Source organism: Sinohyriopsis cumingii, chromosome 12, assembly GCF_028554795.1.
Source record: "Sinohyriopsis cumingii isolate HCF-2022 chromosome 12, ASM2855479v2, whole genome shotgun sequence".
In the NCBI taxonomy this organism is placed as follows: Eukaryota; Metazoa; Mollusca; class Bivalvia; order Unionida; family Unionidae; genus Sinohyriopsis; species Sinohyriopsis cumingii.
In genome coordinates, this window is record NC_142972.1 from 1023629 (window position 1) to 1095717 (window position 72089).

The 72089-nt window shown below is 36.3% G+C and overlaps 3 protein-coding genes across 5 annotated transcripts in view; 2 read left to right on the plus strand and 1 right to left on the minus strand.

The window, feature by feature from the left end:
- Window positions 1-2069, minus strand: part of LOC149785903 (testis-expressed protein 11-like) — a 138938-nt gene extending 136869 nt beyond the window's left edge. The window contains exon 1 of the mRNA XM_089976115.1: window positions 2006-2069. Within this exon, the coding sequence (XP_089832241.1) occupies window positions 2006-2048 (43 nt within the window). The 5' untranslated portion in view covers window positions 2049-2069. The remainder of the gene's footprint in view (window positions 1-2005) is intronic.
- Window positions 2070-5336: 3267 nt separating this feature from the next.
- On the plus strand, window positions 5337-31644 carry LOC149785904 (uncharacterized). Its single transcript, XM_089978122.1, has 8 exons — window positions 5337-5410; window positions 8666-8705; window positions 10186-10393; window positions 11426-11699; window positions 11876-12000; window positions 18793-18853; window positions 19392-19431; window positions 30923-31644. Exons 2-8 carry the CDS (start codon window positions 8686-8688, stop codon window positions 31026-31028), a joined length of 834 nt encoding a protein of 277 aa, XP_089834248.1. The 5' UTR covers window positions 5337-5410; window positions 8666-8685; the 3' UTR covers window positions 31029-31644.
- A 20558-nt stretch (window positions 31645-52202) lies between these two features.
- Window positions 52203-70262, plus strand: LOC149785905 (uncharacterized). 3 transcript variants are annotated; one of them, XM_089976121.1, is made up of 6 exons: window positions 52203-52360; window positions 55466-55562; window positions 62285-62593; window positions 63192-63259; window positions 64767-65061; window positions 69558-70262. In XM_089976121.1, exons 3-6 carry the CDS (start codon window positions 62296-62298, stop codon window positions 70244-70246), a joined length of 1350 nt encoding a protein of 449 aa, XP_089832247.1. In that variant the 5' UTR covers window positions 52203-52360; window positions 55466-55562; window positions 62285-62295; the 3' UTR covers window positions 70247-70262. The 3 variants fall into 3 exon arrangements, with proteins under 3 accessions (XP_089832247.1, XP_089832248.1, XP_089832249.1); XM_089976122.1 differs by lacking the exon at window positions 55466-55562; XM_089976123.1 differs by lacking the exons at window positions 52203-52360; window positions 55466-55562 and adding an exon at window positions 57895-58019.
- Window positions 70263-72089: the final 1827 nt, after the last annotated feature.

Here is a 72089-nt window from a genome sequence, read left to right on the forward strand (position 1 = left end):
TTTACTATGTGGACTGTATTAGTACTGTGAGTCCTATAGACAACTACAGCAATACAGTGACTCCACATATGCAAGTACAATTAACTTCACTATCAATGCAATCATATGGTTCTATCTGTGGATAACAAGCAGAATTAATACATTTTGTAAACCAGAGTGACTTTCAGTGGGATATTAAACACATATTCAGATATATCAACTGTTGCCAAGAAGTGGGGAGGGGGAACATTGTGTAGATTGGACTGTTAGGTGAACTGTTTTGCAATTTGGTTTATATATAAGCAATACATATATACAATGTATACCATTTACCATTTACTGAGTAATTATGGTAAGCAATATGCTTCAGATATGATCACTTAGGTCTCTTCCACCATGGTTAATGGTGATGACCTCTCATGACCTTGCATCTCACTAATTTCTTTCAGTGAATGTTTTGAAACTTCATATTTTGCATTTAATGGACTTATGTCTACATTACTTTAGCTTTAAATTATATATCTTCTGGGATTGTGATAAATAAAAACAACACAAACGCCGAAAAATTCTGTGCAACTAGTTTCGCATTTAATTTATGCTTCTTCAGGCACGAAATGTTTTGAAAGTAACAAATATCTTCGGGGAGGAAATTCAGGTAATTTTTGTCATTTAAATCTCTTTTTCTGGAATAATAAATGGATATATATATATAGTCACCTTGACCTTTTACTCATTAATTACACAATATGACAAAGCTGGTAATATATTTCAGCATTAAACTGAAGAGATATAAATGGTGATACTAAAAAAGGTGACTCTAATTAGACAGCTTTATTTTAATATTTTTTTCTGATTTTCTTAAATAAAACTCAAATATTTAAACATTGCCTGAAATGCACCATTGGTCATTAGGTGAAGATGAACTTGCAATATAATTTAATATTCACTAATGTAATCTAGGGCTGTCAAGAAAATCAAGGATAGATACACATGGCTCTAACACATGCAGGTCCAAAAAATGATGCAGCTCATATTCTTTTGTCTACACAAAAACTGACATCCAGGTTTCATCTATACTGATAAATATAGGTTTCGTCATGAGCACTCAGAATTTTTAAGTTATTGAATTATTAATATCATGGTGTTTGCATAGGTTTAATGGGAACTGAATTAGTACTGTGAGTCCTATAAGCTGGCAGACCGCTTGGCCATATGTTGCTGCTATTACTGAATCCCAAGAGTAAATGCTCTAAACACTTTAAAAGACAAGCAAAATGAGGATCTGACCTAATGCTAAAATGCAGAGAAAACTTGAAAGTATTAGAAAGGACTGCTCTACAGTCATCCTTAATGAAATATACAGAACAGTCTATTTTCTTGAAAAGAAAGAAAAGACAATCTGCAGTTAAAGGGTGGCAGATAACATCAAAGCACCAATTATATTAGATTTTCAACTTGGCATCATAAACCTTGGAAGCAGATTGCCTCCTAGCCTGGGTGATGCAGTTTGCACCTTTGCTTGAAACCTGATATTGATAGGTCAATTGATTCATATGAGCCAAGCATGAAGATGGGGAATCCAAGGATTGTTGTATAGGAGGATCCATGTGCTGCAACAGCAGGTCCCTTCTCCCTGATAATCACCTAGGCCTCTCTATCAACAAAATAATTAAACAAAGGATTGGAACAAAATTATTTTTTTGAGCATCCAGATACACATGTATTGCTTCAAGAGTGCAAGGAAAAAAAGGAAGATATTCCACATGCTGGATGTGACTAAGGAATCAGACTGGGATCATGTTCTTTAGTTCAATCCTCTAATTACTAACTATTTAGCTTGGATTGGGGATATAGCATCTTGGAAAAGTGTAGCAAAATGAGAGTAGCAGATATTGTATTACTGCTATTAAAAATACATGAATATACAATAACACAAAAATCTTGTCACTGATCAAACAGAAATATCAATACAATGATTTTATTATGCCACCTGAAATTGCTAGTTTAAACATACAGTAACTTTTACCTGTAAGTGTGGCAATGGCTTCAGAGAAATTATCAGGTTTCATCTTTGAAACAACTATTGTAACTTATCTGAAACGGGAAAGTATATCTCTTTACTGATTTTGTATTGTCATAAATGGATTTAAAAAACAAACGATTAGTTTGTAAAGGCTGGTATTATATTTTCTTGCATGCATGTATGTGTGTGTGTTTGTGTTTACCAGATGTAGCAAATATTTTAGTCTTTTTTGTGCACATAACAGGCAGAATAAGGTTTATATTCTTTGGTAAACAATTATTTTTATTTAAATGACAATAAATAAGCTGCCAGGCTCCCTGTATAAACAAGAGTCCCTTGAGGGACTGATGCTCTACTGGCCAAATGATGTTTTAAGGAATTCATGAGAAGTGTTTCTTTCCTCCTTTAATATCTTTTTTAATTGCAGAATAATAAAATCCTTATAGATATTCTTGAGAAACTCAACATACCAAATTTGGAAACAATATTATTAGCCAATATATTTGAGCTATGTTCAAATGTAAAGTAAAAAGGTCTAACACATCTATTTTGGATGTTAGGTCAGCATCAGTTTTTCATAAGACTAAATAAACATGATGCATAGTGTTTCAGTGAAACTGCCAGTCATTTAGCTGAGACCCAATTTCAACATTGCCATCCATTTTGGAATGTATTATTATGTATATTTAATTTATAAAGCATTTGTAAGTTTTGTCCATGATTGCAAGTTGTAAACAGAATGTTGCAAAGCTAACTTTTGTCCATGGTTATAAATTGTAAATAGAATGTTTACAAAGCATGTGAGTTTGATGGCAGTCTTGTTCACAATTAGATTAGATTTTCCATTGGAGTACTTCACATTCTGTTATGTTATAGTTCAAGTGAAAATGTGTTTAAATCAGGATTTCATAAGCAAATATCTCATTTGTTTTAGGTCAGTCTGTAGGAATCCATTTGATCAGATATCATAGGTTATGGTTGTATTGTTGAAATCAGATACGATTCATGAGGATTTATTTATTTAAAATATTCACTGGAATTACTAAAGTGATCATTTGTCTATTGGATTAGTATATTATATTGGACATTTGTGAATTCAAAACATTTTGGATTGCATTGTTGTGTTATACTGAAACATTCAAGACTATTAGCATATCAGCTAATACAAACTATTGGTATAACAACACATTCAAGGCTACTGGAATTCATTTGGAACATTCTATATTTTTTGGTCTTGTGATATGACATTTAGAATTATTTGGAATTTAATTCACAATATTGATTCTTTTCAATTTTTACTTTGTATCATTGGAAAACAAACTGCTTGTTGATTTTACTTAAATTGTTGATTTCGCTTTCTCTCGGTTACATATATTAAGACCTAGAGGGATCAAAGTATCAAATACTAGATTTTCCATTATAGCATTATTTTCATTACAGTCTATCTGTCATAAGAAATCAATTAGCCAAAAATGCATATCAAGATGACCATCTCTTAATATAGAGTATGTATAACAGACCATCTACAAATTAGTCTTTCAGTCCAAATGCCATGTCAACATGACCATCCTTTAAAGAAGAATACTGATAACAAGATTTACAAGATGGCCACCATGGTGGACATACCGGACATTTGTGGGACACCGTTTTCATTTAGAACCAACCAGACCTCAGGATAGTTTAGGAGCAGTATCAATAACAAACAGATGTATGGACAATGGCTGCAGAATTATTGTATAAGCTCTTCTAGTCTTATTCAAGCAGATGTAAAGGCTATGAATCTATGATGTAAACCAATACAAATATACCCAAATGTCTCAGTCTTGTAGAACAGTTACACAAACATGCATGCTAGGTGGTAGGTTGGGTACTCCCATACTTAGGTGCTATGCTGGCTTGCACCTGTAGGGATTTAACATTTTCAGTTTTTGGGGCAGTTTAATTACATCTTATACTTTTGGGGTCTGAAAACAAAGTTGGTATTTTTATGGGAAAGCTTTGTAGGTTCAAAATTTTAGGGTTACTCAGTTGTGGATAAATATGCTACATAGGCTGCAATATACTGCAATAAAATTATCAAAGAAAACCTTTTGTGTCACCTACTATGAAAGCCACATCTGTCAAGCTTTTATGCAGCCTGTTATAATGGTCATAACAAACGTATTGACAAAACCAGATCCAACTTAAATTACTGCCATGTTATGATGCTATCATGACCAAAGAAGTGGCTTAATGTAAGGTCTGGACACTACCTTTTCAAATGCTTTTTATATTTTTATTAGTCATTCGTTTATTTTCTTCAGTGTTTAGTGTGGTGTGTTTTACAGCACAGAAACATATAGATTATTTAGTGCCAATGCAGTCAGACTAAACTGCATTGCCAAAGGATGCACCACAGTAACCTCATGTGATGCTAGGATTAGAAACTACACCCTTTTAGTCGAATGTCATGCTAACCACTGAACCACTGGCTAATGGTCACGTGCTATTATGATTTCTGTCATAGCTGGAATCGGGTCACAATTAGTACTTACCCACGAATGTAGTTCTGGTTTATTTTTAGAACATTTTTACCTCTTTCATTTTGGTGGTGATACAAGAGTTTTATTTATGCATTTTTGGTAGGGATTCAAAGGTAATAGTTTATTCTTGATAATATGAGCTCAGGGTGTTGTTGTCTGTATTTCGGCGACAGTGCACAGTAAGTAATAAGGCCTTGGTGATGATCCGGAAGTGAAATCTGTGTTCTGTTTACATGCTGCTCTGTTGACAGTCCAGCATCTCAAAAAAGAGCTGGTCAACCTTTGACAAGAACGTCACCGTGAAGTCATCTTTGAAGGTATTTTATATCAACATATGATTTGCATTGATTGTCACAAAGTGGAATGGTCAGAACTGAGAAACAAATGTAAAGAACATATAGTAAAATTAATTGTGTTCTATGTCCAGCTTGTTAGTCCTTAAGGTAAAGTGCAACTTAAGATGCAAGAATACCTACCTCAGCAGACGCAGACAAAATTTACTGATTTTGGAGTTGTAGCCCCTTGTTGATACTCTAATTTATCAAATAGCATTTTATACAATATAAAAAACCTGTAAACCAATCAGCAACGTTACGGATATTCTCAATATTTATCGTGAATTAATGACCGGAGAACATTCGGCGCAAAAAGTAAATGTTCATCGTCTGCATTAATAGTGTTTCAAAGTCGATGAAATTTCCTTTGCAAGATTTCATATAGGCGAGGATCTACTTACGTAGATGTGGTAACGTGATTTAAATCAGAAAATAAATACATAATATGTGATTACAGCTGAAACTGTACTGTGGTTATCCAAGACACTCGGCCACCAGTATTGATAATCAGGCTTTGGAGCTTGGCAGCGGTGTGGGTAGGCGATATTCAGGTATGAAGTATTTTAGAAATACATCTTTTTTTTAAAATCCTGAAAGTGCCCCCCCCTCTCTTTCTCTCTCTCTCTCTCTCTCTCTCTCTCTCTCTCTCTCTCTCTCTCTCCATAGGATATAGATCTTCAAATCCAAACATTGCCATAAGACTCGTTTTCAAGGATTTAAGTTTGATTGGCTTAAAGTTCTTAATACAGGTACGATTTGCAACAATAGGACTGAACTGGATCAGAATCATGAATGAAGTCCAGAATAAAGACATTGGGTGTAGGACACTTTCTAATATACGACCCCATCAGTACATATATGAAAAAAGTATTGGAAAGGCCATATATGAGAAGGATATTAAACCCGCTGTCTTCACTCAGCTCTTAATATTTTCATGATAATGATCCATTTCAGTCTAACTTTGCATCTGGTACCTGTGGGCTTTATAACATAACTATTATGACACTGTGGTCTTAAAGTAACAGACAAAAGCAAAACCAACAAGTTTATTAAAATTAATAACAAAACTATTTCTCTAAGTTACAAAGTGAAAATTTAAGAGTAACTTACAGTATTATGAATTAATTTCCAAATAATCTTAAATGTTCTCTCACAAGACCAAAAGTATAGTGTTATTTATATTTAATTTGTATTCTCTATTGGCTTTTGCAGTGATTATATATATATATATATATATATATATATATATATATATATATATATATATATATATATATATATATATATATATATATATGTGTGTGTATATGCATTTCATAACTGACATTACTCCAAAGTCAAGTTAATGGTCTACCTGACTAGTGGCATTTATTTTGCAAACAACATAACACATAGCTAACATTTATCTGTGATTACAGATTAAGTAGTCAGATCATTATTATTGGAGATAAACATGTTTAGTTGAGTCTGAGGTTCAGACACTAGTTTTTTCACTTGGAAATTCCTAAACTTGTTGACAACTTTGAATGTATTATGAAGGAGACTGACCCACATCCTGGCTATATTATTGTGTTTTAGTTTTTATATCAGTGTTGTTTACTTGAAAGATTACTCATTCCAACCATAACATCTTAAGTGAAATTAGTCTGTTGTTTTGTACAGTTTTTAATTTTGGTGGGTTTGTTTATTCAGAATATTATTCACTGAAATTACAATGTGCTCAATAATATTTCAGACTAAATTGTTAATACGAAATTTTGGTGAATTTAGTCAAGGACATTTTGGATTATATTATTGTGATGCATCAAAAGAATGTTAACATATCACTGCATTCTAGGTCATTTAGCACATTAGCAAATTTGAGACCACAGGCACATCAGCACATTTGATGTTGGAATTTATTTGGAACACCACTGAAATTCAATTGGAACTCAGTTTATCTGGACTTTTGGTAGAACTTTTAGGACTATTTAGGATTTAATTTGCAATACTGTAAGTTGCTTTTAAATGTTCATGCTGTATTCAAGGGAAATAAATTATTTGTTGAATTTTACAAAACTTGTTGGTTTTCACTCATTTTAGTTATTTAGTTTAAGACTATAGAGTCATAACAGTAGAATGTTCTGAATGAATTCAATGTGTTAATGTATCAATAGTTTTTTAATGTACAAGTAGTTTTGATGTATGACAATGATATAATCCAGAATGTCTTTGAATGAATCCATAATAATCCCATAGTAGTGTTATTTTCCAGATGTAAAGAAGCATTTTGTAATTCCTATGAATGATTTTTAAATAAATTATTCCTCTCAAATTATATCTGAACACCACTAAAAACTCTGATAATAGATTCCCAAAGACTGATAATAAAAAATGGGAATGAGTAATTTTGTTTTCCTCAAGTGACAACCATATATAAATACCTAAGACAATAATATCACCAGGATGTGGGTCACAAGTTCTCTTCCAGTACATTTCAAGTTTGTAAATAAGGCTAGAACTTGAACTAACACTTTGGTAAACAACTTGTTTTTAACTTAAAAATGTAACAAAAATCAGGCACACACAAAAATTCTGTCCACATATATGGACCCCCCAAAAAAGCCTGAATCATGAAGTGCATATAAGAGGATAAATAACTAAAGGAATCAACATTGATGCATAACATTTTTACTTCTTAATAAAGATAAATTGTCAAATAAAACACAGTCAATATGTATGGCCAAAGTTGAATAAGTGCAAATTCCAGAACAGAAAATTACTATCCCTTAAATAGCAAACCAAATAACTGAACATGTCTTGCTTCTGTTAAGTTATAAAGAGCCATGGAATAGTGTTGTATCTTGAACATGTCACTGTGGTGGTGGTGGTGGTGGTGGTGGTTGGTGTCTTGCAACTTTTGGACCATTGTCTCCCAAATCTTGACCCATGTGCATATCCCATGGGCATGCTTTTTGGATCATTACTTCTAACACAAGCAATTATTTGTTATTTGATATTGCATATGGCCCTATCAGCAACAAAATTTGGAGGACGGGGGATCACATTGTACTGAGCTTATTGGATCCCCGGTGCAGCAATGGGAGAATTATAGGGCAAATCTTTTTGTCTTATGGTATTTGTTCATGAACTTTATACATGTACTGATATGAAAATAAACTATTCCTGTGATAATGAACCTGCAATTTCATGGGTAGTATTATTTATATTTTTTGATAATAAAAGTAATAATAATAATAATAACAATGATAATAATAATACAGTTGTATTAATTTTTTTATTATTATTGTTATTATTATTATTATTGATATCCATGATACTTTTAAGGTGAAATTACATTAATTTTAGGGGGCCCTGAGTGGCAGAGTGGTCTAAAGCACTCTCCGTTATGGATCACTGCCATCTCACCTCTGTCTGCATGGGTTTGAGTCGGCTAATGTGGGTATGTGAGAAAGCTTGCCAGTAGCTTCTCTTTGGTTCCTGTTTTTTTCCTGGGTTTTTCTGGGTTCTTCATCCACCATTTACACTGGCCGCCATGTATAGTCTATATTGTGCTAAAAATGGCGTGAAACCCTACAACAACACCAACAACAACAACAACAACATTGGCTTATAAAGAAAAACTTGGGGTATAGGCCAAATCTGTTTCACTGTTTGCATTAAATAGACTTTAAAATAATTTTTGGAGAAGACTGATTTTCAGATTATTAAACAATGTACTAAACAAGTTGGCTACTTCATCAATTTAAGAATATTTTCTTTCCAAGAAAATTCAAAGGCTGTAAGATTTGCAATTTCTTTTGCAGATACATTGGATGGCATAATAATGTCTAACAACATCAAAGGGTAAGGTTTATCTAATTCATTAATAATACATGTAAGCTATAAAAAGGCATAATGGAAATCCTTTAAAATATTTCACAGATTTCACAGATGCTCCATTATTTATTCAGTATTTCTATACCCATATATTATGAAGTCTAAAGTAATAGGTTACAGCATACTATATATATATATATATATATATATATATATATATATATATATATATATATATATATATATATATTGCATACAGTGAAAATAAGATGGCTTTAAAAGTGTTGGTATAAAGCAATTTGATACACCAACAGTATATATAGGAAGTTGTGATAGAAAATATTGATATGCTTAATTATTGAAATTCCAGAAAATGTGTATTTTCAAGTTCCTGGTTTCCTGCTGATTTAGTATTAGGATTACCCTTCCATGTTCAGATTAGATTTAAGGCTGGAGGGTGAGTTGCCAAAGTATGCAAAGTGGGTCGGGAACCTCCCCAATGGGGAAAATGTGGATACAGTTTTTTTTTAAAAAGTAGCCAGGTGTAAAGTAAAAGTAGCCAGGTAAGTCACATGGATCCCTGCTAACAAGAAAAGACATGCATGATTCACTGGTTTCCTTTCAAACTAATTATTCATAAAAATAATGTTTACTTTAAAAACAAAATATACTATGTAATTTCACCAAACAATGATGATTTATTCCACTCTAGTTTTTAAAAATTAACTTTTAATTTAGGGGCCCTGGGTGGCTGAGTGGTCTGGGGTGCTTGCCTTTATAGATTATAAACATCTAACTCTGTCCACATGGGTTTGAGTCTTGTCTCAACCAGTGTGGGTTGTGAGTTTCTCCACAAAATATACTGTGTTTTTTTAACCTCTCATATACTGAAAAATAGTGTTAAACCCCACAGAACCAAAAACAAACCTAATTTTCAGTTGACAGCAAGTAGACTTGATGCCTCAGCAATGTATAACTCCTAAATGACAGACAATACAGTAGAACTGGATGGTTAAGTTTTATTTGATCAGGTTCCCAAATAAGTTTTGGAGGATGACAATAAACATTAGTTTTTTTCTTCTTAATTTGGTCATATGCTTCACATATTTTGTTTGAAAGGTATGATCTTTTAATGCACTATGAGACAATCAATATAGTTAACTCATTGACCCCTGAAGATTCTTTTATTTTTTGCCTGAAATGGGGGTAGGACACAGTTTTTGGGGTTACTTGTGAATGGATCCAAACACATCAATATCCAGGAGATTTTCATTTAGCTGGATGCATATTTGTATAAAAGATGTTTTCATTTGGCTATCTCACCATCTATTTCACACTATTTAATGAACAATTTTTGATATTGATTCTGATAATTGGGCATTTAAGTCAGTCCAATACATTTGCAAGAACAATAAAAGTATGATTAGTGAGAAAGGAAACATCTAGGTCTGTTACCATACAGAAATCAAGAATTTAAATGACTAAGTTAGTTTCCTTTTTCCTTCAGAAAATGTGTAGGAAGTAAGACGGGCAATGCTGGGTCATTCTTCTTAGAGGCACATGTCCCTACAGGTGCTGGAGATGCTTATGATATGATGGCATCCCTGAAAGCCAAGACAGGCCCCCGTAATCATACAGGAGTCAGATCAATGAGAGAACAGTCCGTTGGTGATGACGATGAAGTACCATCTCCAAAGATTCCTAGATTGTCACAGGTTCAGTTTTTTTATGCATCAGCAAATCAGGGTCTGTCTTGTTTACTCTACTGATTACTCCTAAAAAAACCTGCATAGACCCATAACAGTTGTATGAAAATCAGAATCAATAAAATGGATATGCTTATGCCTAAATTAAACTAGAGGATTTTAAGATTGGCATCATGATATTTGTATTGTTATACATTGGATATGGGATAAATGTAATTTGTCATCTAATAGTATCACATAAAATCTCTTTCATATATATATATATATATATATATACACACACACACACACACAACTGTCTATACTTTTTACAAGATTCCTAATTTTTTGAGAGCAAGAAACCATTTTTAAATCTCTGTGAATCGACCATGAGGAAGTTATGATATTACCACTAGCCTTTCCTTAAACCAGTTGTTCCAGTCCCTAGGTCTTGACCAAAATTAGGGTTGCAAGGATGTTCTGGAGGTCAACAGGTCTTTTTTGAGAGGGTGGCAAATCTTATTAAAATGTAGAGTGGGGTCACGAGACTCAGATAGATTTTTTTAGGGTCACAGCCAAAAAAGGTTGAGAACCACTACCTTAAACCTAACACAGATTACCAGTATAATCTGAAATATGTTTTTTATCACCATTTTTTGAAGCAAGAAACTATGTTTACACTTAATGTGACAATAAAGAGGCTACAGTAAAACGTTGAGTGATCTTACTGGCAAATTTTTAAGCTGATAAATTATTGGGTGAATTGTTTTTCAATCCATGCAAGTAGATCACACCTTTTGAAAGTAAATAAAGTCCCTGGTACAAGTAGACATTAGTCAAACAGGTGATTGCAGTAGTGTAAACAATACCATACTTTCACTACAAGCTTGCATATGAGAGTCATATGTGAAACAAATATTTGTCAAAATGTAAATGAATACCATAATATTTGTAAATTTGTGTGGTGCCTATAACCCTTTTCTAAGTCGAAAATGAACAGATACACATCATACACTGGAGCCTTTTATTGAAGTCAAATATTATATACATGTATTTTCTCAGTACTATACGGACAGACAAAACAGTTGCAGTAAACGCCTTGGGGTCTCTTACTCTGATATAACCACCTATGCAGATCCATTCCCAGAGAATGAACAGGATGTGGGCTACTCCAGTCATAGCACATGCAGCAGTTGTCAGGGGCCAGAAGGGGCAGCTACAGACCAAGGGTCACCTTTGCTTCCACAAGAGACCCAATGGGACTTGGAGAATTGCCAGAAGGACATGCTTCCTCAGAATGGATCCAGTGAAGTTGATGACTTGATTTATCATTTTGGTAAATTTCTCTCTCTCTCTCTCTCTCTCTCTCTCTCTCTCTGTCTTTCTCTGTCTCTCTCTCTCTCTCTCCCTCTGTCTCTCTCTGTCTGTCTGTCTGTCTGTCTCTCTCTCTCTCTTAGCATGTAAGGTGGCATATTACTGTTAACCTCCTCTTCTTTTTCCTTCTACTTTCAGAGAGATTTTTCCATGAGAGATTTGAAGATGAGTTGAGGAATTTCAGGGAGTCAGTTCATGCAATGATATCTGATCAGCAAGCCCATGTCCGTCAAATTGTCCACTCTGCTGTCTGTGATGCTCAGGTGATGTGATTAATACTAAAAGTATATCATTCAGAAATATACTGTCCGTACTCAGCTGTTGATTGAGTTCAACTGAAAACAACATTGACCCTGATCTGCTGTCACATGATTTGCCAGCATATTAGGATTTTTCTCATTTTACTGATTAGTCCAAACAAACTGCATAGACCCAGATATTCTGGTACATCATACAAGGACAGATCTGGGTCAGTACCATTTGCAATTGTCTTAATGCATAAACTTGAAACACCTCGAAAGCACTTAAATTTTAAGATGGCAAAATCTTTGCTAAAAAGTACTAGAAAGTACTTTAATTCTCTGAGAAAGTAGAAAAGCCACATAAATTCTGATATATTTTTAGTCATGTTAATCATTCTGTCTTGCATAGATCAGAACAGCAACTCAGATTATTAGCTAAACATGTCTGTGAAACTGCAGTCAACAAAAGTAGGTACATTATTGATGCATAATTTGTTGTTTTATACAGAAATTTAAAAAGAAAAATGTATGCTCCTGCATACAGTGAGACCCCGCTATAGCGCGCTCCGTTATAACACGAATTCGGATATAACATGGTCATGGTGTGGCTCCCAAAATTTCATAAACATGTATTTTTCTTGTATACAAAAAAATTCTTAAAAGTACGAAGAGATCGCATATGAATAATACAAGACGATCGTGGCATGGCTTCTGAAATGTTATATGTATTTTTCTCATACACGAAAAAGTAGTTTTTTCTTAAAAGTACGAAAAATAATGCATAAAATGTTTATTTTGGGATCGCTTAGGTCTTTGCCAATATTGCAAACTTGGATTGTTTTTCCTTAATGGTGCCAAAACATACGATGTGGTGATTTTATTTTTTGGCGATGTTGTTGGCTGTTTAATCTTTTATATGCAATCATTGGTTTGGAGTGCAGAAATTCAGAGGCCCCATGAAAAAAGCCGCAAACTGATATAAAATGCACTGAAATTAATCTATTGTTACATAAACAAATTCCTTGTCCATATTGACAAACCATCTAAATAGTGCATTGTTATATTATAATCTGCTTATCATGACATCTAGCATGAGTACTGTATGTTGTGAAATTTCCGCTTTTTTGTTGTTGACATTTCTGGTAACGGAGAGCAACCAGACGAGGTATTATCTTGTAATCTATCTCTCATCAGATTTTCGGCTGTTCGCTAGTAATTAATATGTTTACAAAGACTGACATTTGTATGTGGATGGTAAGTAAAATTCCTCTTCTTTTCACTCAGAATTAGATCCTTCAGAACACTCACATTTTCTGTACTAATCCTTGTCATCAAACCAGAACACCTGTGTCTCTATCGTCCATAGAGCCTTTGTTAATTTTCAGACGCATGCGTGGAAGGCGGCATTTCACTGCTACTACAAAAATAAAAAAGTAAAAACTACATCTTATTGGTTTATTCAATAGGCATGGAGGGACAGTAACTATAATAGCCCAAACAATGGCCCGTTCCTTTTTAAAAATGTGCCCAGATAAAATAGTTTGCTGAAATTTCAAAGGAAACAGATTACCTTTGAAGCAATGATTGTTATGAAAACATACTCAATAAATGGAGAGAAAAAATCAGTCTCAATCATTCATTACAGTTATTTGATGTTGCCGCCTGAATAAGAAATGGGCATTTGTTTGGTTCTCCAAAGCTGTCCTTTAGCGGTGACTTCAATAACGCATGCACCCTTTATCAAAGAAATCTGACTACAATCTTTCAATAAAAACAATGAACTTTTCATCAAAGGAAGTCAGTACCAAACTTAAATAGAAGTGATGGAATCTGATGAATTTTTGCATTTTCCAATGTGACTGGAACACGTTAACTGTGCTATGAAAGTTTCCTTTTTATAGGGAAAAAGTTTATGCTTATGAACGCTACCAACAGCAGATTAAAACGCAAACTTAATTTTACTGAATTGGGATGTACTGAAAAGTAAATGTGTTTCGTCATTCGTTACATGATTGTGCTATATTTTTCCACTGAATTCAGACCAATATGACCTGTGACAAAATTATTGAATATTTTAAAGCTGGGTGTGTGCATATTTTCGATGGAATCACTTGTATTGTGGATTCAGTGTATATGATGAGGTTTGCGGGTGAGTACATGTTGTTGATACTATTCATGCTATACATAAGACATGTACATATAAACAGTATTCGCGTATATGTACCAATTAGTGGTTCTCTAAATAAAGTAAACTATTATATATGTCTTCTCTATTTTCACTACAGGTGTATTTCTCATTTAATATGCATCAATATAAGATGGTAACTGTGCCGATGAAGCACATATTATACCGCCTGCATTTATTACCTACACCCCCCTCCCTGCAATTTTTTTTGGGTACATGCATAATTTTCTTAAGTTAACTGACCTGGTTGCTTATAACACAGTTCGGTCTATAACACGGTTGGGTGCTATGACTCCCAGCTACTGTGTTATAGCAGGGTCACTCTGTACTTATCATGAATTTGGTCCTTGAAAATTTGATTTTTTTCCAGGTCTTTCAAAAGTTTTTGAAATTTATACTTGAAAAGCTATATGAATGCATGGATACAAATCATTTCAATTGTAACTTGTTTATAGAAAGTTATTACTTTACATCTACAGTACTCACACATGCTTCTTACACAATGGACCATTTTCATAAAAGGTGGGTGTGGTATTATCTCCCTTATTGCATTCTATGTTGGAACATAATAGGAAATTTTCCATGAAAATTTGACGTTATAGTTTAATTATTAGTACAGTTAACTCAGAAAAAGAATATACTATTATTCTGTGCTTTTTCAGGTGTAATGTCTGTTCCACTTATATTTTAAGTATAATTTAGTTTAATATTGTTTAAAGTTCTTTACAGAATATATTGTCTTTGGCTTTGTGATGAAGACCTAAGTAGTATGCTTTCTGATGGTCCCTTCAAAACAACACTGTTCTCATACCAGCGTAAAAAAGGGCTTCTTTATTTATGTGAAACTGATGGGCAGTTGTCTGTAGCAACAGAAAAGATACTTTTGAGGAGCTTGTGTGTCCTGTACATTAAATAGAGGGAATTCATCAATAGTGACTTTATGTTGTCAAAACTCTTTAGTCCTAGTCTAAGTAACAGAAGAAGCAAAACCAACAAGTTTTGTAAAATTCAGCAGACAATTTATTTCCCTTGAATAAAAAGTGAAGATTTCAAAGGAACTTGCAGTATTGTGAATTAAATCATAAATAGTGCTAAAGTTCTATAACAAATCTAAAAGTATAGCTGTGCCAACAGTCTTGATGTATCACAATAATATCACCCAGAATGCCCTTGAACAAATTCACAATAATCCCAAAATAGTGTTTTAGTCCAAAATGTCAGTGAGCACTTTGGAATTAAATAATTTTAAAATAATTCCTCTGAGATTATATCTGAACACAACATTGATTTTAGAGCTGAACTTATAGTACAATGAAATAATTATGTTTACTTATATAAGACAATAAGATGACCAGGATATGATTTATTATTTTCCCATGAAATTTTTAAACAAGTATATTAGTAAACAACTTATTTATAACTTACAAACTTAAATTCTTTTTCTTTAAAATTCTAACCCTATGCAAAATATGAAACTGTAGAGCGCCATCTCAATGAAATCATACATACTTTCCTAATAATTAGTCTAATCAGCAGACAGTGTGCATAGAACATAGGTAACAAATGTTGCATTATATTACACAATTCAGCCAAACTGTATGATTTTACCCCTCTGTCATAAAACTTGACTCTAAATCTTACTCATAAATGTTGCATTTGTCAGTTTTGAGTAATATTTCTAAGTCTGATGATGATGTTCGTCCATTGGTGTCGATGAGGACCATTTAATGTCATTGATTCACTTGGGGTGGGTCCGGAGATGGCTGATCAGTCTGATCCCGGCCCAGAAAAGTCTGTTGCACTGGGGACATGGATGTGCAGGTTGCTGGCTGGGAGTTGCAAAACTGATGTTCCTGGATTTGCGCAGATCACGTTTTTCAGCTGCGTCCACCAGTCTTTTCTGCTCAAAGGCTTCTGCACCAGCGTTGATTTGACTGCGCCAAGCGGATCGGTTAGCAGCGACACTCTCCCAGGTATCAGGATCAGTGCCTAGGTTCTTCAGCGAAGCCTTGAGGGTGTCCTTGTATCTCTTTTTTTGACCACCGTGAGATCTTTTGCCTTGTTGTAGCTCTCCATAAAAGACCTTCTTAGGTAGGCGTTCTACCAGCATGTGGACAACATGGCCAGCCCATCGAAGTTGTGCCTTGCACAGCATCGTGTGGATGCTTGTCATGCTGGCCTTAGTGAGCACCTCTGTGTTTGGTACCTTGTCCTGCCATCTGATTTTCAGTGGTTTCCTCAGGGAGCTCATATGGAAGTGGTTCAGTTTTTTAAAATGATGGCTATACACAGTCCATGTCTCGCAAGCATAGAGGACGGTGGGGAGAACAACCGCTGCATAGACTTTGAGTTTGGTGGCAAGCTTGATGCCTCTCCTATCCCAGACATTTGAGCAGAGTCTACCAAATGCTATGCTGGCTTTGGCAACCCTAGTGTTGACCTCATTGTCTATGTGGACTGCTTGTGAGAGGGTGCTGCTGAGGTATGTGAACCTGTCTACATTTTTGAGCTTATGGCCATTGACAGTGATATATGGTTCCATGTAATCTTCTCCAGGAGCTGAATGATGCAGAACCTCGGTCTTGCTGGTAGAGATGCTGAGTCCGAAGTTGGAGCACGCTGTGGAAAAAAGGTCCATGCTTTGTTGCATGCCTGCCTCCGTGCTGGAGTTGAGGGCACAGGCATCTGCAAACAGCAGGTTGCGAATGTTCTCATCTTGGACTTTGGATTTGGCTTGTAGCCTCCTCAGGTTGAACAACTTCCCATCCAGACGGTATCTGAGACCTACTCCAACATCGCTGTCCTTGAAAGCATCCATCAACTTTGCGGAGAACATGAGGCTGAAGAGAGTGGGGACTAAGACTCATCCTTGTTTCACATATGTGAACCTCCATCATGGAGGATTTCTCTCCTGAGTTTAGAGCTGTCTCTGTTACATACTTAAATCTCCCATGTACACAAAATGATGATTGAAATTTTCCATTTTTTTCTTCACATTTAGATTTTACAGTAGTATATTCATGGTAATACTGCCAGTTATCAGCTGACTAAACTGTCTTAAGCAAGCGAGACAATGTATTTGCTAATTTCACCCTTTGATCATATCTGCATGGTCAGCTGGATTAATTGTTTGAAGTTTCTTGAGATGAATTATACTCTGTGATCACAGGTAATTCCAAAAGTAATAAAGATCCTAATTTATTATGGTTAGGTCACAAACAAGCCAATTCATCATAAAACAATAAACATTGCTTTGTCTCCTCAATGCATGGTGTGATCCAGTCTTAATTGCGATGTATTAGATTCCATACTGTGTATGATCAGACTTTTCTTGAACAGGATTAAAGATGTTACTTGATTATGATTGGATTACTCAAGAGCTCAAATGGAATAAAACTGGATCGCTTTGACTTGAGTGCTTAAAATTTGCTGAGGGTGTGATGGTATACTGTATGCATTAGCACTTCATGTGAAGGATCTTACTGACATTAAAATAACATTAGACTCAGACAGTACCAATCTTGAGCAGTTCTGGCTGGCAGTCAGCAATCTGAATCTACCCACAGAAAGGAAAAAAATTTAAACTCTTTGTGAACTGAGAAGAGTTATACTGACATTGCCACATTCCAATGCAGACACTAAAAATGTGATTTTTCACTTTGAGGAAAATTCATGCTGAGTATAGAGGAAACCTAGATCCAGTACAGTACATCATCTCCTAAGTGTCAAGATTAACAGTGATGAGAACTGCCACAAATATAATCCAGCATTGATCTCCTAAGAAATGCTAGAAGTGTATGGATGGCATGCTTGGCTGGTCAGACTGTTCATCAGAAAGGATTTCACTTACTTGCCAAAACGGATCTTTTATGGAACTGGCACATGACCGAAGAAAACAAGACAACCACATGCAGGTGCTACAAAGAAATCCCTGCAAACAGCCTAAATTGGTACAGCCTCAACAGCACAGGACTGAACCCACTGGCATGCCTTTATCAACAAAGGGTCAGTTGACTGAAAATGAATGCTGGAGACAGTTGGAAGCATCCGAGGAGCATCACTACAAGTCAGTGTCCATCCCTGTAACTACATCAGATTTCCGTTGTTGTCAAGCCTGGTTCTGCAGAACCATCAACATGCCCGTAGATGATTGCACAGAACCCGTCTTCTTCAGACTTGAGGACTACAGTTATGAATGGCAACAAGTTACTGTGAAAGAACTGATTTCATGATATGATTTGCATATTTTAATATTTTAAAAAATATTAATTTGTTCAATAGTTGTAATTTTTGTCCATTTGCATGCTAAAATATTGTCTGAATGAAAATCCTCCCTCTTTTGAGGTTAAAGTGACCCAGTTTTGGAAGTCTCCTGATCTGTCCTGACCTGACCTGTCTTTTCTGTCACATATACAAGTCTAGAGTAACATTTTGTGTATTACTCAAAATGTTGAGTACTGTTTCATGATGGAAGGACCAGATTTTGATATTCTCGGCCATGAAAAAAGGTGGCCAATGCCTATACAATTGTATAATTTTATGATAAAGAATATTTACTGTGTTCATTACAATTATATATTCTTCATAAAAGTCAGAATTAAAGTACTGACTGTTTTTTTTTTTTTTAGGTAAAAGATTTGTCAGGGGAATGTACATGTAAATGCAATTCACCTATAGCAAGAGAAACTGGTAATTTTTTAAAATTTCCTAATGTAATAAATAAAAATTATCTCTCTCAGGGCAATCATCTGTGTAATATAGTGGCATTATCAAGACCCTTAATGGGATTTAGACCTAATGTGAATTGAATAAGAAGCACTTTTTTCTAAGACAAATTAAAAAAAAAAATAATTCTGTAATATTTTGAGTTACAGTAGTCTTTCTTACATGAGACATCTATGTAAAGGACATTTGTCCATAAAGAACACGTTAAGAATATCCATTAAGAATGCTGAGGGTTGGGTGTGTACTGCTTTTCTGATAATTTTAGTTGTTAAAGAATTAATTAAAAGAAGCCCCCAGCATTTAGATTTCTTTTCTTTTTTTTAAATTAGTCATAACTGTAAAATAGATTCAAACTAGATAAAAAGAACAAATAACTGTGATGGCATATTTTGATTATATGTTTTTGTTTTCCTTGATCTTATTGCCATTTGTGACAGTTGTTATTGGATCATTTTGCAAATACTATGTAGATGTCAAGATACCTTTACTTTGTATGTTTCAGGTAGTCCACAGATCTTTACAGAAGCTCATACAGACACAAGGTTGGCTGTTGAGAGGAATTTATTTCAGGGCACATAGTTTCATAGCTTTTTGAAGCTCTTAGTATAGGTGTGTCCAACCTGTGACCCGCGGCCCAGTCCATCACATTGTGCAGCCCATGGAGATGTAGGCAGCCTTTTATTGTGGCCTACATCCTTAAGTATTTTATCAGTTTTGGCCCCCAGCCAGAAAAGGTTGGACACCCCTGTCTTTAATACCAATCAAATCAACATATTTTGATAAATTTAAGCATAGAGTCTCCATCCCGTTTGCATCTCTTCTCATGGGCAAAATGTAAAAGCATCTCTGAAAATTATGGGTGAGATTTCTGTCCCAGACATGCAATAAAATAATTATATATACATATTTTTTACTTTAAGCTTAATATAAATAAGATCAGATGAAATAAGCGACAGAATTATAAACGCTTAAATCACATCAAGTTTACCTTAAATAAAAAATAAAAACTCCTACATAATATTGATATTAGATTTGCATGTAAAGACATGCCACTTGGTTTCTGCACCATAACTAGTTATGCATCACAGACCAGGAGTAAACTTTTTGGATGGTGTGAACTTGGATTGAGAAAGAAGTCAATTGATCTTCAGGCCTAAAGGTCAAAGGTCAAATAGAAGAAAATGTGTTTTGCATAATGACTTTAGTTCAAGAGTATGTTCCATGTAACTTAAACAATGTTTGTAGAAGTCTTGCACTTAAATTATGAAAGAGGTCAATTTATTTTGGGGTCAGAAGGTCTGTGTCATTGCATCTCAAAGAAAAGTTAGTTTATCCTTTAATTACATTCCCTATCACATTAGCATTAAGAAAATAAACTTCTACCTCCTGAATCAAGCCTGCCTGGAAAAATGAAACATTCCTCATTTCCCAAACCAAAATTGCAAGCTTGTTTTAAAGCTTGCAGCAAGCTTGCCACAAGCTTATTTATAAAGCTTGCGGCAAGCTTGTATTTGGAACATTGCAGCAAGCTTGCGCAAGCTTATTTATAAAGCTTGCAGCAAGCTTGTATTTGGAACATTGCAGCAAGCTTGCGGCAAGCTTGTATTTGGAACATTGCAGCAAGCTTGCGCAAGCTTATTTATAAAGCTTGCGGCAAGCTTGTATTTGGAACATTGCAGCAAGCTTGCGGCAAGCTTGTATTTGGAACATTGCAGCAAGCTTGCGGCAAGCTTGTATTTGGAACATTGCAGCAAGCTTGCGCAAGCTTATTTAACAAAAGTGTCATAAGCATGCACAAGCTTGCGTAAGCTTAAGCTTGCACAAGCATGCGCAAGCTTGTTATTTATTTACCTAGTACAATAAGTATACACAAGCTTGTGCAAGCTTGTTACTAGCTTGCGCAAGCTTGTTGCAAGCTTGCAGAGATTTCTTGCTACAAGCATCTGGGCTTTCAAAAATCAGACATGATTGTGTTTTCCCCCCTTCCAAAAAACCCCCTGAAAATGTGAAGGGGGGGGGGGGTCTGGGAGTCCGAAGGCCCCTGTCCAAAAATGCATTTTAGACTCAACTGCTCCTGGTGGACCAAATTATCATAATATATTGCAAAGTTTTACTTCATTCCAATGAAGTAATCTGCATATTTAATGATTAAATAATGCAATCTTATAGTTGCAATGCAGTGGAAAACAAATCTGTTCTGCCAAAACATTAAGTTTAATTCCATTGTTCAAGTTTATTCATTCACTGCAAGCTTACCCAAGGCTGCAGAAGCTTTATGTGTTCCCCTAGCTGCAAGTGTCACGCCCCTATGAAATGATCATGAATAATGAATGAACTGTTCATGAACTTGGTTCAAGAACCGTTCATGAAAGTTCATCAAAAGGTTCATGAATTATTCTAGAATGTGCATGAATTGAAAACAGTCCACAAATTGGATCATCATCATTCATGAACAAGTGCATGAACATATTCATGAACTATGATGAACAAAGTTTCTCAATGATTCATGACTTCACGAACAGTGCCTATAAAACAAAATATGATAACCTGACAAGTCACAAATACCTATTCATCCTGAATCATACAATAACCTTAGATGGGGGATGGGGTTAATACAGTATAAAATGCAACATATTATCTTAAAAACTGTATTTGATTTCAGATAAATTTAAACTGACAAGTGATATTCTGTTTTTTTACCCTTAGCAACACTTTTTGTATGTTCTGTAATTTTTCTTTGAAAAATGTTCAAGAGATATTGGGGCAGTTGCCTGCAATCAACTGTTGAAGCATATTTCATCGTCATGGGGCTGTCTTTCAGCTGGGGTTTCTCCTGACCAATCTTCTTCCAGAGACTGACCTGTCTGATAACTCTTTTGTAAAGATGTTCAGGGTCTATAATTTAATCAAATCCTGTCCATTGTCACTACTGAATGTCTCCTTCTGCAACTTAAGCTGTTCCATCTGATTACTGTTTGGATCTTTAACATTGTTGCAGCAGTCACAATTTAATGTCTCTTCCATCTTGAATCCTCCAGTTTTCAAATTTTCATCCTTAACCTACAAACTTCATCCTCTACCAATTTTACTTTTCTGCTGTCTGGTCTGAAAAAAAGGTAAAGTTAGTTAATTACAGATAATCTCTGATCAACATTGTTTTTAGCTTTTAGCACATTATCATTGTACCCCACTTTACTTACTGGAATAATATGATCCAACTCAAAAATGATTTAATCCCTTACACATAATACTGAGCATTTATATTATTGCAGAATTTTGTCACTGTTTTATATTAACTGAATCTGTCTAGCCATAGGTATAGTCACAGGAGACGGATGTTTTATTCAGTAAAATATGACATTTTTTTTGACAACACCGTTACACTAAATAACCGTATATATTACAGATAACGGTTATTTCATGCTTTCAAATATTTTCGCCATTTTTTATTGATAAAACGCCAGACTTGTGTGGTATAGGCCCTTAGTATGTCACTAATGCATCCACTCTGACTCCGCATGTTGCGTATAGCTGCTTCCGGTTTCATCACGTTGTTATTTGCACTTTTATTGTGAACAGTTTCACGCATTAACTATTTTCTTAAGGTTTTTTTTTTTAAATTACGAAATTACATCAGATTATAGAAATAGTGATGTCATGTAAAAGAAAACGATCTCGAACATCTCAACTCCTATCGATATCGAACCACGTCTGGTATCGAGAACTGGTGGGGGGGTGATAATGTTTAGTGATTTTCAAAACTTCGATGAGCAAGTTTAAATTAGGTCTGAACAAAATCGTGTCATTAGCTTGGTTATAAATAATATGATGACATATATAAACCAATAAAATATCCATATAACTTCTACTGAAATAATCACGAATGACCAAGAAAAAGATACTCACCGTAATTCTGGTCATCCGGGCTTGGTACGCTTTTCCGCCTAATTTTGCTCTCACCAAATCATTTCCTTCACATTCTTCAAAGTCGCTTCTCTGCACTTCTACTTACTTTAAAAAAATGATATTGAAAATATTCTCATCTGTCCATTCCATGGAGTCCACGGTTTTTGTTCGAGGTTTTTGCCTAACCATCTGCATGATCTTTGGTTTCTGAGGAAGCTTAACTGTTGAAATCGCGCGCGTATATTAACCAATCATATCACGTCTTTTTTCAAAGTCATCCAATCAGAATAATCGTTGTTAATATATTTCGGTTTTTACTGCAAATTGGCAACCAGTGACTAAGTCAATAGAATAAGCAGTTTATAACAGTAATGGAGAGAAGAAAAAAAACGTTAGGACAAAGCCATTGAAAGCTTTTTAAAGCAAATACATTTTGTTGATGCTGGCTAGAAAATATTTTCCCATATTAATCCAGAAATACTCAGGTTAAGTAAACAAGTATTGAATTAAAGATCTGTATGAACATTTATACAGTATATCATTTTAAAAAAAGAAGAAAAAATTCACCTTTATTTAAATTTCACTAATATTGTGAGAAGTTTGTATGATAAATTTTCATGAACATTTTATGAATATAATGATATAGATATTTAATATACATTTTTTTAAGAAATACCATGGTATTGCATCAAAGTACTTGAATTGTTCATGAACCATTAGTTCATGACATTTCAGGAACTTCAAAGATATTATAATAGTTCATAAAAATTCATCAGTGTGTTCATGAACTTCAAGTACATGATTCATCAAAATTCTTGAAGCTCATGAACTTACTTGAGGAACTTTCATGAACACTTCATGATTGTTCATCAAGTCATGACTTTGTTTTCGTAGGGGCGTGACAGTGATGGTGCCTGCTACTTGGATACATGGTCTCAAACTTTCATAAGCAATGGATATATATATATATATATATATATATATATATGAAGAAACTTGTTGCAAGCTAGTTTAAATTTACTTTCTGAAACATACAAGAAAGCTTGCGCAAGCTAGTTTTACTTTCTGAAGAAAACAAGCTTGCGCAAGCTAATTTTACTTTCTGAAGAAAACAAGTAAGCTTGCGCAAGCTAGTTTTACTTTATGAAACAAACAAGAAAGCTTGTGCAAGCTAGTTTTAATTTCTGAAGCAAACAAGAAAGCTTGTACAAGCTTGCGCAAGCTTGTGCAAGCTTGCGGTTATATCCAGCTATCTTGCCTAAGCCTGCACTTGCTTGTACAAGCTTGCGCAAGCATCCATGTTAGCTTATAAACATCAAACTAGCTTATCGCAAGCTTACCGCAAGCTTGCCACAAGCTTTCAGCAAGGATGCATTTTGGTTTGGGTTATGGTCTATATACCAATATATTATATGGGAAGAAACTCTTACCCATTACATCCCATTTTTCACAACCAGATGGTGCTAGGTTTAAGCTTTCACTTTGTACTATCAAGATTATTCTACAAGACCTCCCAAAAATCCTGTGAAAATCTTCACAAATTTAAACCATCCAGACTATATTTTTTAGTGTTGCAAAGTTGTTACTACTGTACATATGATACAAATTATTTTTTATAAGTATTTGTGTGAATTTTGTATGTAACGTTGACTTTGTTTATTTTACCATTTGCTCAGATATAGTATTGTTGGTATATGTTTTAAGAATGACTGTTATTGTGAATTTTGGGTACACTTTTGGACTGTTCATTTGTAATTTTTTTGTTTTTGTTCTTGTTCTTGTTTGTTGTAGGGTGTAATGCCAATTTTCAGCACAAGATAGGCTATACATGGCAGCCTGTATAAATGGTGAATGAAGAACCCAGGAAAATCCCAGAAAGAACCACAGACACACAAGAAGCTACTGGCAAGCTTTCTCACATACCCACATTGGCTGAGCCCAAGACTCAAACCACAAGACAGAGGTGAGATGCCAATGATGTGTAACGGTAAGTGCTTTAGGCCACTAGGTCACTCGGGGCCCCTTGCTCTTATCATCTCAGTTAAACATGGTGATAAAACCACATTTCAGTTAAACATGATGACAAAATGCAGCAAATGCAAGAAGTTCAAAGTCAGCAAGGACACTGGTGAGACATGCCTCACATACACTAAATGCTTCTCATTCTTTACATGTAATGTATCCATCTTTGGTCTGAAAATATCTAGTCCAACAAAAAGCGTTAAAACAAGGAAAAGCGTGTGAAATCCCATCCAGAATAATGTGGTGTTTTGAGCTTTCAAGACAGCATCAGTGGCAAGTATAGCACAACAGTCCTCACTCCATCCAAAGTTAGCATGATGCTGGTGGCAACTAATACATCAGCAGATTTGATTACCCCAGCAAGTCAATGTATGACGTTCATGCCTGTGAGTCTGGATGTACTGGATTTTTATCAGATCTTTTTTCATTTCAACAACTTTCTATGCCACATGAAGCCATTCTGGCTGTGAACAAGCTAGGCCAGCCAGCCATACCTTTTGTGTAGTGACAGTAGATTTGTCTCTTCGGCAAGCCATACCACATACTGGCTGGTACACCCATGGTATTTAGAGCCATGCAGGATCAGACTGCCCAATTTGTTTTGTTGCACCTAACAGCCATACATACCAGCTAGATGGCAACTGAGTTGTCAGTCCTGCTAACCAGCTTTCATAATATCTGCCCTCTATAGCTGCAAAACTTGCTCAGCTGTTTCATCCAGTGGGCCATAGTTATTTATGGATTATCCATTGCAATGATACTGGAATACATTTAGGGATGATTGCAATGTTTTGTTTATGCCAACAGAGATATTTTACATGCATGTAGGACCTGATGTGGATGACTTACTCACTAAGTGTGGATATACCCTTGACATCTCAACAAACTCAGATCCAAGTATTACACTGTCTGACTTTAGTTTCATGGTGGCTGTAGAAGAAATATATTGGGTATTGCTGGTTTTAAATTGTCTGCCACCAACAGATGCAAGCCAGGCCAATAAGGTCAAGACATCAGTAGACCTAGAAGATGAGAAGTAATGTCCTTCCTTTCACTGACTACCACATTCGGCACAAATGAAGGAATTTCAGACATGTCTTTTTAAAAAAATCCATGACCCAGTGAATTTAAAAGGATTTTCTTGGAAGACAACTGCCAGTGACAGTTTTGTCCTGCTTGGAATAGGACATATTCAGATGCCTTTACCACCAAACTTCCAACACTAGATAAAATCATTGAAGTAGTAAATATGACTACATTACTGGATAACAGTGTCTTTCATGCCACTTGAAAGCTCATTCATAGCACTGTAGCAACATCTTAAGTGTTGGAGCTAGCATTCCTGCCTATTTTTTAAAAGTGTACACCAGTCTTGCCTGGGAATCAATGGATGGGATTGCAAAGGGCTGTTTGCCATTCTTTGGGTAACACTCTGACAGTCTCTGCCAACTTAGACTTAATGAGACGGAATGCATGTCTTCACTTGTCATCACCCCCTTGGCCCTCATTGTGACACCCTCTGGGTCTCTGTCATCACCCCCTTGACCCTCATTGTGACACCCTTTGGGTCTCTGTCATCACCCCCTTGGCCCTCATTGTGACACCCTTTGGGTCTCTGTCATCACCCCCTTGGCCCTCATTGTGACACCCTTTGGGTCTCTGTCATCACCCCCTTGGCCCTCATTGTGACACCCTTTGGGTCTCTGTCATCACCCCCTTGGCCCTCATTGTGACACCCTTTGGGTCTCTGTCATCACCCCCTTGGCCCTCATTGTGACACCCTTTGGGTCTCTGTTATTATTTGTTTGTACAGATGAGGGAGTGCAGAGGTAGGCAGCACAGAAACTGCCGTACTGTCCATGCATTCAGCCTGAATCAGTCTCAGCTTCAAGAATTTTTGGTCTTGTGGGGTTTGTCAAAAATTTTCAGCATAACATAGGCTATACATGGAGGCTAGTATATTAGGTTGGGGAAGAGCCTTTGAAGAACCACCGACCCACAGGAAGCCATTGGCAAGCTTTCTGATATTGGCTGAGCTGAGACTCGGACTCCTGTAGAGAGAGGTGAGATGTGTGAGTGACCTGTAAAGGCAAATACCTTGGACCACTCAAGGAAAAATGCATCAGTTTCATGTGCTCCCATTTGGTGTCAAGATAAGTCCTTGGGCTTTCAAAAATATTATCAACTGTATTGTCACCCTGTTCCATCCTCCAATCTGCCAATGACACATGGTAAGTTCTTTTTCTGGTAATAGCTGGTATGATCTCCATGGCTATTTAGTTTACTTACCAGCAGGCTTTTTAATGAATCAGAAAATGCCAGATCACATCACATCCCAATATTTTATCCAACTAGCCATGGTGTTTATCACCAATCTCAGTATTGTTCATTTTTCACATATACATGTTAATTTGCAAGTCAGTAATTTCAAAACAGGGAGTGTATTTACAGTGAGAGAGCTCTCAGATCCCTCATTGTATTGGATTCTGCTTGGCCACCTTTTCCTGCACCCCTTGCAGAAGTCCCTTCTATCACAGTAGCTCCCCTTTTCCAGTCATATTTGTCGCAAAGTCAGGATCATGACTTAAGTATTATCCCTGCATCAATGGCACAACAAATATTTGCACACAGAAGAGATCCCTCTCAAAATTAGGTCCAACCCAGAATTTTGGTTTGTGTGAATGCCAGTTCATATCATTATCATTGGGGAGCCTACCTGTTGCCATGTTTCAACATCATCTGTGGCAATCCAGAGGAATTCTTCATATCAGCCTTTTACAAATGAAATCTGTTATCAAGGCTTTTTATATCTGGCCATCCTCCTGAAATGGGGAACCAAATCACGTGATCTGTGTATTCTGGTTTTGGAAGTTTCACTATGGTGTGTCCACCTAAATTTAACATTACAAATCAGCAACATTCCTGGCAGGCTCAATTTCCTAGCCAACTCTGGCAAAACAGCAAAATTCTTCATACAGAATGGTCCATATAACAAACATTTATCTTTAGAATTGGAGCAAAATGGTCTGAAGCACTGGCCTTTATTGATCACTGATATTTTGCCTCTGTCCACATAAGTTCAAGTTTTCAGTTCTGCCAAAGTGGGTATGTGAGAAAGCTTACCATTAGCTTAACAAGGGTTTATGATTCTTACCGGGGTTTTCCCAGGTTCTTCCTCTACCAGTTATACTGGCCACCATGTATAGCCTATCATGCACTGAAAAATGGCGTTAAACCAAAAACAACTTCCATAGGATTAGCATGCTTTTGGAGCATTTAGCGATCACTCTTTTTGCAACAAGGTTTAACCACAAGCTGCCCATCTTTCTATTCCCGGTTCTGTACCCAGATACCTGGGCCATGGATAGCCTATCAGTCAGTTGGGAGGGGTTCTGGCCCTTGCCTATGCGCCCCTCTCCCTGTGGTTCTAGTACAGGAAATAATACAGAAATTGTGGTTTCAGAACTGCAGACTGGTTCTGGGTCAACAATTTATTATAATCTCTCTAGTGATGTGCCCAGAAATATCCCAGCAAAACCAAATCTGCTCAGCTACAGTCAAAGCTCTTCATTGCTGTCCATACCAGCTCCTTTTTGACATCTGGATGGTCTGTAGAGTCCACAGCAAAAAAGTATTTTCAGCCTTTGATTGTCCAGATAATCTTGCAAGTTAGAAGACCCTTTGCTAAATTGAAGATGAGGGAAAGTGACGTGTATTCAGGGACTTATGCAAAGTCAACACTGTCTTCCTGTTGATGCTTAATCCCTCTGCTGGCTGATTTCTTTCTCTGGCAGATTGAAGAGAAAATATTAGCCCAGATTACTGTCAGAGGTCACCACTCCATGATTTTTGATGGTTTTTGGTATCATGGCAGAGGGGATATTAGTCATGATAAAGATCTGTCAGGCCCATTTGCCAGTTTTGACTTGAATAACCCAAATTTCTCACCTTGTTTCCCAAACAAAAATTTCCATAAATCCTGACATGGCTCAATTCAGATCAGTTAGAGCCTTTATCCAGAAACTCCCAGAAGCTACAGTTATACAAAATGTACTATTTGATAGCCCTAGCTTTAACATGCAAGTTACATGGCCTTTCATTAGAACCAAACTATCTCCATTTCAGATGAGATTGTTATGTGGTCCAGTGACCAGACCAAGCTTTGTAGCCAAGAATAGGCTGCTGTCAGCAGGCGTTCAGAGAGTCCTCATACACACTTTTTCCGATAGATACAAGAAAGAAGTGGCCATACATGACCATGTCCTTGCTGTTATGCATTAGTCAAAGTGCACAGAGAAGTCTTGGAACAAGAAAGCAACTCTTTCTCCTGGTGAAAGGTTGGGAAAGAGGATATCACCCATCAAGCACCCTATCATCATTGCTGAAGTTATACACCCTGTACACTGAAATCTCAAAAAATCAGAATCACCTCATGAAAATTTCAGCTCATGAAATGAGAGTGATCTCTGCGGGCCTTGCTTTCAAACATATTTTGATACAAGACATAACTGAAGCTGTTGACTGGTATGCAGAGTCAGCCTTCTCAAGTAGTATCTCTGGGATTTAGTTCTCGCAGACAAGATTTTAATATGGTTGGTTCAGTTGCTGCTGCACAGTGGTTAAACACTGTTAACGTCGGCACAACCTGCTCATGGCAGTAGTTTGGCGCTCACTGGATTCACCCATAAAATTTGTAAGAAGAACTCAGTTATTCCCATCTTAACTGGGTATAGTTTTCAGGAGTGATCATCTGTTTTGCAGCTGTCAAGTTTGTAGAGCAGGCTATCATTGTTTTGGGAATCTAGTAATTCTTTGTTGGAAGATGGTATAGATGCATTACCTCCTCATATTGTCCATCTGAAGAATATTGTGATTAGAGTAGAAAGCTAATGGTATGATAAATTATTTTTCTGAGAGAATACTTACCTAATCATTTTATGTAAAAACCACTCAGCCTTCCCACAAATGTAAGCATTCATTTTGATGTGTTGCTCAGTTTCAAATGGGGGGGGGCACTGTATATGCTCACTTACATATTCCATCCAACTGCAAGCTGTACAGATCCAGGTCTGTGCAGTTTGTTAGGAGTAAACAGTAGAACAAACAACATAGCCATGATCTGCAGGCATATTATGCTATGACAGATAGAATCTTTGTTGTTTGCAGTTTGCTTCGACTTATAAGTGAGTATCTACGGTAAAGGATTAATAGTGTCTTCATATATGTATGTGTGTGTATGTATATATATATATATATATATATATATATATATATATATATATATATATATATATATGAATGTATTAAAAATCGCATGGCAAATAATAACAGTCTTTCTGAAAACAATGCATCAGAACAAAAATCATAGAAATATATCAACATTATGTATTATACCTAGGATGGAAATATTATATCTGGGATGGAAAATTTGTAGACACTGCAAACATTTCATTGCTGACCTACTGAAGCAGCTAATTGTGGTCATTTGCTCTAGCCATCCATGCCCTGTTGACACTGAAATTTAAGAACACAGAACATCATTCAGTCATTATTTTGTATATAATCATACTTATCGATAACAAACACAATGTAGACTTTGTACAGTACATTTTTGTGTGATGTAGTCATTTGTGTAATTATCTTTTGTGGCTTTGTGCCCATGAAAAAAAGAATCAGTAGATTTCATTAGTGCCTGGGTTGGCTTTCCACCAGTTTGCACTTTTGTTTGTCAGTTTTTCTGTCATTATAAATATATATATATATCTTTTCAGGAAGATGGGATAAGGTAGGTGGCAGACTTATTTTTCAAATGTTAATGTGATTGGAAATGTATTCTTAGAGAAACACAATTTACTAAAATCTTTGCTTTTGCAGAGTAACTATTTTTTTTGAGTAAGTTCCTTGCATCCATATTATGTTATAAAGTTCATTTCTTGGACAGATATTTACATAGACAAGATCCCTCAGCAAACTACAGGATATTACTCTCTTAGGATATATTTCCAAATGTATTGCATGTAGTATTAAAGAATAAAACAAATTGCTCTTTTATGTTATGATGCTGATTTTCAAGTTCAAAATGTGTTTTGTCTGAAATCTTTTCAGGTCCTTCAAAGAGCCAGTCAGTTCTAAGGATAGATATTTAGTTCAGCTGTTATCACTTTCTTGTGCTACAAGTTCTTTACTGCAGAGACAAGAGTACAAAACCTAATCCATCAGTTAAAAAAAGAAATGGAAATGGCATACAATGACCCAGTATAACAGCATGCAATGACCCAGTAGCCGTCTTATATTGGTGTAAGATAATGAGAAGAACAAGAAGACAGCGTGCATTCTTTTCTACTGTCATTTGGATTTGGGGATGAAATAGAAAACTAACTGTTGTAAATGAATGGGTGTGGAGTGAATGGTAAAAATGACCATTGTGAAAATCCAGGCACAACTGGAAATGCAAGCATCACCTGTTTTGATAATGACTGCATGATGACAGTCACATAGGCACTAGGGTAGCTAGATTACCAGAGAGAATTTGAGCAAAAAGAATCAAGATTTACTGATTGAGAGTTGCTGAGACTGTAAATATATTTACTTTAGAATTCAACAAATGAATGTGTTGCAACATAATTGCCCACACAGATTGAAAGGATTTAATTTCAGCAACATCCTACTGGTAGCTGGCGTAAAGGCATGGAATTAATCAATTCTCTTAAGTGTTGATTTAAGAATCCATACTACATTATTGGACTTGAACAGAATGTGTACACTGCTTTATTTAAATTTGTGTTGGAATTTCTAGATCTGTGTCAGTGTGTGTGTGTGTGTGTGTGTGTGTGTGTGAAAGACAGTGAGATTCATCAATATTCAGAATTCAAAGAAATTATAAGACTGGAATGTCTAAAATAAAGGAAAAAAACCTAATAAATATAAACATACACATAAACTTAGCTTTTGTTAATGACATTTTTTGTGCTAGTTGTGTCTTTGTAAAACTGTGATAACTTGCAGCTATGCTGCACAGAAAGCCAGTTGTCTTTCATCAATTGTTCAGCCATTAGCACACTATTGCAAACTTGCACAGATCGTCTGTGTCCAGAATATCCATGACCATTTTTTAGGACAGATGCCATGACACCGTGCATTAATGTTAACTTGTGAACAATCATATTGAATATAGAAGGATATTTACTAATTTGGTGTGTAAACTGGTCATATAAACTAGATTTTAGATAAGTTTCACAATCAATATTGTGTGTAAACTGGTCATATAAACTAGATTTTAGATAAGTTTCACAATCAATATTGTGTGTAAACTGGTCATATAAACTAGATTTTAGATAAGTTTCACAATCAGTATTCTGTGTAAACTGGTCATATAAACTAGATTTTAGATAAGTTTCACAATCAGTATTCTGTGTAAACTGGTCATATAAACTAGATTTTAGATAAGTTTCACAATCAATATTGTGTGTAAACTGGTCATATAAACTAGATTTTAGATAAATTTCACAATCAGTATTGTGTGTAAACTGGTCATATAAACTAGATTTTAGATAAGTTTCACAATCAGTATTGTGTGTAAACTGGTCATATAAACTAGATTTTAGATAAATTTCACAATCAATATTGTGTGTAAACTGGTCATATAAACTAGATTTTAGATAAGTTTCACAATCAGTATTGTGTGTAAACTGGTCATATAAACTAGATTTTAGATAAATTTCACAATCAATATTGTGTGTAAACTGGTCATGTAAACTAGATTTTAGATAAATTTCACAATCAGTATTGTGTGTAAACTGGTCATATAAACTAGATTTTAGATAAGTTTCACAATCAGTATTGTGTGTAAACTGGTCATATAAACTAGATTTTAGATAAGTTTCACAATCAGTATTGTGTGTAAACTGGTCATATAAACTAGATTTTAGATAAGTTTCACAATCAATATTGTGTGTAAACTGGTCATATAAACTAGATTTTAGATAAATTTCACAATCAGTATTCTGTGTAAACTGGTCATATAAACTAGATTTTAGATAAGTTTCACAATCAGTATTGTGTGTAAACTGGTCATATAAACTAGATTTTAGATAAGTTTCACAATCAGTATTGTGTGTAAACTGGTCATATAAACTAGATTTTAGATAAGTTTCACAATCAGTATTGTGTGTAAACTGGTCATATAAACTAGATTTTAGATAAATTTCACAATCAGTATTCTGTGTAAACTGGTCATATAAACTAGATTTTAGATAAGTTTCACAATCAGTATTGTGTGTAAACTGGTCATATAAACTAGATTTTAGATAAGTTTCACAATCAGTATTGTGTGTAAACTGGTCATATAAACTAGATTTTAGATAAGTTTCACAATCAGTATTGTGTGTAAACTGGTCATATAAACTAGATTTTAGATAAGTTTCACAATCAATATTGTGTGTAAACTGGTCATATAAACTAGATTTTAGATAAGTTTCACAATCAGTATTGTGTGTAAACTGGTCATATAAACTAGATTTTAGATAAATTTCACAATCAGTATTGTGTGTAAACTGGTCATATAAACTAGATTTTAGATAAGTTTCACAATCAGTATTGTGTGTAAACTGGTCATATAAACTAGATTTTAGATAAGTTTCACAATCAGTATTGTGTGTAAACTGGTCATATAAACTAGATTTTAGATAAGTTTCACAATCAGTATTGTGTGTAACCATTAGCTTGAGGTCAAGTAGCGTGACCCAGATTTTTTAGGCGTTTTGAACTATAATGACTTTAAGTGAAGAACAAGACAACTCAAACAAATACAAGCTGATATTGAACATACTTCGAGTTTAGCTACATTTCAGAAAGATTTTAGATTAATTAATTGAGATGAATTTATTTTGATAAAAATTGATTTAGGGGTGCATCTAAACAAATAGCTCAAATGAATGTGATATCATTCTTCTCTGATCATGGGCTCAAAGTCAGTGACTGGCCCAGTTTTGAGATGATGTCCAAGGACCATAAGAACTATTGCAATGGCGATCATCCATCCTATATCTGTAATTAGTTATTAATACTTGGTTTTAAATGAAAAATTGTCACTCTGAAACTTATCTGCAACTGTGGCCGTCTTGAAAATCCAGTTTATTGCCTTTCCTCTTGATTAATGGCCATATTTGAAAGTTGTCACTAAAAAACCTAAAAATATGTAGTTTGTCCTATTTGAAAATCATGCAGACCTTATTACGGCAGATTGTTTTAACAGATGCTTTTATTCATATGGGGGTTTGACCCCAAAAAATCACTTCTATCAGTACTTCTTAACAGATGATAAACATCGGGTCTTCACTAAAATATTTTTTCAATATGTAAATGGTGTCGAATGAGAAAATAACAATCTGACCTTGAACATGACAACTGTCATCTCAGATCTTGTTGTCACTGCTTCTCATGAACAGATGGTACTGTCTTATTGAAATGGTTCTCATGAACAGATGGTACTGTCTTATTGAAATGGTTCTGATGAATAGATGGTACTGTCTTATTGAAATGGTTCTCATGAACAGATGGTACTGTCTTATTGAAATGGTTCTCATGAACAGATGGTACTGTCTTATTGAAATGGTTCTCATGAACAGATGGTACTGTCTTATTGAAATGGTTCTCATGAACAGATGGTACTGTCTTATTGAAATGGTTCTCATGAACAGATGGTACTGTCTTATTGAAATGGTTCTCATGAACAGATGGTACTATCTTATTGAAATGGTTCTCATGAACAGATGGTACTGTCTTATTGAAATGGTTCTCATGAACAGATGGTACTGTCTTATTGAAATGGTTCTCATGAACAGATGGTACTATCTTATTGAAATGGTTCTTTTGCTTATGATGATGCTATCTGACCAACTGTCTGATCTTTGTAGGGAATGATATTCTGTTGCTGACTGTCTGATCAAATAGTCTTTATAGGGAATGATATTCTGTTGCTGACTGTCTAGCCAGTAGAATAGCTTCATCTATTTCATTTCTTATGGTTAACTGGAAGAAAACCACCATATAATTGTAAACTGGCAGATGAACAAAAGCTTTCATAAAAAGGTGGTCTTTTTGTGGAAGGAAGAGTCTTTTGCAAACAGTCTTTTTCAGAAAGATTTGTCAAACCAGTACTGTCAGAATCTTAACAAAATAAAGCAGTCATTCTTTTTCATGTAAACAGTGTTTACCTTGGCTGGACAGGTCATAATTGGACAGTTTATGCTGGCTGGACAGGTCAAAATTTAAGTGTTTACACTGGCTGGACAGGTCATGATTAGACAGTTTACACTGGCTAGACATGTCAAAAGTGAAGTGTTTACCCTGGCTGGACAGGTCATAATTGGACAGTTTATGCTGGCTGGACAGGTCAAAATTGAAGGGTTAACCCTGGCTGGACAGGTCATAATTGAAGTGTTTACTCTGGCTGGACATGTCAAATTGAATTGTTTACCCTGGCTGGACAGGTCATAATTGAAGTGTTTACCTTGACTGGACATGTCAATATTGAAGTGTTTACCCTGGCTGGACAGGTCAAAATTGAAGGGTTTATCCTGGACGGATGTCAGAATTGAAGTGTTTACCCTGGATGGAAAAGTCAAAGTTGAAGTGTTTACCCTGGATGGAAAGGTCAAAGTTGAAGTGTTTACCCTGGATGGAAAGGTCAAAGTTGAAGTGTTTACCCTGGATGAAAAGGTCAAAGTTGAAGTGTTTACCCTGGATGTAAAGGTCAAAGTTGAAGTGTTTACCTTGGATGGAAAGGTCAAAGTTGAAGAGTTTACCCTGGATGAAAATGTCAAAGTTGAAGTGTTTACCCTGGATGAAAAGGTCAGAATTGAAGTGATCTCTATGAAGATACTTGTTTCTATGTATCTTTTTCTGCAAGAAAATAAGATTGATAAAAATTTACATCAGCAAGGAAGGACTTACACAGACATACAGAATCATGCTTTTGTGAAGAATAAGATTCTTCTCTGTAAATACACTTTTTCATGAGAAAAGAAACTTTTTCCGTGAAAACTTAGTTATATATGTAGTGGAACATTTGACAAAAAGTAACTTTTTTGTTAAGGTTTGTATGGACATATCAAAACATTTTTTTTCTTTTTTGCTTTTCCCATATAAAATTAGTTCAGATAATGGCATTCTTCGTAAAAGTTGCACTTTTTCTCATAAAATGTATATATGCACATGTACGTACTGACTCCCAAAGAAGAACACCTCAAATTCAACCAGACATGACCAACCTTGAACAGTTCTGGCAGTCAGCCAGCAACCTGAATCTACACCCGGTAATTTTTTTTAAAGTTTAATGTGGATTCAGTAAAGTTGCATTATTGTTGCATATGTATTCCAGTGCAGATACTGAAAGGATATTTTCCATTCTAAGGAAAATTCACACTGACTCTAGAAGAAGCCTGAATCCGGTAATCATACATCATCTACATAGTGTTAAGGAAAACAATGCTGAGGACAGCCACAGATATTTGACAATAATCTCCTAACAAATGCTTGTGGTACTTGTAAGGAGAGTATTAATGACAACAAGTTACTGTGATAGGACTTATGCTGTGAGGCGCTGTACATATTTTAGTATAAAATATTTTTATTCAGTAGTTGGGGCGGGTCTCCATTTTCATGCTTAAATAAGGTTGATGAAAATCCATCCTCTTTTGAAGTCAAAACTCCTTATTAGATTTTGCAAATCTCCTGTACTGTCCTAAGCTGAAATTTCTGATCAGCCACATTTATGATCACCTCACATCTGTTGTTTGTCCTATAATAGGGATTCCACTCTTCAGTAGTGGGTTTGGTTACCTAACATTTGCATTCAACACAATTTGCCAAGTATGATGTACATGTTGAAAGAACAGGGTACGGACATTAGAGGTCTTGACAAATGTTGGGTCAAAGTTGACTGACAGGGAACATATGTGTGCCTTTGTATGGTTCACTGACCCCTTTACCAGCTTAGATGTGATCTCTGAGTCTGCATAGCTGTTATTTATTTATGTATTCATTTATTTAATGAGTTGTTTATTTATTTGGTCAGTTAAGTTTGTTAGTCTTTATATGAAAGCAAACTAAAAGTTACTCTAAAGGTTAAAATTTAATTTTTTTTAAAGCTGATGAAGTTAAGAGTCTACCTCATCAGCTTAAAACAATTCCATATTTACTTCTTTTCTGTACACCATTTTCTATTTCGGTTTTAATTCATACTTTGAAGTGGAAGTTATCGTAGTTTTAAATAATGGCATGATTGAAACAAGGTACATGTACACATCCTAGACCTCCAATTTACAATTGGGTAATTAGATTTTATTTGGGACAATTCAGAACTTCCTCTTTTTGAAAACCAGTGTTGAGACAAATTAACCATTATTTTATCCTGACAAATGAAATGAGCTCTTCAGTATACTATCCTCCAGTCCATCCCAACCCCCATATATACATGCAAAGAGCAGCTTCCATACCAAAGTCTTCCATCTGCCACCCTCTTCTTACTCTCTAACAGCCTTACATCCCCAAGTGTATGGTAGTCATGGAAGTCACCAAGTAGAACCATTAGTGCCAGCAACTGCCCAACACTACAGCCAAGACAGGACTGATTGATGATTGAGTGCAGGAAGATATATTGAGCAAAGTGTAAAAATTTTATGTTTGATCAATCTCCAAAAGTAGCAACTGTTCTAACAATTATTATTCAGTATGACTCAAATGTTTAATGTTTAAGCATTCAGATAAATAATCTGTAATGCTTGTTTACACTTGAAAATGATTTTCTTGCAACAATGGAGTACTTTATCTACAATATCAGTGCAGTCGGATGTCAGTTAGCACCAACACAAACCAGTAGTTCCTATTTGAACAAATCCAGCAGACTTTGTAACATTCCTGTTCTGTCTTGTACTTTTTCCTAGGATAGGTCACTTTTTTGGTTGCAGATAGAGCAGCAGAAGTAGACATTGACAGAATCGAAGTTCCTTTAGAATTGGGTTTCTGTTCTTAATAAAATTGAGAAACACTGGTTTAAATCAGGTTTGGTAGACATAATTAATGTAGGTGAAATCTGGTAGGAGAAATCGTGAGTGTGCAAAGTTTTCTTGCATGTTCTAGTAGCAGTACTTCTCATTCTTTAAGGAGAAAGTTTTCTTTCTTTACGGTTTTATTCTTCTTTTTGTCTGTCCTTTTGGTGGTTTGATATTTTTTTCTTTGGCATTAGGATTCCTTTTTAAAAGTAACAAATAATGACTCTTAACATCCACTTCCACCAGTTCCAGACTGTTTTTGGTTTAATTGATCATCGAGTCTTGGATCTGCTAGTTGTGACAACGCTGCTTAATGTTTTCATATGTTTGTTTTATGTGGTATATGGAAGATAGTAATTGAGATGCTGTCACAGTAAACTATAGTAACACTTTTCTTTGAGACTAATGCTTGTAACAAATGTTAACACTTGTACATTTTTTGCGACTGATGGCACAAATCACGCTGACAAAAAAATGAAGGCAGTCATACTGAATAGGAAAGAAATAAACGATGTATTTGTAGATATTTTATGGACAGAAAAACTAGGAAAGTCATGTAAATGACTGGACATTGTTCTTAACACCAATCGACAAACATCAAAAATAATTGGGAGTGGTTATTTTTAAAACTCTGAGCAAACAGGCATGTGGTGAATTGATGGAGCAGCATCACTATAGCATAATTTAGCTAATTGTTTGGCCAACACTTGAACTTGAGATTTGTGTCTTGGGTTTTAAACAACACCTCATAATGCAGACTGAGACGGGTGCTTGATGTGCTTTACTTTGCTGAAACAGAGTTGAGTAGTTAATGTAAGTAATGCTCCAGTAAGATGATGTCTTTTACATGTAAGCCAAATTTCAATTTCTTCTCAGTCTTATTCAAACACTGACAAGATATGTTTGACTCATCAGAATTGACTCCATCATATTCACAAGGAATTCCTTCTGCAAATGAAATGGATCCTCAGTGACTTTCTTTCAGTAACATGTAAACTGTTTATCAGTGTTTAACATACCACATGATACGTGTTGGACAATCAAACAATTGCAATTTGTGTTCAGTTACCTTTTACAAAATAATTTTTCCAGAACCCCTATGTCCAGCAATCAACATGTTAATGGGTTTGCCACGATACAATGCCTTTCAACTTTGACAGTTTAACTTTTTGTCAGTCACCTAGAGAATGCAGCCCTAACTTTCAAGATGTGTTTAGAATTCTGAGATTCTGTCAGTGACATGAGACATTTTATGTAGGCTGAGGCTATTTGCATGGCCAACGTGTACTAGAACTGGGAAAGACAGCATGGCTGCCATGTCCCTCATCTGGAATGATTATAAGCACAGCCAACATGGGTTGTTGACATGTGTCCCTCATCTGGAATGAAGCACAGCCAACATGGGTTGTTGACAGGGTCGTTCTTCCGAGTCACAGACCAAGCCATCAACTGGGTCACCTTTAGAGTCATCAAATGCATCATGTACTAGTTGTCAACTAGGTCATCTTCTGGGTTGCATCCTGAGTTGTCAACTGGGTTGTTCTTTTTGGTCACAAACTGGTTCACTTTTTGGTTTTTGACTGTCAGGGTCATCCCTTGCTCAAGATTGAGAGATGAACAGGGCAAAATTATGAGAAAAGAGAGATCTTCATTTAATGTGTATTCTTGCAATGTCGTGATAAGATTTCTGTACTTCTTGAATGAGCCCTGTGGAGCTTTTATTCTGGTCAATGAAAGACCTAATCCCTCTCCTTCTGAGATTTCCCAGTCTGGCCCTTTCTTGTTCAGTGAACTACAACCAAATGTGCTTGCTCAGGCTGAGTGGCTCTACTGCTTCACTTGAAAGGGACAACTTTGCACTACATCACATCATACCACACCACCATTGCAACTAAATGACTGATATTCAATTTCGGATGTGTGCAACTATTTAGACATGTACATCGACTTGCTGAGTGGGAATGGAGCCACCACTTTCGAAGATTTTACCCTTATTCTGGGAGACCCCCCCATTTTGGGGATTCGGTGTGCATACAGCACACTGCTTAATTGTTCATTGAGTGGGAAACACTGGAGCCACCACTCTGCTTATTAATGTATTAGCACCACATGCTTATGTCTGGAAGTGAAAAGGGCATGGAAGGCATCAGAGGAGGTATCCTAGTACATTTAGGAGGCTCCAAGTGATCTAGGGCATGAATTTAGCGTTTAGTTTTTAATGTTTCACCATGCACTTTTTAAATAGATTTAAAGAATAACTGTACTTACATAAATGTTAAAGAGATAGAGCCTGTCAAAAGGTCATAAGCTGTTTTGTGCTGTTATAATACAATCAATGCCACCTTAATGTGACTGGGCATAAAGATTTTGGGTTTTAACAATCTTATTATTCTACATAGATATTTCACTATTCTGAAAGGTATGCCAAATCAATTGGTCTTACAATAGCCATTGCTTTTTGTGATCTTAATTTGTATGACTCAACATTGTGAGTTTCTAAACTGGACCAGTGAGGGCATGGAAGTTTTTGTCTTGGGTCAGAGTGAAAGCCCTATATGATAAGGGAGGGGGTAGGTATGTGGGTGCTTAGTTGTATGCAAGTTACAGGTGTACATATTATCTGTGTGTTACACTGGGCAAGTGCTATAGATTTGTGGTTTTTTTGTGGTCATGGGGATGGGAAGAGGGATATTCAGGGTTGGATATGGATGTTATTTATTGGGGATGCCAATTTCTTTTGTATAGGTTTGTTCATGGAACATTTGTTCTATTTGTTTTGGGGTGGCAATTTCTTTTCTGGTTTCACTCTAATCCCATGGAGTCTCGTTTCCTGTTCTTTGTTAGTACTGCCTAAGTAGTCGTTTCTTCTTCTGTTCTTGCTCTTCTCGAGTGCTGCCTAATTAGTCATTGTTTCTTTTTCAGTTCCTGTTCTTTGTTAGTATTTCCTTAGTAGCCATTGTTGTTTTTTTTTCTTTTCTGTTCCTGATCTTCTTTAGTACTGCCTAACCACTCATCATTTCTTCTTCTGTTCCTGATCATTTTATTTCTGCTACACTTGCCTAGATTCCCTTGTCCTGATGTTGCTCTCTTTCCTGAATCTTCTTTATTTCTGCTATTTTATTCCCATATTTTCCCTTGTTCTGCATTGTCGTATTCTGCTTGTTCCCTGATCTTTTTTGTTTCTGCTACTCTTGCCAAGACTCCCTTGTCCTGCTGTAGTATTTCTTTCTTTTCCTGAACTTATTTATTTCTGCTGCTTGTTTTCCGTATTTTTCCTTGTCCAGCAGTTTAGTTCTCTTACTCTGGTATCCTGATCGTCTTTATTACTGCTCTTGCTTGCCCTGTTGGTCCCTTGTTCTTTAATTTTTTTTGCCAATGTGCCTCTCACCTGATTGGTCATTTGATTACTTTGTTGACTGATTTCTTATTTTTTTATTTTAGGTGTAGCTACAATGTTGTGTTCTGCGACCACTCATTTGCCTTGTCACAGCCATCGGGTGGGTGTGTTGGGTGTACATGTTGGTGTTAGTTTTGGAGTTGTTTTGTTAATTTGTCTTCTTTTCCCTATGTTGTTTATCAATTCTAGGATTGTGTAGTGTGTCCTCCTTTGACCTCTGGTAACTCTGGATATGTGCTTGCTTCCCCTAGTGTTTTCTGTTTGGTGTGTAATGCAGCCTTCCCTGATTGTAATGGGGCAGTTGTTGGTCGTGTTCGATTGTTTTCTATAGTTTGGCAGTGGGGACAGTGTGTACTTGTAGCCCATTTAATATACTTTCTCACACATCTTGCCAGTAGGGTTCTGACAGTTCTAATTTTTATTATAGTTGCATCATATGGATTTTTGAAGGTCGAGTACTTTATATATCTACTTTCTTGTCTTGGTGCAGTTGTCTACTTGTGGTTGATATGTCCCACTGGTCTTGCCATATTGCATTTATTTTATTCCAGATGATGCTGTTCATTTCAGTGACACTGCAGGTGATGTTTTTCACATTGGGTTCATCGAGTTTCTGGCCTCTGTGTATGCTTTTTTGTTTCCTGGAATGTCTTTGGGGGAGGGGATCCATCCAAATTCTACTTTTGTATTGGTTTCAGTAGACATCTTGTGTGTTTTATCATATTTGGGATATTTTTTGAAATATACAATGTCTACCCAACAAACTAGTAACTCATAATAGCACCCGTAAACAAAATGTGGGAAGCAGGTGTAATCCTCAAAAGACGGAAGAGTGAAGCACGAGGTTGACTTGTTCAGGAATGAATCCCAAATAATGTTGGATGAGGATCCTTTGAAATGGTGGAAAGTGCAGCAGTACAAGTTTCCACTACTTGCACAAACAGCCAGGTAAAGGCTCATAATTGCAATGCCAGTAGCTGGTACAGGAAAGTAACATTTCCATTGGTCTGAATGTTACCACGTGATCAAAACGAACTGCGTTCATTTCTGTATGAACTGTAAGGAGAACTACTTTTCCACTTCTATAAATAGAGTCACGTGTACAACATAAGATAAACACCGCCAGTTAAGGCAGACATGAAGTAAGCATTAAAGAAAAACAACATTCTAACAAACAAACAAAAAATAATTGAAAAAAATTGGCTTCCATTGGTTGAAGGATTGGTATTATGATGACCTTATTGCGATCAAGCTGGACATCCCAAGTGCTATAAATAGCTACGTAACAGAAAAAGCACAAACATGTATTACTACGCTCAATTAAGATTTCTGTTTTTTAATGATGCAAACAACATAACAAATAATTAAAATTTCAATTATAAGAGTTTAACGTTGTTTTTTCTGAGTTCATCGTGGTATAAACTGTCAGTTGCCGACTCACACAGCTTACATAACGCCCTTCGGGCGTTTTTTGCCGTGAGTCGGCAACTGACAGTTTATACCACGATGAACTCAGGAAAAACAACATTAAACTCTTACATAATGCAATCCTGCTGCTTCTGTGCCGTCGGAAAGAGTCTTTAGTGCAGCAGGAGACGTTGTTACCACACTGAGGGTTGCTTTGAGTTCAGACATTGACCATATGTTAATTTTCCTCCAGAAAAATATACGGTGACTTATTTAGCATCTTGCTAAGCAAAATTAAAAAAGATCATTTCAAATGTGTTGAGGCATTTAAAACACTGCTTCTAAAAAAGTTTAAATGCAAACACAGACAGACTAGAAATGACAGCGAGATTTTTATCTGCTGATAATTGTAATGCTTGCAGGTTTGTGTCTAAGTCTTGTTTCATTTTTGTTAATTTTATCAGGGGTCAAGCTTGACTTGAATTTTAGAGAGAAGTGACTTCTCCATTTGGACAGAACAGGGAGAAGTGGGAGCTAAACAGGGAGAAGTGGGAACAAAGCAAGAAATGCAATATATGTATATAGCTGCATTTTCTTATTTTAATTATATCCTCTTTTTCTAAGTATGCATTTAACAGTTTTAAGCAAAACCTTAATTTCAAGTTGAAAAATCTGTTATATGTTTATTATCAACACATTTTGTTCGTGTATAAAAATTATTATGTTCATACCCATTGTATGCATACGTGTAGTCATATATGTGTGCTTGGATTGCGGTAAATGCAGAGTATTTTGGCCATATAAATGAAAAACACAACAGAAACTATACATTGTAATCAATTTTAATTGATAGCAGTAATAATATTAAGAGTCTCATAATTGCAAATCGGTAAAAATGCTTAATAAGCTACCACTTAATTGTTTTTTTATATATTTTTTTATACTCTTCATCATGACTCCATTGTTCCTGATAAAACATTACTATAACTATTCATAGACAACACACTGAAGACCTTTTTTCCCCAACCGAACACATCCAAGAACATGAGCCATGTCAGTGCATCTATTTTTAGAGGCATTTTCTTAATATAACTACTCACTTTCTAGCTTCATTACAAAAATCCTTTATTAGGAGTACATATTTATGGTTTTATTATTTGCCTACGTACTGGTAGTAACAACACGCATTGGTTAAATAGTATTTGCTTCACTACTATATATATTTTTTTCATATTTTCACAGAAATGAATTTTCAGAAAACAACCTCGACATTACAGCATTGTTTTCGAATTCCACGTTTAGTATGTACACTACATATCCATAACGGCAGTCAGTCAATAAGTTTTCCAGGGTTGTGTCTGTTGTCTTAAATAGCTGGAATGAAGAAAAATTTATACTGGAAGCAGCTGATAAGAAATTAACCGCAACATCTTACTGGTGGTGTCTGGAATTTGTTGCTAAAACGCCTCAATTGGTTACTGTTAAAGTATAATGGACATTCAAAAAATTAGATATGATCAAGTACGTGATTGGTAAACAGCACTAAAACCATCGTTGACAAGTATACAACAAAAGTAAAAAAATACCGAAGACGTGTAATTGCCATCGATATCATTGTGTACTCGGTATCTACACTAGTTGCGTCTACCGGTGTAGTGTTTTCAGCGCTAACACCATTAACGGTAGCAATCGCAACGATATGTGTTTCATCATCAGCAACAGTTGCTGGTTTTTTTAAATATTATCACAAAAAAAGATATCCACGGGCACAAGTACAAAATTGCACGATTATGCTGTAAAGTTACGGAACAAACGCGTATTCAAAATTGTCGTCGCTGGTGTCATCAAGTCTTGATGATACGACGATATCAGATTCTGAATTTGATATAATGGTTAAGACATACAATGAAGTAATTGATTTAGAAAACGGCCATTTGGGAAAAATGGAAATTTAAATAACGACAGAACTACTTCAGCAGATAGTCGCAAATACAACCCCGCTGAAAACAACGATGATATCAGCAAACTCAACCAACCCTGAATTCAGTATTAATTTTCCAACCGCGATTCCAGTAAAATAAATCGCTCTTGCACAGTTGTGAGTATACTACAGTTGGCCCAATATCCGGTCAAGATCATTCGATGGACTGCACTCAGATAATTCGCTGGTGTTTGCAAATAAACATAAACCAGTTGCAACACCTGACTGGCAGGTCATAGGAATACTCACAGGCAGTTATCAAATCGAACAGATCAGTGATGAATTCCAGCGCAGAATAAAAAAATATCACCGGGTAAGAATCTAAGATAGCAATAACAGTTCATGAACCAACACTGTCAACCGTGATAGAGATAAATTCTCCGGATTACGCCACTGATATCTATCAATCATCAATCAGATCAGTGCTAGGATGGCCTGATATTGCCCCAGAGGCACCACTGTGAATACCTGAACCAAGCCGAGCTGATTTTACTTCGGATAAACAATCATATTGGGAAATCAACCCATCATACAAAGATCATTTACTTAGAATAATAAATACTGCAGGGGGAAGGGGGACTAGTGATTTTATCTTTACGGATAATAACATTTCATTTTTTTTATAAATGTGATGAAGCTGAAGCTGCATTTCTTTGCCAGGATGAAATTAGTAGATACTTTAGATTTATTAATCTAGAACATAAAATACAACTAGAAAAACTACAGCAAAATTTCACTGAATATCTTTTTGATATAGCAAGTTAACGCAAGGAAATCATTAAACAAATTGAAATAATAAATCAGCTCGTATCTGATATGGAATATATTAACCAAAGAGTAATTCAGGCAATAATTGATCATACTGATAATATAAATCGCTATAAACAACAATTTTAAATACATACTTTATAACAGAAGCTGATCTACCGAATTTTAAATTTTCCGGTTATAACGCAGCTGAGTTTTTAAGAAAATTCAGTTAATGATATCATTGATGAGTTTTTTCCTAAAATACTTGAACAATGGGAAAAAACACTACCGCTGGCAAGTATTATCAGGTACAACAATGGACAACATGGACAGGGCGGTCATATTTCTCCAGGAATCGTAAATATAACCTCGGTGATCGCGGTAAATCTTGTATGTGATGTAATTGATGGCAGCTATCAGACAAACACAGAAATATCAGCGCAGGCACAGCAAGGATATATTGTTTATAGTTTTACCCCGCAAGTCCCACTCGGGCTTTTGATTGTGCAAGAACCAGTTAACCCGGTCTATCTATAATGTCATAATCCGATATTATCAAGAATAAATTTCAGACTAACTGACCAGTCTGGCAACTTGCTTGATCTACGAAATAAAACGCTGACTCTGAATTTATATGTGAAATCGAAAAAACCTACGATTTTCGAGGATTTTTAATGGTAGAGTGTTGTCTCCCTTGATTTTAGCAAGGGAACAAGTATATACTATAAAAATGTCACTGACGTGTGATACACATTAAAACGGTTAAAAAAATAATCTCCATCCTTGATTTTTATCCTTGACTCTGTCAATGGGGTGGATATTTTTTTTTACTGATAAATGGACTAAAATCTGACATACTTTCACTTTCATTTCCACGAATGATTCTAACTTTCATTTTCATTACCACTAACAGTTTCTGATGTAATTTTTCTTAATTGTCTTATGCAAGTATTGATTGTCTTTTTTGCCTCATATTCACGAGATAGTTCTGATCTAACCTTTTCAATACAAGTGAGAGAGAGACAAATTCCCTCAAGTCATTTTTTTTGCTGTAGCTAACGATTGAAACATCGCCGTTTTAAGTTTTTTACGAGTCGGTATTCTGATGGTAACGTAGATCCCCCTCCTCCTTACGTTCTTGTAATGTTTCAAAATCAGAAATATTTGTTTCAGGATTTAGTTTATCGGATATATTTATGCCATCTTTTTCTAATTTTTTTAATAGCAGAAATAATATCATTAATATTTTCGTAATTCGTTATATACTAAATATACGTTTAAAAGAAAAATATTGCCGTATGACATTCTAGTCCAGAAGGTTATTTTTTTACACCGAGGGTGGCACAACCCAATGTGAGTTCCTAGATTGCCATATGGCATTTTAGCAGGGTCAACGGGCTCGAAACACAACCCTCAATGTGAGCTCCTACATTGTCAAACAACAGTCTAGCAGGCTCAAGAGGGGGTGTTTAGTAGAGGACGGCACAGTACATGAATCTTAATTCTAAGGACGACACAACCGTCTATGTGAGACCCTAGATTGCCAAACAGCAGTCTAGCAGGCTCAAGAGGGCGTGGTTCCAGTAAGGACGACATAGTACATGTAGTATATACAAGAATGGCACAATCTCTCATGAAACCCATAGATTTTCAAATAACATTCTAGCAGGTTCAAGAAGATATATTTACAGTAAACCTTAATTCTAAGGATGGCACAGTACATGTAGCATATACAATTTTAATTAAGGACAGCACAATATACCTGGGAGCCATTCTCTACATTCAACAGATTTTTGCACACCCTCCCCTCGAAATCAACCTTGGGAGAGTGAAAAAGTGCACCCACCACTTGATGACATGGCGGAGTGTTTGTGTTTGTCTGTTGAAGATCGAACAATCAGGAGAGGACTCTGAATAATAAAACCGGTTCTAATGTATATAAGCTAACTAATACTCAGTAATCCAACAGTAGCTCACGCGATGGGCGTGGCTTGTTTCCTGTTTGTATTTTTATGTTTTCTTAAATATAATCGCAGAAAAAATACAGATGAACCAGGAAATCGGACGGATTCAGTAAAGCGAGAATATTGTTTCTTAAAAAAAACTCAATTTATCTTAAATAAACGATTATACCTACATGTGCTAACAGTCCTTAATGTAAAACAACGGAGACAACTGTCAACACTTCAAGTAGATACCATGGTTTGGTCTTCCTGGTAACACAGACTCGACAGACCGTAGTTATTTATTTCCGCGTTTGTCAAATTAACATTACAGTATTACAGATTATTATTTTTTTCAACTGTTAGATTTTGTGACTTTAGGAATACACGACCCCCCCCCCCATTGTAATTTCCGGGAGGGACTATTGGGAGACAATTAACCTCAAAAAGTTTTTATTTACAAATATTCCTGAAATTTATTTCCGTTGAATTTATAAAGGACAGTGTCAATGGGGATAACTCTATCAACCGCGTTACATATTCGCGGCAGAGTTGTCTCCATTGTTGTTATCAAGGATGTTGTTGTCGGTATCTAATATAAACGGGAGTTATTCAAATGAAATCCATTGTTCATTCTTTTGAGAAACGCTGATTTGTATATTTTATTCGCATCTTTTTGTACTGAAGGCTGGCAGATACCGAAATACTTGGCAGCTGCATACATTGACTGAAATATTATTTCTTCGCTAGTCTCAATATTTTTTTTTGATTTGAGGGCTCTTTTCCTAAAACAAATTTCATACTTACCAGTATTTCCGAACTTGCAATTCTCGCTCTGTGATTGCTTGAAGGTTCTGTAAAGAGTTATTTTTGGGATCTGAGTCAATATGATCGATCACAAGACCGTCTTTAATCACCCAAATGAAACATTCGAATATAAATTTATGACAGAGATAAGTTTTTCCCCAGCTTTGAATCCGAGATAACCGGCATTATTAACAACACCAACCGGCTTTTTCCGCTGACAGTGTCTGATTAGACCATCACGAGATGCTTCGTAATTCTTGATGTCAGACAAATTCTTTTTGCTCCATTTATATATAATATTACGTGTCTAAATTAAAATTTGTCTTGAAATCTAGCTATATAATCTTCAGGGGTTCTTATAACTTTACCAACAGTCAGGGTTATTTTTTAATCATAATATCGTTTTAGTTCTCAATATTTTATTTTTAACACCACATTGCACACACAACTACGTTTTGCCTCTAACTCCAACACCACACCGTAAGCACGGTTATGGACTAAGACTTCCCATTCTTACGCTTTGCAAATGCTGTCCGCAGAATTCATTTACGCAGGATTTGTTACAAGGAGTTCAAGACCCTACCATCAACCACTTGCACTGATTTCTTATTTGAGTCATCATATATATAATATCCCAAAATAAATACTTGTTTTAAATATAATAATGGAAGAGTTTGGGAGATTACCTACAATCAAGCCATGGAAAACTTCGTTGCCTGAATCCAGATTCGATCTTGACAAAATAACTCCTGACTTGCGGAGGCGAACTCTGGCTGATCCGACGAATAATCTGATTAATAATATTAGGAATGCTAAAAAAGAATTTCGTGATGATGGGGCATCTCACACGTGGTCAACATTCAAGGTCATATGTAATGACAAAGTCATCGACAAAGTCATTGATGCTACAATGAACGATGAGCAGGCGAAAACGATTATTGATTATCTCAACGATCAAAGATATTTTTTAAGAATAAAGTTTATTGTGCTAGCAGAAACAGATTCTGATGGGTGGATTATTCGTGACAAACGTGACCCTGTCCTTGCTAATGGAAAATCCGCGGTGCTAAATAAAAATTCCAAGCCAGGAATGATGACTGGAATAGACAGACCATATTACGCTCGAGCGTATCCTATGACCGCGGTTATTTGTGGAATTTATCAGCTAAATGATAACCCCAATATTAATGATCTTGCACCAATGAGACTTTCAAAGCTGAATTGTGTAGCCGAACGAGTAATCAAACATTTTACAAACGCGATGCGCGGAAATGGGTTAACGGATCTACGACGTAAAAAAAAGTAAACAAATGGGCTGAATCTGTCAAGGATACCAGAGCTACAATAAATAATGTCGCCGAGTTAGGAAATAAATTAAAATTTCCAATAAAATAAGCAACGATAACAGGAGAGATTTAATACGAACCAAGAACAAATCGAGATGAACCCCAATTGAAATTATTGATCATAATGCGCACGCGTGGAGCAGCGCAGTCACAATATTTCCACGAGATCGAACCGTAAGTTTTTACCAAGGAGGTATGTTTGATTTTATTCACGAAATAAACAAAAACGATCCTGTGTCAATATGGCTATTTAAGAGTTCCGATGAAGAAAAATATGATCAATTTGTATGACCTAACGGCTAAATATATCGTAAAGCATATCTTCATGAGGAAATGAAAAATCTCGCGCAGAAATTTTCAACAGAGAATACTGAGCAATTATTAAATAATTGTTTCACAGTCCCATCTGTTGCAGCTCACTTTGCAAGAGAGAAAAATTCGTGGAAGGCAACACGATTTGAATTTCTCAAAGACGTACAACTAAGTTGCTGTCACGGTGAATTGTGGAATACTAAGTATAATTACAGTGACGTTATCTCGGTTGATATGGTCGCGTGTTGTCCAGGAAGTTTTCTTGGCTACAGAGAATGTTCTGGATATTTTAACAGATTTGGATGTGGTAAAAACAAAATATCCGCCTGATGAACTTTATTTGGAACGCTGACATCAAAATGTGCGTACTCTATTGTTTTAGGTGGTGGTAGGTAAATTTACCTTATTGCCTGTCGTGCTAACCATTTTCAGCAGCAACACGTTCGACAAATGCTGCTTCGGCGAATTTACTAATCGCTGCTCTATCTTTCCAGTATCCTCTTGGGCGATAATAAATCGACTCCATTATGATAATAATCGGTTGATTAATTGCCAGCTCCTAATACAAGCTTACCCTTCATCGCAGATCTCACCAACCAATTAGCTAATGATTCTTTGAAAGATTTCCTTTTTTATGGAATTTAGCGCGTGAATTAATTTTACATCTGCGATATGTCTATCTTGCAGGTTTTTAATTTTATAAGCTACACCATGAGCGTGACACGCTTTATCAATATCGTTTACAGGGTACTCACCTGGTTTTGGCTGATCTTGGTTATCAAGCCTGATATCAAATCGAATACCAGGGCCACAATAATTATATCCTGGAAGAAATTTTTTCTCCTGAGTATTTCCCCAATGGTGTTCCTGGTAACTTTGCTAACTGAGCGGAAATATCACCTCCTCTTTTTTTAAAATATTGTTTGGATTAGAAATAAATTTAAATTTCATTGTACCACATTGTTCACACTTACCTGTAACTGCTGATCTGTTATTTTGTGCTGTAATAGTTGTTAGTTCACCTGTACGAGTACGTGACCTGCATTTCACACAATTTAAATCCATATTATTTATTATATTTCTATAACAAGAATGTAATTGATTTCTCAGCGACAAGAAAACAAGAGCCGGTCAAGCATCATCCTGCGTTACCAAATTCTATCCAAATGATTATCACAGGTCCATCTGGATGTGGTAAAACAGAACTAATGCTTAATTTGATAATGAGGTGGTTGAAATGGGATAATTTGTATTTAGTAGCTCCATCTGTGGATGATCAGAGATGCTACGAAGTGTTAAAAGACTTTGATGAGCGCGCAAAGTTGTTAAATGAAAACGGTGCTGATGTTATTGAATTTATTACTGATATCGATGAAACACCGTCTGTAGATGATATTGATGGGTTTATTAATAATTTAGTTGTATACGACGACATAATGCTGGACAAACAGTCCAATCCAGCTAGAATATTTTCACGAGGTCGACATAAAAACGCAGATATGATATATGTTACTCAGCGGTATACACAAATACTAAAAGTGATCAGAGATAACTGCAATATTTTGGCCGTATTTAACGGTGTTGATACACAAACTCTACGAAATACTCATCAGACTTGGTGTAGCGGTGATATGCATATAATTAGGTTACAAAATTTATTTAGTCAGGCTCAGTTATCCCCGCATGGATTTATAACAATAAACTTACATGACCCACGGTCACGATATCGAGTCGGTCTTGATAAATATTGTAATTAATAGCAGCAATGAGGGCGAAGTCTCCCACTCGGCGCCCCCTCACAGCGATCCCTTTATTTTGCGATTATTTTTATGCGATTTTCAGGAAGGCTTATTTTTGTAATTCGAGGGTGAGTCAAATAGAGTCTGTTCGCCCTCTCTGCTGCTGGCAAGGTACCGGGAAAGAGAACGAGTTAAACTATGCACCTTCGGAAGTGAATATTTGACCACAGGAGTCTGACGTTTTATCAATAAAGTACGGCGAAATCTCTGACAACATGAAATCACCTTATCGGTTATATAAATGAGTGTTCATTTAATAACCGATATGGTGATTTCATGTTGTCAGAAATTTCGCCGTACTTTATTGATAAAACGTCAGACTCACGTGATTTGACAACCAGAGTACAATACATCACTTTTTTATTATTATTTACGTTTTGCATATACACGTGTTACCATATTTTTGTATGAAAAAGTTTGCTTTGATAAATTACAATCAAGGCATACATGTATATGAGATTAACCTTAGCAAGTCATGAAAATAAACATAGTAATTGGACCAAGTGTTTGGAACTATTTTGTTACTCTTAAAATACAGACGTGTACTCCGAGTTGGTCCGCGTAAGGATAATATTCAAATCGCCAGATAGCAGAGGCCTTTACTTGACGGCGATATAGCAGAGTGCTTCTCTGTATTTGCTGAAAGTGAAACTAGGATGAAGTAGATCACACGTTTTCCAGAAAAAAATAGGATGTTTCATTGTCAACATTTCCATGCCGCTACTTTTTAACTAATACTTCAGACTGGGGTAAATATACGTTTTTCTCCTTTCCTAAAATCCATCTGTATGTTTCTATCGATTAGATTATCTATGAGGGGAATGTATGTACAGATAGACCAACAAGTAGGTCTCCGCTTTTTTCTTCTTTTTTTCAGACTAATGCTTGGGACGGAACTGCGGTTAGGTCTGTCCGTCACGGAAGAGTTTAGAGAGACAGTGTGTGTGTGTGTGTGTGATATTTGGATTTTTAAAGTAGCTTTAAAAAAATTCAGTCATATCGCTACGATATCTGCAGTGTGGCAGTTAATAGTGACATCTAGCACTGGGGCATCATGCCGCAGATATGCAAAATCATGTCGCACCCAGTCACATTAACCTCACACCAGGCCGACCAGTCCTTACACTAACTTCTTCATGCTAAGTGCCAAGCGAGGCAGCTGTTAGTACCATTGTTATAAGCTTTTTGGTATGACTCAGCCGGGGATCGATCCCACGACCTCCTGCATCCGAGGCGGACGCTCTAACCAATCGGCCACCGGAGAGGTCCCCTTGTGGGTGTGTGTGTGTGTGAGAGAGAGAGAGAGAGAGAGAGAGGGAGAGAAAGAGAGAGACATACGTGTCGGAAATTGGCGATCGAGAGAACGATAAATACATTTTTATATATAAAAAAATGAGATTTAAAGATAGCTAAATAATACATACATACGTACATAAATACATAAGTACGTACATACATACAAACACACGTACGTACATACATACACATACGTACATACATACGTACAAACATACATACGTACATACATACATACGTACATACATCCATACATACATACGTACGTACATACATACATCTTTTATTTAGGGGAAAATTTCATGTAAAATTACAAAATACGGCATTGGCTCTAAATGTCGCAGGAGTGCCACGTGAATGTTGGATGATTGATCATCTTTCTAATTAGGTCACGTTTAAATACATGTTGCAGATATTATAGGCGTTTTATGATAGCTCCATCCAAATGTTGAATCGGTTATACGGAAAAGGCGAGAGTACGAGATTATTATACATTTAATTTAATGTATTTCAATCTACAGTGTAAGAGATAATCAGTCGTGGTTCTTCCGGTTGAAAACCCTTGTATAAAGTTTGGGCACAAGTACCGGCAAAATGTATAGTGTGTCAATACTGCAGAACCTAGAAACTATTCAGAGTGAAATGTGACTTAGACTACAACACGCTTGGACATAAAAGAAAAGGTTTACAGTTCGTCATATAATCTCTTTTGGTAGCCAGACATACATTGACATCAAAACAAATTTATTTAGTTTGCTCTAAAGTGGCGCCCGCAGATTTAGTATCGGAGGGGGTGGGGGTGGGGGGCAGACACGTAGTGGTCAGCTATTAAGTTTTACGGATGCAGGCCAAAATATGAAAAGAATTCGGGGTTGGGTGCTGGTATGCTCCCCCCCCCCCCCCACCTTGCGGGCGCCCATGACCCAATCCCCAAAATGCAAAACAAACAGAACAAAAACAAAAACAACTGTTTATAAAATTAAATGTCTACACATTAAATATAACTTTTTCACTTTGAAGTGTTTGTGCAAAGAATATCTTGTAGTGTTGTTTTGATTAATCGAATTACTCGAGCATCACTCGTTCCACCAGTTTGATAGATTAATCGAGTGAGACTTTTCAACCTCAAGTTTCCTTATGGTACCGATAAATTTATTGAATTGTTGTTGCTATTGAACTGGAATAACCCCCAAATATATAAATTTGATAACAGAGTTATGATGGTATAGACTAAACTAAATTGATTTTAATAAATATAAGAGTATTTTGTTGGATTTGTGCTTTTTAGCCGTTTTTGAAACGTAATTTAGCCATGATATAAGCGACTAACTTTAAAAATGGCAAGCAAAAGTGAAAGTGAACTGTTTATTTTCTGGAAAAGTGTGAACCTATTTTGGGTTCCAGAAAAAAAGGAGAGCGTCCATCAGATATAAACAGTCAAAACCTGACAAAAGTGAATTGCAAGTTGTGAATAAAAAGAACCACACGTTCAGTGGTTTGTAAAAGCCACGTATACAAGATCTCGAACGAAACCGTTTTTGTTTTGATTTTACGATCTTTTCTGAGCTAGTCTTGCCTTATTATTTATATTTTTTTTTATAAAAAAAAACACAAAACAAGTTATAGGTAAATAAATGTTCTTTCGTAATATAATATAGGCATTTGCGTACATATTTTTGTAAAAATAAAAACGTTCTATAAAAATGCACAAATAAACAACAACAACAACACAATAGAGTAATGGGGAGGTTTTGAAATTTTATATTCATTTATGATTTTAGATGGGATTCAGATAAATTACATAAGTTCATTGCACTACCAACATTAAGTGTTTCTTCAGAGACGATATTCAGCCTAGCAGGTAATCTTATAAATAAAAAGCGGTCTCCCGTCAAACGAGAAAATGTGGATGTGATGTTTTTTTTATCGATAAGAATATGAAGTCGTACAGTCTTGCTCCGAATCTTGATTGAATAACTCTGCTGTACATACATGTATTATCGTAGTCAACATGTTGAAGATTCTTCAGTTCATTGTTGACAAATCTATAATTGCTAGTTATAAAAGACTACTGCTAATGTTGCTAGTTATAAAAGACTACTGCTAATGTTAATTAAGTTCATCAAATAACTATATTCATGATTAATTGGTTTTAGTAACATATCTTCTATCTAGTCATAACAACACTGACATGACAAATGACTTTACATGTTCACCTGATCTTAAGTTATTGTTATAAATAAATAAACACAATTTTGATAATTTACTTTTATTTAAAGAAATATAACAAACAACAATCCTATATAATTAAGGCCTATTACAAAAACTTTGAATATATACCTGTTAGACCCTAGCTAAAATTGATGCACTACTTTGATCATTTCTGTCATTCGACAGCCATATTTAATCGATTGATAATCGATCTTTGATTGGCTGGTGTAACCGATGATCGATCATAAAATTTCAAACGATTCCCAACACTAATCTAGGCCCTACATATCGACATTATTATGTCAACTAACTCTCCTTCAGCATTTATTAAATCGTTTATATTACAGAGTAAAGCAGTGTTCAAAGCTGCACTGGCCAAACTATCGCACAGCTTGAGAGGTTACAAGTAGTCAGTCGAGGTCACCTATATAAATTACCGTACAGGTAGGACCAATGTTTTCCCCCCAAAACAAACCTTTTCTTTTGCCCAAATAGGGCACTCATCACTATAATGCTTTGGCTGCGATGTAACGTGCCCCAAAAATATATCCATGCTAAATGGCCCTGTTCTATTACTCATTATGTACGAATTTTTTTTTTAATTATATGATAACTCATATTTTAGACGCAAAAGTACTTAGATGTTAAAATACCTTCTGTCTTTGAGTAGTATATCAATAGGCGTTTTGACCCACTACCCCCCCCCCCCGTTACTGTCATCTGTCTCTTCCTCTGTCCCATGACTCACTTTACCCATATGCAACCCATGCGACTCGTGCATGTTTAGTAACCATGCGACCCACCCATGTGGTCAATCATGGGGGGAGGGGAGACAGAGGGCTGAGACGTCTCTCGGAAGGGGATGATGATTTTGATGAGGTCAGTGACGTGGATGTCCAAGAACATTCTAATTAAACAATCCTTTTGGGTCATAAGTTTAATAATGTCATTCGAATAAAAAAAGACAGCGTCAATATACAACAAAATTGCTATATGCTTTCATCAATCACAAAAAGTGGATAAAATTCACGAGAGGTTTAACATTATTGGTAATTGTGACAGTCGCACGACAAAATTTATTTTGCTGTCATACTCAGTAATGACTTATTTGCGCTTATAGAGGCGGACTTGTTTTGGAAACATGTTTTATTCAACACCGCAGAAGGATTTCGCTATTCGTTATACTGAGATAGTCTTAGTTAATTATTTGGCAAGGGTTGATTTATAGCTTCGTGTTAGCAATGGTAGTACGAATGGGGGTTCTGTTTACAACACATAACAAAAATGTAGCAGTGTTTCCGCCAATTAGGTAAACACTTGTGCGTATGTATATAAGATGCTCCATGACACTGGGACGCAACAAATGCAAAGCTGCTTGCATGGAGAATACGAACCTTGTGGAAGAACACGCCATTATGAATATTGTAGAACACGTGCGCAAATGTTTCGCGTGGGATTTAGAGCATGTTCCTGCCTGAAATGTGGCATTGGGGTCAAATCAAGTATTACTCTATGCTAGCCTCAACTTACAAATCGAGACAATGCCTAAACACGTAACAAAATTATATTTTACGATTTTAGAAGTGACCAAAAAAGGTCATCAAGAACCTTCTGAGGAAGTTCGGCTTAACTCTATAACCAATCATACTGCACGTGCATATCACATTCTGTTTTCGTATATGGACCGGCATCAAAATGTTGGCACTGGTTTGCCGATTTCCCAGCATGAGTTGATGGCACTATACCCAGTTTATTACGTTTCACTGGAATACATGGAGTCGTTCAGGCAAATGTGTTGTCGACATGTATTTTCATGCACGTGTAGGTGACGCTGGTGGTGGTTATCCATGCTAAGCTGTGATACTTTCCGACACGACTGTTGTTGGAGGGTGCTAGTGGTCGAATGAGAGTGATCGATGCACCTGTGGAGAATTCATAATTGAACATGTTACATATTAGAATAGTAATGTATATGCCTGAAGTGAGGGCCAGTCTTACTGAAAATCATCTTGCGAAATTAAAACACGCAAATAAAACAATTGTGGGGTCACACTGAAACTTTCTCCAAAACAATTAACTGGAAATGTCCCGTGCGGTTAACCCAAACACATCTCGCTTAGCTGAATGTGGCCAAAAACAAAAATACCTCAGTGATATTAAAATTACCTTAGTCAGAGGTGACACAAATGCAAAAGACCGGTGGAATATTTCCATTCCTTGCAGCCATTCCAACATTGTTGGCAGCAGTGGCACAAGCTGTGACGTTAAGGGCTGTCGGAGCTGCACCAGGAATGGCTTTGAAAAAAGAGGTTGGCGACCGTGTCAAAAAAGAAAGAGGCCCTAGTTTGCCAGGCACGAGTCATCGAATACCATCGGGAAGAGGTCTTCGATCACCCGGTCGCAGAAAATCACTCCCTTGACCCGTTCATTGACCAATCTTGATTTATTCGCGATGGCAAAATTAATCAAACATTTTCGTGTTGTTTTTATTCGAGATGAACATGCATCCATGGTGCCAGGTACACGTGAAACTGTAGTGAATGAGGATACCTTAGGGACAATGGGACCTTAATGTTAAAATAGTGAGTTTGTACTATAGGGACAATGGGAATTTAACATGGGGAAATTTAACATGGGTGAACACTATAGCGGGACAAGAGAAAGTTTAACATAGGTTGGGACTGTATAGGGACAAGGGGAATTGAACATTGGAATGTATAGCGACATTGGATTTGGACTGTATAGGGACAGTAGAAATTGAACAGGGGTGACGTCACGGTACTGGAAGCTGGCAACAGTGTTGCTAGGGGCTGGCCTCAATCCGGCGGAACAGTGTCGCCAGGGGTTGACCTGAATACGCGTTACTCTATGGATAAATAGAGACACAGGCATAGAGACAGGGTTAGAGACATAGACAGAGACGTAGACATATTACACATACATTTTGTAGGCAAGAGAGAATATATATTTTTTCGAGGCAATGGAGGGGCCCTGAAAAGGGCCGTTGGGTTTCTTCTTGTTCTTCTAATTTCTGTCTTCTCTTCTTCTTTTCCACCAACACCTTAATCTTTTCCACTACATTCTTCTTTTTTGTCATCTTTGTCCTACTCTCCTCCTCTTCCTTTTCCTCCTTCTCTTTTTTCTCTTCTTGTTTTCTTCTTTTTTCATTATCTTCTCATTCTATCTTCTTATCTGTTCCTTTTCCTCTTTTTCCTCCTTTTCTTACTGCTCATTCTTGATTTTATCTCTGAAGACATCTTCTATCAGGTCTTGGGCCACTTTTAACATCCTGACATTCTCTATCTCTTCAGGATTGGGTATCAGGTTTTGCCTGACACGATGTAAATTCAGGTGGGCTTCATTCAGTTTAGCTAAATTAGAAGTCATCTTCATAGGCTGACGAGTCAACAATGGCTGGTCAGGCTACGTTACGTTATTTGGATATAGGTCTCATTTACCCACTTGGGCATTAGCGACCGGTTATTGCCCCCACGGGGAGGGGGGCTGATTGATTTTTTCGAGGGGGACAGTAAGGTACCATGTCCCCCAACGCTTTAATGCACACAAAGTGTGCTAATTCATTTTGTCCGTTTTCGGGACATATGTCCCACGGGACAAGTGGTGAGTGGGAATAGACTCACACGTACTCACTCATGCAAAAATGGCTGGCAATGGCAAGGCAGGATGGGCGTTTGTAGGAGGAAGTCGCTGTACATCTGGGATATTTTTGGCTTCCGTGTTTTCCGAAAGTAAATGTCCTGACCTAATTATGAGTTTTTCAATTATTATTTGTGCTGCTTGTAGAGGTAGAGTTATATAGACATTTTATTGGGGAATTGTTTGGAAATTAAGAATTGGGGAGACTTATTTTAATGATAATGTTTTCCGCAAGGGGGGGGGGGGGCGGAGGCCTGACGCCTGGTTTGCGCCACCTTATATGTCTAATTGTGGGTCCTTTTTTAGATAAGTAGTTTAGGTGCCACATTGTGCGGCTGGTCCTGACGGCTTTGGGTTTTAGCCACCTTATAAAGTTAATTTGGGGTCTTACTCTATTTTTAATTGAGTTAGTTAATCAGATCGTTGCCACCTTGTGTAGCGGGTCCTGATGGCTGAGATTTAAGCCACCTTATAGTATCTAGATTTAATATGCCACTTTTGTTGGTTTACGTTTTTAAATGATCCACTATATCATGAGATGTAGAAGAATAGAAAGTTGTTGTTGGTATGACTGTATCTGTATGGAGAAATGGTCATGGGGATGATTTGACTGCCAACTACTTTGGGATACCTGTACTTTTATTGTATTGCCCAACGGATCACTTCATGATGCCGCGTGCCGCTCCGCGCCTCAGGGGGCAGTAGATGCAGGTGTAGCATCGGCCAGCGCACTTGCAAGTACCACATCTATGTCTGTGATTAACTGGATGCCACCTCCGCATCCTCCCGGCATATCCACCTAACAGGCGTCTATTTAGATTCATAGCAGTCTGTATGATAGTGGCACCAGTTACTTGATACGATTATGTAAGGGGTTGTTTCAAGCTTGTACGCGTTCGAAACGGGATGGAATGATGATAGGAAAAGGTAATTAGCGTATAAGTTATACGTTTATAAAACCTTTATCTATTTAATTTATAATCATTGCCTGAGGGATCACTTTTTGGTACTGCCAGTAGAGCTACAGAGGGCATGTCTGATATAATATTAATTACACGATCCCTTGTTGAAAGTTTGTAAGAAGCTAATTGATAGTAATTTGAGGCGGTGTTGGAATAGTATTTAATTTTCACAATTTTATCAATCTCTTTAAGGAAGAATTGACTCGTTTATCAGGTTTGGATTTGGATTGCTCTGCTATAACAATTCTGGGTAGGTGTAGGGCGAACCAATCAGTTTTTGGAAATTAACTAGTTTTTCCCTTTGTTTTTTTTTTTTTTTTTTTTTTTTTTTTTTTTTTTTTTTTTGATTTTTGTATATGGGGCAGATATTGAACACGTGCTGTAGATCTTTAGTGTTTTGCAATAGGGGCGATTGGCTCCTCGTTCTATCGTGATATAGTTCCCCATGCTGTCTGCTAGTAAAGTTTTGCCAGTTCTAATCCTGTTTATGACTCGTTGGTCATGTTTATTGAGAGTTGGTGAGGCTCTGGTTTTTGCGTTATACTGTTTTCTGTATTGAGTACAGTGCACAATCTTTGGGGCAGGAGTCCCATTCTGTTTGCCATTTCGATGTAATTTTCTTGGATATCATGCTGTATATCTCTGGGATGCTGTAGTCGATAAGTGTGGGGTTTGGGGTCATTAAATTTGGATTTTGCCGCCGAGTCGGCTTTTTCATTGCCTGATATGTTATATGATGGGACCCACACAAATTCCATAATATTGCTTTCTTTTAGCATGTTTTGAGAAGCAGTTTTTTTTTTTTAGGAGATTGTCTCGCCCCCTTGAGCTTCCGGTTTCTAGTGATTTTAAAACGCTTAGCGAATCGCTAATTATTAGCGTTTTGGGCGACTTATGGTTATTTGCCAATTTTATTACTTCTAGTATGGTCCAGAATTATGCTGTGCATAGAGAACAATTATTGGGTAGTCTTGATCCAAGTTCTTCATCTGTTTCCGGGATAGTTAAGGCTGCAGCTGTTCTTTTTGGGTTGTTTGATTTTGAATCATGAGTGTAAACTTTGACATATTCTTTATAGGAATCGTCAATTTTTGTTAAGATTTTAGATCTTATCTTTAACGGTTGGTCTTGTTTGGAGCCAAAGGTTGTTGCTAGAAAGTTTATAATCGTTTTTTGCATGTCCATGGGATGGGGTTTGGGTGCTTGATGGCTTCTGCTTGGAGACTGTCAATGTTTGATTCCTTGCTTAATTCGTGTATTTTCTTTCCTGAGGGTGGGTGAGGAACGAGTCGAATATTTTGCTAAACGAGGAGGCAGTCCTTTCCTTTTCTTTCCTTTGTGGTAGAAGAGGGATGGTTTCTGGGGGTGGCATCTTTGTTTGTTTCGGAGCATACACAAAAAATACACTGACGTCGATGACTTGGCACACGCCCTTTAATCTTATTTATTGTAGTAGTTGGTTGGGTGTGTGACAAGTCTTTTTGACAAGCTCTTTGACTATTGCTTCGTCAAAAATGTGACGACTTTTTTCTGTATCGCCAAACGATCCTCCCCTTTGGATGCTTCTCTTTTTCTTTGGATGATGGGGCCTTTTCTTAGCAAATTAATATTAATGCGATCGCATTCACTAATACGTGTTTATTCAGAATCGCTTGCCGCCACACAAAGTAGTTTAAATACGATCAGTAATTTGTAATTCTGTACAATCAAGGATAAAATAATCGGTGTGGCTAAATTTGAAATTGTGCTGGCGGAAATGGAAAATCACAGACAACTCCAAGAACAAATAAGTAACAGCGCGGTTCAGATTTGCAGACAATAAAAGTCGATTTAAAAAAAAAACCAAAACAAACAATCTTCGTTGATTGCGCTGAAACCCACAGTGCGTATTTTTATTGATCATTACCATAGATGTGTCTGTCTGAGTCCAACACACTTTGTCATTGCAAGCAGAGTAGTATGGATGCCGTTTTTTTTTTTTTTTGTCCCACTGGACTCCTGGAAGCACTGACAGACGTATCTGCCCTCTGTCCCCTCCCACATGACTGACCACATGCGTGGGTTTGCATGGTTACTAAGCATGCCAGGGTCGCATAATGGTAAAGTGAGTCATGGGAAAGAGGCAGATACGAATGGCAGTGATCGGTGGAGGACCAGTGGGGCAAAAAGGTCATTCCCGTATGGGAATACTTTTTACTTTTTAGCAATAACATAAAAATTTGAAGCATGTTCTGAAGTTGCATTACCTGATTAGTTCATATATATCAACGAAAGAAAAAGGAACAGAAAACAAATATCGACAAGTTAGAAATTGGAGGAGAAATAAATAACAAAACAAGAAGAAGAAGAACAATAATAATAATAATAATAATAATAATAATAATACTTTAAGGTAATATAATATATGTAGCCTTTCACTTAAACATGAACAGGAAAGATGTACTTAAGTTATATAAGGGTCCACGGATCTGTTCATATTTAAGGAAATTTTTATTCGAATATGCTTTTTAGATTTGTTAGGAAATTAATAAGCTGTACGTATTCCAGTATTTCAGGATATGGCAACCACGATGCAGATCACGTTCTTAAATGGCCCAAAACTCAGCATTGTTTGGGATCCAGAAGAAATCAATCCAGCCAAGATTTACATTTTCATGTCTAATAAAAGCTGCCAGAGGAACAGTTTTCACTGGATTCTGGATATTAATCACCTTGAGCCCCTGGTCCTAACCTTCCCTGTCTATGACAGCTTTTGTGGATACGACCTAGTTGTAGGTGGACTGAAGCCAATATCACCAGAAGCAGCAGACCTCCCCCACTACGAAATATGTGGCTCTGTTTCATTGGGTGCTGGAGGTAAATATTTAATTCTTATTTTCGAGAGCAGATTAGGTGTAAAACAATCATCTTTGAGACAGAGGTCAAATAATAAGGAAGAATGTATAACACAACCACCGAACATAACGGGCCCTTTTCAGCGGATATATATGTGAGAGGAAGCAATAGGCAAAAAGGATTTATGGAAAATGAAATGATAGCATATTAAACGGCAATTATATTAAGACTTAATGAAATATATAAATCTACACAACATTAAAGAAATCACTATATGCAGAAATAAGTATCTTTTTGCGATAAAAGAACACCCATTGAATCTGTGCGAGATAGGAGAGAGTATTTGTATTGTAGAGTGACCAAAATACATATATTTCGTACAACAGTAGACTCAATAAATATCTTTTAAAAGGGTATTTTTTTTAGATACCTATCCAGATCAAATATCACTGACTCCTTATGTTTCTTGACTATTCACTATGGCAGAAGTGTCTCGTGAGAGTTAACTAAAAAGTCTTGGCGTCGAGTCTTCTCGATGCAGACTTAGTAAGGCTACGACGTTCTTTCTTATTTCATATCTCGTGTTCACATTTACATCTGATGGTAATTTCTTTTCCAGATGCAATAAGGCAGACAGAAACAAGAATTCGGTTGATGAAGAAATGTCAGGAACGATATTGCGCATTTGTATGTAGCTTTATGTCTCTTTCCCAGCTCACTTATTTAGATTTCCAACTTAGATTCAGAAAAATAAAACTTAACGAGGATTGGCTAGATTGTTGTTCGCAGAACCAGCCAGATACCTATTCATTTTGAAGGTGTGCGTGAGACCACTTAAAGTCAGTAAACAATGACCTTGAACCTGCTATTTTCCCTCTGTGCTGTAGACGGCCGGGGTGGGGGAGTAGTCTCAGAGGTTCTGCTCCAATTCTACAATAATTGAGATATTCTACGTGTACACGTGTCCAACTTGAGTTTATGCATATAAAGGTGGTGAACATAACATTTGGAACGTTGATATAAATTCAGTTGTTAAGGGTCAATCAATGTGTTTACCACGTTAGTGAACATTTTCAACCAACATCTATCGAATGTTTTCTATTTTCACATACAATATACGGTTCCTCCCACCTCTGTCATTTCGCACAAAACTAATGTATATAAAATTCGATACAGTCTCAGTCTCAAAATAAAACAGTCTACTGCCATCAAATACTGTCTTGTATAATTCTTGATTCCAATGCTTGAAATTAATGGCTAAATTAAATACACTATTTTGGTCGTAAAGTTACTGCTACTGGTTAAGTCTGAATGTTCGATCTCATATTACAGGGGATCACCAATTGGTGTTTTTAAAACCAATTACGAGTTCTGACAGCTGATAATTATGCTTATAGTTTTTACGACTCTATGGTTTTGAACTAACAGAAAATAAGCAAAACCAAAAAGTTTTGTTAAACTCAACAAATACTTTAATTCTCTTAGTTATTAAATGTAAATTTAAGAGGAACGTACAGTATTACGAATTAAATCCAAAATAATCCTGAACGTTCTATCACAAGTTCAAAAAAAGAATAGTGTTCTGAATGAATTCTAGGTCTCGAATGTGCTGATGTACCAGTCCTTAAATATGCTGAAGTGCCAACAGTCTCATTGTATTACAGTGGCATCGTCCAAAGCTCCTTTCAATGAATTCACAATAACCCAAGGTGTTGCTTTTGTCCAGACTGTCGTTATGAGCATTTCGTAATTCCAATGATTAATCGCAATGAATGATCCCTCAAAGTAAATCTAAACACAGCATTAAATACATCTGCAGACTGAGATTAAAACGAAAATGAAACTAATAATTAGGATGTAGGAATGAATAAATTCTCTCTTTATATCCATGACTCCACTACGTTTTTTAGTCGCAATACGTCCCATGTGACTTGTGTCGCAACATAACCACCCGAGTTATGTCGCAACAAAACACGCCCGATTTAATCACTGAATGGGAAATTACCCCAAATTTGTCAAGAGGTTCAATATATAGAACACGGAAACAAATAATTTGCAATTACAATCATGGACCAACGTTAAAGACGCACACTATATATATATATATATATATATATATATATATATATATATATATATATATATATATATATATATATATATATATATATAATGGATATCGTTTACTGCACAGGACCAGGAGAAAGATTTTGAAGTGAAAAGGGAGCACACACCTCCGTCTTATTACGCCCTTGATGATCTACCAGTATCAAAATTGATGCATCTGATCCGGGTCCACCAGGAGTTGCCAGCTGCAGAATTCCTGTATGTACATGAAAGTTCTAAGGGATGCAGATTTCAGTTTCCCAACTGTTTTACGCCCGCCAGCGACTACCAGGTGACAGTGTACGAAAGCGAGGCTCATGATGATGGCGGTATAATGTGCTACTCTACAATGAGGATCTCGAATGTTCTTCGTTTTAGAGCATGTAAGTTGCTGTTGATATGTGTGTAAAAGGAAGCAATATCGACACAGAGACATCACTTTTATAGAAGAAAATTCATTGACATTTGTTTATTATTATTATTTTTATTATTATTATTATTTGTTTTTCATTGTTTATTTCTTTTTAATGCAAAAGTCTGCCCATATTTTCCATTTTGGCCATCTGATGGTGATGAAGAATCCCACATGCTGCTTTTATACTTTCTCCTTTAGAAACTGCTCCCATTATATGACGAGATTGTATGTTGGAAACTCCACAACATCTATCAAATCTTTAAAGTAGAGAAGCTTCCTTAGATGCAACCGCGACCACTAGCAAATTCACTCGCCGAGAATATATATTGTATTCCATGCGCCACTGTGGTAGGATACAGTCTTGTTCAAGCTATCTATGTTGGATTATAGAGGTTTGCGCTCTTCCGAACATGTACCTCTGAGTTGTGCCTACATGGTAGGCTATTTAATTGTTCCTAGGGGAATGAATTGGAGCCACTTCCCCCAGGCATTTATGTGCTCAGGGAGCACTTTTTAATTGAAGCCGTCGGGCAGTGGACCTAATAAGGGGTCCTAACTGTCTGAATGGAGGGTTTGTAGGTGAGTGGGAATACACCCAGCACACACTCAATTTATTCAGTCGTTACTACTGAGCTGCATTTAGGTATGTATGAGTGTGAATGGACAAGCAGACACTCGCTTGGCTACGAGTTTTTATAGTAGCGCCATAGCGAGGTGCAAACTCAGATCGGAACAATGCTCGACTATTTCCGTCAGTTCAGTGAAATAACATCAAAAGCAGTTGTAGGATTTAATGTTAATTTGTTGGGTTTAGTAATTCGCCTCCGGCCGAGCTCACGACGTATGTTGCGACAGAAAAGTCGACCACATTTTGATTATCATGTTATAATATGTGTTAGGTAGGATTCCGACAACGTGCTCGTGTACTAATGCACAAAGTCGATGTACTAAGGTTTGGATAACCCTATGGTCAAAGCAGCCTTCCTGTAGTGATATATTCTGAACGGGTATGAACTGTGTGGAGCGTGAGATGATATCACATTTCACGACACATATACATGTTTATTTGCTGATTAAGATACACATATCGCGTCAGTAGTGCTGTTAAAATTCTGTCCTTTTACGATTTCGATATTTTAAATGTTCGCAGAAAATATGTACCCAAACAGATTTTTTTGACAGGGAGAGATGTGTTTGTTGTTTCACGTTTAAAAAGTTTACCGGGGACCCGAGTGGCCGAGTGGTCTAAAGCGCTCACCGTTCCGGATCACTGCCATCTCACCTCTGTTTGCGTGGGTTCGAGTCCAAGGCTCGGCTAGCGTGGGTACGTGGGAAAGCCTGCCAGTAGCTTCTCGTGGGTCGGTGGTTCTTCCCTGGGTTTTCCAGGGTTCTTCCTCCACCAGTTATACTGGCCGCCATGTATAGCCTATCTTGTGCTGAAAAATGGCGTTAAACCCTAAAACAACAACAACAACAAAGTTTACCGAAGCGCCTTTTATCGGTAACAGAAATCACTGAAACATACCAGACCGTCAAACAACGAAGCTCTCACAGAGTCATGCGAGAGTCTCATTGAATTAAACGATGGCAAGTTATTGATTTTCTTGACGAGGAGGAAAGGGGGTGGGTGTGATTATATCGCCCTGTCGATCTCATAGTAGCTCGTCCCGTAGTCTCGTTCAACAAGAATCTCGTGTACTACAAGAGACTTGCATATTATGAGAGCGTGGTAATTGTCTGTATTATTCATTTTTACCATTAAGTCCCGCTCATTTCTTTTTTCTTCCTTATGTCATCCTCAGTAATATTTTGAATTCGATTGGACCGTTCTTTGATTATCTTGTTCATGGCGCATGCCCAAAGAGAGAGAAGTCAAATCGTTACAGAACCCTTCTACTATAACGGTTGCGGTAAATATAAGCGGGTACATTGTAATGTCAATGAACACTATTTGTATTAATGCCATATGCGTACATGTGCAGATATTGTTAAAAAGAAAAAAAAATAAACATGGGTCATTTCATCTAAATCATAATAAATGGATCTCTTTTGTGCTGTAGAGTACGATATTAAAGACCAAAGGAAAGCAATATACTTTAGGGTACGATATTAAAGACCAAGGGAAAGCAAAATACTCTAGGGTACGATATTAAAGACCAAGGCAAAGCAAAATACTCTAGTGTACGATATTAAAGACCAAGGGAAAGCAATATACTCTAGGGTACGATATTAAAGATCAAGGGAAAGCAAAATAATCTAGGGTACGACATTAAAGACCAAGGGAAAGCAAAATTCTCTAGGGTACGATATTAAATACCATGGCAAAACAAAATACTATAGGGTACGATATTAAAGACCAAGGGAAAGCAAAATACTCTATGATACGATATTAAATACCAAGGCAAAGCAAAATACTATAGGGTACGATATTAAAGACCAAGGGAAAGCAATATACTCTTGGGTACGATATTAAGTACCATTGGAGAACAAAGTATTCCCTTCAGGTACTTAGGACACTGATTTTTTTTCACGTATTTCCTTTCATCTATAAATTGTAAATAATACTTTCCGGTTTTAATTTCCCTATTTTCAACTTTTCATTATGGTCCTCAAAACATTGCACCGATTCCATATTCATTACTTTCTTAATTTTTCGTTCGATATATGCGTAAAAGTCCTAAGCTATACTGTCCTGTCGAGTTTTCATTTTTATTTTGTTATTTTATTATTTTAATTTTTTCTCGGGGTGGTGGTGGTGCTTTTCTACCTAAGTGTTGTGATAATTACCTGTTCGATTCCTTCGTAACTTTGTATGTTCGAAGACACCCTTCCTTGAAAGAGATATACCTAGCAGTGGACACTCTGGGAATATGCTATATTTAAAAAAAAATCAATAATCCTTCAATTTATAATGGTTTTAAGTAAGACTTCTTCCGCTTCTTTTCGAGTAGACTTTGAGCGGTAAAATAGAATGCATTTACCTCATGAATCAGGGAGAGTTGCGGTCTTCCGCTTCTATTTTGTACAGACTCTGAGAGGTAATATGACATAATATTGACTAACGAATCAGTAGGGTAACGGGTGTTCATCGGGATAGGTTAACACTTTAAATTAGTAGGGTAACGGGTGTTCATTGGGATAGGTTAACACTTTAAATTAGTAGGGTAGCGGGTGTTCATTGGGATAGGTTAACACTTTAAATTAGTAGGGTAGCGGGTGTTCATCGGGATAGGTTAACACTTTATATCAGTAGGGTAGCGGGTGTTCATTGGGATAGGTTAACACTTTAAATCAGTAGGGTAGCGGGTGTTCATCGAGATAGGTTAACACTTTAAATCAGTAGGGTAGCGGGTGTTCATTGGGATAGGTTAACACTTTAAATTAGTAGGGTAGCGGGTGTTCATCGGGATAGGTTGACACTTTAAATCAGTAGGGTAGCGGGTGTTCATTGGGATAGGTTGACACTTTAAATTAGTAGGGTAGCGGGTGTTCATCGGGATAGGTTGACACTTTAAATCAGTAGGGTAGCGGGTGTTCATCGGGATAGGTTGACACTTTAAATCAGTAGGGTAGCGGGTGTTCATCGGGATAGGTTAACACTTTAAATCAGTAGGGTAGCGGGTGTTCATCGGGATAGGTTAACACTTTAAATCAGTAGGGTAGCGGGTGTTCATCGGGATAGGTTAACACTTTAAATCAGTAGGGTAGCGGGTGTTCATCGGGATAGGTTAACACTTTAAATCAGTAGGGTAGCGGGTGTTCATCGGGATAGGTTAACACTTTAAATCAGTAGGGTAGCGGGTGTTCATCGGGATAGGTTAACACTTTAAATCAGTAGGGTAGCGGGTGTTCATCGGGATAGGTTAACACTTTAAATCAGTAGGGTAGCGGGTGTTCATCGGGATAGGTTAACACTTTAAATCAGTAGGGTAGCGGGTGTTCATTGGGATAGGTTAACACTTTAAATCAGTAGGGTAGCGGGTGTTCATTGGGATAGGTTAACACTTTAAATCAGTAGGGTAGCGGGTGTTCATTGGGATAGGTTAACACTTTAAATCAGTAGGGTAGCGGGTGTTCATTGGGATAGGTTAACACTTTAAATCAGTAGGGTAGCGGGTGTTCATCGGGATAGGTTAACACTTTAAATCAGTAGGGTAACGGGTGTTCATCGGGATAGGATGACACTTTAAATTAGTAGGGTAGCGGGTGTTCATCGGGATAGGTTAACACTTTAAATCAGTAGGGTAACGGGTGTTCATCGGGATAGGCTAACACTTTAAATTAGTAGGGTAGCGGGTGTTCATCGGGATAGGTTAACACTTTAAATCAGTAGGGTAACGGGTGTTAATTGGGATAGGTTAACACTTTAAAGCTATAACATTTTCTTTCCAAATATTGTGATGACAGTTTTAATTTTTTAATATTTATTTTAAAAAATTTAATTTATTAACATCTGTTTTTCAGATATGACAAAAAATGAAGTTAATGAACTTTATCAGAAAAGTAGTAACTTCATACAGAAACAAAAGAATGTCGGGTTTGTGGAGATTTCTCATTTCTACAGAGACAAACTGCCAGCTTATTTTGACTTTATCTTTTATACGAACTTTGGAATCATACCCATTTACCACAAAACACTTAGCGGGGACAAGGCCTCTACTATACACCTCAACCTGATGGGAATTTTCTTCCACACATTGGTGGACGCGAACACCAGACAACCACCAAAGACGTCCTGTCATGGTACGAAGAGACTGCACATTCCAGCCACATTTTTCTTCGACTGTGTCAACATATACTTTGCCGATTTTTACTGTCATTACAAAGCTCACAAGATAACTCTTGTCTTCGCTGTTGAGGGAACCAAGGCCGACAAATTCTGTAACGCACGTTTGCTAAAGCTGGATCCTTTTAAAAATCCATTTTTATATAGAAATCCGGAGGGAAAGGTGTTTGTTACGCTAGGTGTAAGGGTCGAGGTTTTTTACACAGCACCCATCTTAGTCGTCGGTCTAATGAAGATATTTGGAACGGAAAAGTTATTTTTCACAAAGGTCCGCTCAGTTTTTAAACCAAGAGATATAGTGATCAGTAAACCGAAGAAGGAAGATTGCATGATTTGTAACCTCAAGGCACGAAATAAACTAAAATAAATACTTCACTTTTAAATGGTATTTATTTTTTAATAGACCCATTTTGCAATGTGCGTGTTGGTAGAGTCTCCGTTCCTGAAATCGAAACGAGGCTATCACTACATAGTTTGTTTCATTTAACCAGGGAGGGGAGACCTAACGTTGGCAATAGCTGCTTATAATTGGAAAGAAATAGTCCTGTTTTCTGTTTAACAGAAGTGTTCCATCTTTACTTTTAACCAAATAAATAGTTTCTTGATAACCAGAATTAAAGAACAGAATTTTATTTGGAAACTGGATGGCTTACTCTAGCTGAAAGACGTAACATAAAATAATCTCTGCATTTTATAAATATGAAATTATCAACAACCACTCTCAGGATTATATAACTGATTTGCTCCCACTTTGTTTGCAAAACACATTGCCTTATAGTATGAGAAACTCAAACAACATCATTGAATGTTAATGTAGAAACTCTGCTCAAAAGATCGTATATACAACAGCTTGCAAACTCTTGGAACGATCTGCCACAACGCACCTGCAATAGCGTATCTGTACGAACTTCAAAAGATATTATTGTTCAATAGACATTCCTGCTCTCAAAATAGGACACATGACTTCTAAGCACCCGCAAATAAAGTCGTTAATATCGAATACTTTTCCATCTACACTTGCTCCAAATCCAGGATTGACTTGTTAATACATTTTTTATTACATTCTTTTAGTTTACCTTTTCTAGAAGTTAACAGAGAGAGGAATTATGATAACAAATCGTGTATGAGTCATTCACTTTTCGCACAGAACGTCTTTATAATCTATACATAATATGATGAAAAGTCACGCTAATTTAAATGTTTCTTTTTCAAATAATAATTTTAAATAATTCAAGTAAATTGTGCTCAATAATTTTGAATTAAAGGGCTACATCGAAGATACATAAGGGGACGTCCATTAATTATGTCAACAATTTTTAGGCAATTTTTTTTACCCCCCCCCCCCATTGTCAACAACTGTCAAACTTTCAGTGACGACCCTAATAAAATTATGTCAATTTTTTTTTACCCCCCTCCCTACAAACTAACAATATTTTATACGGCTGGCTTTTATGCTAAAAATATAATTATGGAAATTAAAAGGTCTACAAATAAATTTTAACACATTTTTTTTACTTGTTTAACAGATTTCAAATTGACTATAACACTTTGAATTCATGAAAAAATCGAGACTTTATATTCTAGCTTCTATCGTCTTCCCATGAGGAAGCCAAATGTTCCTCAATTGTTATAATGGGCATAGTGGCTGATTCATTAATTTCTTCAGATTAATACCATATGTGGTTAATCTGTCTACAGTCTACAATCTACACTGAATAAAAACAAAATATGATGATGCAAGACTATGACTTCCTTGGCAAGAGCTCAACCGGTTTAGGATTAAACTGGTGGGCTGTTGACGGGCGAGCGAGTGTGTGCCATACCAACGCACCGACTAATTTCCTATTTTTTGATTTATTAAATTTATTGTAAAAAATAACATTGTTGACGTCAATTTATCTTGAACTCCCCCCTCCCCCATGTCAACAATTGTCAAACTTCTTCAAACCCCCTCCCCCCATTTTGTTGACATAATTAATGGACGACCCCTAACACAACGGAAATATTATAATCCCATTTTCGCATAAAAATGTTCCATTCCGCATCATTTCGTACAAAAAGCTCCATTTCACATTTAAGATCTGCCCTTATAATGCTCTTATTGTATTCATTGTCATGACCACATTTAAACGCTTCAAAAGAAAAGGTTGAATATAAAATACTTTTTACAACATTCTCTGGAATTTAGCTCTTTGTTGCCTTCCCAAAAT

Coding starts and splice junctions, on each gene's coding strand:
- LOC149785904 (XM_089978122.1), top strand. CDS start 8,686: ATGTCTAACAACATCAAAGG. Junction 11,700..11,875: donor TGACTTGATTTATCATTTTG/GTAAATTTCTCT, acceptor TTCTACTTTCAG/AGAGATTTTTCCATGAGAGA. Junction 19,432..30,922: donor GAAGCTCATACAGACACAAG/GTTGGCTGTTGA, acceptor AAATCTTTTCAG/GTCCTTCAAAGAGCCAGTCA.
- LOC149785905 (XM_089976121.1), top strand. CDS start 62,296: ATGGCAACCACGATGCAGATCACGTTCTTAAATGGCCCAAAACTCAGC. Junction 62,594..63,191: donor TGTTTCATTGGGTGCTGGAG/GTAAATATTTAA, acceptor TTTCTTTTCCAG/ATGCAATAAGGCAGACAGAA. Junction 65,062..69,557: donor TGTTCTTCGTTTTAGAGCAT/GTAAGTTGCTGT, acceptor TCTGTTTTTCAG/ATATGACAAAAAATGAAGTT.